A 72,089-nucleotide genomic window follows, 5' to 3' on the forward strand; every position below is an offset into this window, starting at 1 on the left:
GTGCTGCTCGCTCTTCCCCGCGTCGAACATCGGGGGAAACCTTGATCCGGTCTTCGGATCGGGCGGCGGCGGCGCGGCTGTGTCGTTTTCCTTCTTGGAGGCGTCGCCTTGATGGTTCGGGAGTCCTCGGTGCGCCTTTTGGAGTCGGTGGTGGCCGCCGCTCAGAGCTTGGGCTTCCGGGGCGCTATGTACACCGTCGGCGGCACTTCTTCGTGGTCGACACCTTTCGATCTGGTTCAACCCCGCAGTTCACTCGCCGTTCCTGGGCACTTTTGGGTGGGCGGTGCGTTGGCTTGTGCCATCTAGAAATTGGAGTTGGCTTCCCGGGGTTCCTTTCTTCGGTCGTGACGCGGCCCAGTAGCTTAGTGTATCATCTCCTCTGGACGGTGCAAGGCGAGTTTGCTGTTCGGCTGGTGTAGGTGGTATTGTAATCCGTGTGGCGTCGTGTTTGTATCGGGTTGCCTTCGTTGGCGTTGTTCGGCCGTCTTGGCCTCTTCTTCTATAGAATTTGATGCACCTTCCAGGGTGTATCCTTGAAAAAAAAATTATACGTGAGTTCGTACGTCATCAAAAATGTTCGATGTTAAAGATTGGAGACATCTTGACCGTCCAATCTTACTAAACGTCTTCCGCTTGCCATCCAGTCATCTGTCATATACTTACAAAAATAACGAAAAGGCAGAAATGGAATTGCCATATTAATGGGACTGTCATAGTCACGGTATTTGTCATAGTTAATACATGAAAATAAATCAAGCAATCAGCAAATTGATCACGGGATCGGCAGAGTCAATAGTGATGAGACAATCATCATCTTTACTATTATGCGTAAGTCCGTACATCGTCAAAAATGTTTGATGTTAAATATTGGAGACGTCTTGACTGTCCAATCTTACTAAACATCTCACGCTTGCCATCCAACCATCCGTCACATACTTACCAAAAAATGACAACATGCAGAAACAGGATTGCCATATTAATGGAACTGCCATAGTCACGGGATTTGCCATAGTTAATACATAGAAATAAATCAAGCAATAAACAAATTGATCACAGCATAGTCAATAGTGATGAGACAATCAATGGACGAATATATGGAAAGCAATCAGATAGTGACCATTAGTGATTGATGCGATCCCATCAACAGTTGTCTAGAACATGTGAGAATCAATTAGGACAATATGATCGGAAGGACGGTACATGGAAAGCAATCAGAACAGAATCACATGCACATATTTGCCACAATTCAAATGAAAACACAGGAGTCGTTCTCATTAATCTTGAGCGGGTTAGGCTAGCTTGGTCGCCGTGGTTGTCCTGCACAACTTCGTCAACAAACTTGCCCAGCACCGCCAGAATCACCAGAATTCAGATAAATATGGAAAGCAATCACGATTAGCGATCGGTGATGGTTGGTGGTGCGTCGCTCCCTTCTTGAACTCGTGTGGTCTGGCAAATTTATCTCACCAACGCTCTCGCTACTCTCATTGGTTTCTTGCCTCACTCCTTATCCCCGCCAGGCCACCACCATCGCACCCTCTCCGGCCATCCGTCGGCTGCCACCGCTCTTGCCAGACCAGCTCTCTCTCCTCTCACATTCACGTGACACCGAGTCATACTCCGACGTCTTTGCCGAGCTCACCGCGTGGACCTCTTGCCTCTCATCTCAAGCTCCAATAAAAACACACTTGTGCTGCCCTAGGTCCAAGGAAGCGATCTTACTCCTCCTGCAGGTCCGAGGAACATTCACGAGAAGAGAGGCCCATGTGCTGCCCTAGCAAATATGAGGTACCGATTATGGCGAACCAGAGGTCGTTGAAGAGGCCACGCCTCAGGTGGCGACTGCTACGACACAAAGATTACTCGCCTTGATGGTGGTGGTGCTCAACGGCTCAAGTACGTTATCAACTCCGTGCGGCCTCCATGGTCTGTTCAAGTACGCCAGGATGGTAAAGTATATATGTCATCTTACTCTGTGCACGTTCTAAGTACTCCATATTTCTTTTCTTTTCGCGATCTTTGGATCTTCATATTCTGATCTGGATTATTTTTTCGGTGCTCTATCTCTTCTATAAAGAGTACTCTAGAAAGCACGATCCACCAGGAAGGAAGGAAAAAGAAACGGAGCAAAGGGAAACATTGCATGTATGTTTTTGAAAATTTAAGAGATATAGATGTTCGAATCATGATGGTGTTGGCAAATGTGAGCATTTACAGCTTCTAATTTTCCCTGATTTGATGCGGTGATGCAAACGAGAATTTTAGAAATGAAATACATACAATCTGAATGTCATCAAAATTGGTGCAGATGGTACATTCGCAGTACTTGGATCCATCTCTGCTGCCTCAAGTTCTAAGGCAACAAAATTGAATTTTGATGCAAGTAGTACATTTTCTATGACCAAAGTAGGTGAAGAGATTTGAACGAAAATTTTCTATGATGTTTGTATTTTGAATTGAGAGAAATATTTTCCAGATACAATACAACTTTATATACTAGAATAAAAATGTAGAATATAGCTTTAAAAATCACCTACATGTTTGGCTAGCTGGCCAGTCAAGTCTAATCAGCGAAAAGAATGCATATGCTAAGGAGCAGGGATTTTTTTTTCTCGGCCAATAATTTCGAAATATCACCGGTAACCGGATTTCTCGGTATGCACCGGTGTAAGAGAACACCAGCCAGTATTTACCGCATTTTTTTAATTTACTCAAATTTGTAGAATTTTAACGGCGATATTTGGATCGGTATTTCCGGTAACCGGTAATACCGATGTCCACTAGTATTTTTTCGAGAAAGAGAATAAAAATCTTGCTAAGGATAGGAAAACAATATTTTTCTAGCTGGCTCAAACGTGACCTCGTGCATGCAAGACAATTTCTTATGTGTCGCCTGCTCTAATGGTGTCATAATAATCCTTGTTCCTGGCCGCCGCCTCCAAGAAAACCGCGCCTTGGTCTACACTATAGATCGGTTCCTCCTCCTCCAGTCGGCCTTGCCAGCGTCGTGATGGGTGGGGAACCCGATCTGTGTTTGAAGTTTTCTTATAAAGTAGGGTTTCAACAGATTAGGTTAGGGTTTGGTAGCCGTCTTCTTGTTGACCTTTACCACATTGGAGATTTCATCGTCTACAATAAGTATTCTTCAATCCTTCATTCGGCGACAAGATCTCATTCAGGTGTCAATGGTGGCATTGGAGGATTACAGTTATCTAGGTATGGATCTTCAGATCTTTCGTTGCCACAACAATGTTGTATCTTTTCTCATGGTTGCCGCAAGGAGGATTATCCTCACAATATTTGTCACGGTTGCTACGTCTTCGACAATGGTGATTCGTACTCTCGGCTCTTCAGCGACATCGACCATGCTGTTCGGTTAATTTTCCTTTGCATACTGGTGTTGGTACTCTTGCCGATGTTGATTGACTACTTCAGTGGTTGCACGTGTGCACATAGCCTTGGCATTGGGGCTCAAGTTAAAACAATAGGAAAATCTTCGTTGGTATTTTGAGATCTATGGTTCGGTATCTATTTTTGGTTGACTTCAGAGAACTATAAGATTGTGTCGTGGAAGGAAGAAGAATTTGAAGATCTCAATGATTTGCTGGTATCTCTACCATGTACTATTTGTTACTATAAATATATATGTATTGATTGTAAAAAAAAGAATTATCATGTGTGTTATGCTTACATGTACGGAAAAATATAGTTTGAGAAAACCGTAGCAATACACGGGCATTTAACTAGTAACTCTAAAACTACGGCTGATTTTTTTGTTGGCTTGCCCATACATAAGTTTAGTTGGCAACCCTTAATTTCTTTTTCAACACACCACCTTGTGCAAGACTCTAAAAAAACAAAAAACACGTTAATTCTACAGAGTTCAGACCGAACTCTGACACCTTAAATTATCGTAGTATCGATGTAACATAAAAAATCAGGGTAATGAAAGTAATCTTCACGAGTTAGAGCTTCAATAGCAGAATTTATTGTAACAACGTGAAAGCGTCCAGATAATTCCACAACTCATTGTAACAACCACAACTCATTGTAGCAACCACATATATACTATAATGCAGAAGAGACTTACGGAGTAGGCTGTAATCTTGAGTTTCTGGACAACGTGAAAGCGCTCAGATAATTTCAGACAAGCAGCAGTAGGCCCTGTCGTCGAGCAGGTATTCCGAAGCTGGGTAAATCGCGTACCACCGTCCCGGGTGCTCTCCATCTTATGGCCCCCACTTCTTCCCCCCTCATTGAAGATCCCTCCTCTGGGGTATTGTCGAGTAGGCAACGACAAGGGCCCTTCTTCGATCTGACCCCCACACCCACCTAGTTGGCTACTTGGTCTGCTCCATCTAATCACGCGTCGTTGTGTACAAAATTTCCTGGCTATTTCCTCCTCTCATTACACGGTCTTAGATTGGCCCTGCCCTCTCCAAGCCAATCAACGTTGTCGTGGTATCTTCACGGCAGATGCCATGGGGTGGCTTAAGCCGAGTGATTGAGGCCTAGTGGACTACGACGAATTCCGAAGGCGGGTATGAGTATGAGCGACACGGCGACATACCCAGATTCGGGGCCCTCGTATAACATCCCTACTCATGTATGATCTGTATGATAGTACAATGGTGCTCCTACAACTGGGTCCGGCTGAAGGGAGGGTTAGAGGTAGATGGAGGTCTCTCCTCCCCTTAGAGGTTTCTGGTGTGGAGATGAAAGAATGAGTTGATCGCCCTCCTTCGGGGCGCTACTAGGCCTTATATATGGTCCCAACGGTACACAGAGTGCCCTAGAGATGCCCCTAGATGTTACTCTTCCGCTCCCACCGGGTCCGGCTGCTCCGCATCTTCCCAAGGCGCTGGGGGCCCCGGGCATCGCCTCCATCTTGTCCCCTGGTCGTTGTCGACTGTGACGTGACCTGTAGAGCGACAGGGCGTAGGCGCCACCCCGGAATCCCGGGTCATCATCACGCACGGCTACGGCCCGATCCTGTAGAGCAGTAGTATCCCGCGTTCAGTGGGATGGGTTGTGCCGGAGACTTTTGCACCCAGAATTGAGTCCAAATGGCTTCTCTTGCAAGGCTTTGCCAACTTCTGAAGCCGGCCGGGGGAATTTCGTGTCTATGGACTATATATAGCCGCGAAGATGCACGATGGCACATTTTAACCGTAGAGATTACCCTCGCATCAACACCACCTTGTGCAAGACTCTAAAACAACACTGCAGTTGTGTGTACGTATGCCTGTTTTTTTGTTGGCTTGCACATGCATAAGTTTAGTTTTTTTTTTTGAAAATAGAAGGTGGTATTCCATTAAAGTGACACGTGACGGGTACAAATTGCAGACATGTCCTTTACAACACTCGTCCTAAAGAACCTAGTATTTGAGGATAAAGCCTGCAAATTTACAAAACACACCCCAGAACAAAAGATGAAAAAGCAATCAGGTCCTGGAGCTTCACCGTCACCGCTCGCCGGCATCCTCGAAGCGTCACCGCCAAGGAATGGAGAGAAGCTGCTCGAACTCTTCCTTCCGGCGAGAACCCACCCCCGCTGGCTACCTCCAAGCCGCCGGGAACGAATCACTTGGCTGCGAGGAGGCGTCGAGCTCCAACAGGGACAGGAAGAGGTCTCCGACATGAAGGTTGAGAAACAACCATCTTGTCGGCTGCAGATCGCAGCGGCCATGGTGCCGACTGCGTGGTTGCGCTTGTAGAAGAACCACCGGAGATAGAGCTGGCGCCGTGGTCGAAAGCACCGCATCTCCCCTTCTTCTCCCCTCGCCTCCATGGCCGGATAGAGAAAGAGACAGGGCTGTGCAGCCCTTGAGTAGATATCACCAGCTAGCCCTACTAGTCCCACTCTTTGCAGGGGAAAGCAAGCCAGTTCCCCCCTCACCACCATGGCCGGCCAGGGAACAAATCTTGCTGAAGTCTTGAACACCACCGTGCTTCTCCCCCTGCCGCCACGGCCAACCAGGAGGAGCAAGGCAGTCACCGAACACCTGCAAAGAAAGAAACATCTACAAGGCTCTTTATTGAAGGAGACTCTGGAGCAGGAGGCCCGCCGCAGTTGCTCCCACCGTTGGAACTCACCGCCGCCGATCCACCACCAGAAGCACCAGATCTTGGCCAAAGATCCAGATGTCCTACTCCTAGAAACCGGCAAATAGCCAAAAAAAAAAAACCTACTTCTACACCTAAGATCTACTCCGGCGCCTGGCCCGGCCGGCAGGGGAAGACTTTCAGAAGCGGTGGGAGGAGAGGGGGAGAGGAGAGGGGAGAGAGCGACTTGTGCAGTGACTCGCATAAGTTTAGTTGGCAACCGTTAAGTTCTTCAGCACCACCTTGTGCAAGACTCTAAAACAACCAAACCCACCTTAATTCTTCAGAATTCAGAACGAACTCTGACACTTTAAATTACGTAGTTGTACGATGTAACATAAAAAAAAACTCTTAATTTATTACAGTATGCGCGCGTTGTCGTTGAAATAAAGAGAATCAAGGTCCCAGAAAACAACCAAAAACACACGATCCTTTTTGAGAAAAATCAGTGTAATTCAAGTAATATCCATCAAGGTCCCAGCATTCTTGTTCGAGCCTCTAGGTCAATCGTGTCCACGCCGTTGCTGTCGCGACTGTGTCCGACTTGCGTGGCCATGACCCATGCGAATAGGAAACGAGAAGAGTCCGCGCGGGGGCTTGATGCATGCATGTGTAGGAAATTTCCTGGCTCTTTCGTCTTTCTCTCATTTCGCCATCTTGAATGGGCCCTCCCCTAATCCCCTCCAAGCCAATCAACGTGTCAATGGCCGGCGGCGGTACGTTCTTGTTCTCAATCGCGCTGCAGTCTTGTGGATGCCTTTCACACGGGTCCAAGTCAAACTGGACACGTACGCCATGCTGCGAAAGTGAGCCTACCATGCACCACAGGGAAAGATAAATACTAGAAGATCACAGCCTAGCTCCACGCACAAAGAGCCATTTGTACTTGAGCCAGGCTCGCACATACATACATGACCCGTCTATAAGAGAGATCGTGTAATTTCGTCGTCAAGATAAGTGAAGATCGAGCGAGCGCAAACTGTAAGCAGTCTCGACTCTCCACTAGCTAGCTCATATACCGTAGACGCCATGTCTAGCAAGCACACCATGCAGCTCCTACAAATCTTAGTCTCCTCGGCCCTTCTCCTCGTGGGAGCAGCGGCGGCCAGGAAGACGACGACGACGCACATCAAGTTCTACCTGCACGACATCGCGACGGCGGTGCCGTCGAGCCCAGCGACGGCGGTGCGCGTCGCCAGGGGAGTGACCCCGCTACCCGTCGATCCTGCCTTCCGCTTCGGGGACATGTTCGTCATCGACGATCTTCTGACGGAGGGGCCCAATGCGGCGTCCCCCGCCATCGGGACGGCTCAAGGATTCTATATCTTTGCGTCGCGGACCGACTTCACGCTCATGCTCAGCCTCAACATGGTCTTCACGGCGGGGCCGCACAACGGCAGCACCATCGCCGTGCTCGCGAGGGACGCCATCCTCGACCCCGTCAGGGAGCTGCCGGTCGTTGGCGGCACCGGCGCGTTCCGCGGTGCCACCGGCTACGGCCTGCTCCGGACATACTCCGGAAACCTCACCACCTTCAACGCGGTGGTCCAGGTCGACATGTACGTGCGCGCGCGTGCAAGCGCAACTCATTAGGCTGGTCATAGTGGAGAGTAACTTAGACTAGTAACATATGTCATGTTACTATTCTAGGTTACTACCTTCATACTGGATAGTAACTTATATGTGGTGTCATGCATTGTATCATTTATTATGTTGTAGACTCATCTTGCCTTGAGGTGTGTGATGTTTATGGTAACCACCTCACTTTTTTTTTCATTTATTAGCATGCCATGTCACCAAAATGCCTTGAGATGTGTGATGTTACTAGCTACTCCATCCTTCTCAGGGCATAAGGCGTATAAATTTTGCACGCTTATTAAGGAGAGCTGAGGCATCGTTAGCCAGAAGAGAAAAAATTGGGAGGTTTCCTTTCCTGCCCTTGCATGCAGCGCTACGTACTCCTTAATTCTCTCTCGGTAACTTCCTGGACTCTTCGGTTTCCCCATCGCGCAGCCTCCTTCTCTCTCTCTCGCACATGACCTCCATTGATGGAGAGGAGGATCTATGGAAAAGATTTCTGCCCAACCGGAGATGGACTACATGAACAAGGATTGGTTGCAACGTTGTGCCACGGATCAGAGCGAATTCACACGGTGGAGATCGAGTTCAGATGCGAAGATGTGGGCTTGGCGCCATGGTTTCAAATCAATGTCGAAATTTCGGACGGCCTATAAAAGCTTGGCGGCATGGTTGATGTGCTCATTGTCTCTTTCCTGTAGTCCTCCTTCTCCTACCTCAAATCATGGCGCACGTCGATCTCAACGAGCCCATGGACTGGGATGATCTGGATGATTTCGATGGGGAGGCCAGGGAACTCGCGGGAGATTTTTTCTTTGAGGTGGACATCGACGGAGGTAAACCTTGGTGTTTTGTGAGCAGATGATTTTGTTCTGAGGTATCGGGCGGCGGACATGGTCTAGGCCGTGGCCCGCTGTACATGGGCGAGACAAGCAGTGCAGCAGCAAGCCGTGGCGCACAGTTTGCGGGCGACGGAGCTCGCCGTGGCGCACAGTTCGCGGGCGACGGAGCTCGCCGTGGCGCACAGTTCACGGGCGCCTCTAGTGGCAATGATGCTGGCCATGAGGGAGGTGACGGCGAGGCTCAACTCGTGCCCTTCCCTCTCTTCGACGGCGTCTTCATGTTCACTAGTCCCTCCGTCGCCGCACGAGCCAGTGGACGTGCTGGGCGCGGAGCAGCTGGACGAGGCGGTCGTGGGCGTGGAGCTGCAGGATGAGGTGACCGTGGACACGGAGCAGCAGGGCGAGGTGACCATGGACGCGGAGCTCCTGGGCGGGGAGCAGCAGGACGAGGCGCTTGTGGGCGTGGAGCTCCTGGGAGGGGACGCGGTGGCCGTGGAGGTGCCGATGGTGGCCATGACCAGAAGACCGATGGGCAAGATCAGGAAGCTTAGCATAACGGAGGAGAAGATAGCGCGATGCGATGATTCTACGTACCCGTGGGTGTTCCTGTCCTATCTAACGTCGCACCGCGTGTCAAGATTTGTGTTGCATGTTTTGCACTTTCATCCTGTACAAGTCCACTTTCCTACTCTTATAGTTGCCGAAGTGGACACAAGTCCATTGTGTTGCACGTTTTGCACTTTCATCCTGTACAAGTCCACTTTCAATTCCTACTCTTATAGCTGCCGAAGTGGACAAGTCCATTGTGTTGCACGTTTTGCACTTTGATCCTGTACAAGTCCACTTTCCTACTCTTATAGCTGCCGAAGTTGACAAGTCCATCTTCCCTAATCTCTCCCCTGCTTATGCTCAACCATTGTCCAGCAGCTTCTCCAACCTGTCGACCTCACCGGTGTACGGCTCCCGACAAGGACGAATTGGCACAGCAAAGGAAGCTCGCCGGCCTCGTGTCCAAAACTTGCTGCCGTAACTCTCCGCCGGTGCGGCGCGCCTTTGCGAGTCGTGGTGGACGACCCAAGATTTGCTCTTCGATTTCTTTTTTCGATCTGACTTCCATTCCCATTCTTGTTAGTTTCGTGATGTTCATGGTCTAGATGCTCTCGTTTCCATGTCCAGATACGTGGATTTTTCTTCCATATTTTGTCTCCAGTTTTATGTTAATTAATCTGCTCTTTTCTTCTTTCCTATTTTGCCTCTGTTTTTCCTAACACGGTCCGGTGATCTGTTCTTCCATTTTTTTTTTTCCTATTTAGCCAATATTTTTCCTAACATAGTCCTATTCCGGATCTTATGTGTGCCGGAAGAAACAGGTCAAGATCCAATTATTAACATAATGGATTTTTTCAGATTCAGGTCTAATTTAACGTCCTGGATCTTTTTGGTCCAAATCAACTAACGTAATATTGTGGGAAATGACTAATGAAAGAATCATGTGCCAATACTAATTATATGTATATCTCTATCTCTATCTCTACTACTTATCTCTACTACTTATAAAGGCACAAACTTGTGTTGAAAAATAAGATCTAGACCATCCACATAACTTGATCTAAGGGACATGGACGCTTTATTCTCCCCACCCTTTCTTTCCTCAAACGCAGTCCGCTTACAACGTCGTAACCCCAGAATCACGGCAATGACTGCACGCATACCCTCCTTGCTTCCTCCGGCACCCAGCACGAACTCCCTCCCCGCCGCCTGGTGCACTGCTCCCCGCGCATCGAAGCGCTCCTCCCTGTACCGGCGCCTCCCTGGCCCGTCGTACTCCCTGCACAAACCAGAAGTGGAGGCGATCGCCCGCCTTCCTCGCTCGCCGCCGCTATCGGAGATGAAGGCGCCGCTCCCCCCACGCGATCCAGGCTGAGTCCGCCGCCACTCCTCGCGCTTGCCCCTCACGTCCTAGGGTTGCTGGTGGTCAACCGCTCAACCTCCTCGCGTGCACCCGCTGCCGGCACTGCTGCTTTCCTCCCGATCTGGCGCTGACAAGGACCCTTAGGCCTCGTTTGGTTACAGCAAACCCGGCGGGATCCCGGCCTTTTCCTGGGGAGATTTTTCCCCTAGTCCGGAGGTCGGGAAATTAATCCCGGGGGTTTGCTCCTGTTTCTGCCTATTCCCGGCCGGGAATATTTTCCGGGAAAGTTCGGCCCGAACAGCCAAACGAGCCCTTACTGCTGCTAATGGGGCACGCCCAGATTCAGCGCTGCCAAGCATTTCGATTTTTTGCACGATCACTTCCTTGAAGGTACTCGATGATCGCATTTTAGGTCTAGATGATGAAGGACTTTAATTGCTAATTCACTGCAGTAATCACTTTTCAGGATATTGATTTGAAGTAAGCACGCATACATGTCTTTATCATCTCTAATCTGAATATTTCGAGTTTCCGCTTTCAGAGCCATTGTATATTCATTAATCGTCAAATATGGCATATGGATAGGTATAGAGTGTGCAACTTCACCAGCACTTGACTATTGGCTGACTTCTTATTTTCATTACTCTGCGAGTCTATTGGCTGATGTGGATAGGTATATTCCTTACTCTCTAAGTTCATATTTTCATGGTCCATTGATGAACAACAGTCGGATGCATATAGCCGGAGAGGCGCCGTAAGCATATTTGTCTCATAGAGGAAAATGTTCATGTCGGATGCATGTACAGTCTTCCTATATTATGTATTTCAAGTTCAGCGCACTTTATGCCGTTGCTTGCATCCCATTTTCCAATGCTTACTTGCGCCCGATTCAATATTTTTGTTATATTTGTTTCAGGAGTTCATTGTTACATCAGCTGCATCCGTTCCGATTTTCATCACGGCTTCATATTGCCTGTAAACAAACTTGGATGGTTTTTATACTGGCTTAGAGTACTTCTGATTTTTACAATGTAGAATTCTAAAAATGCTTCATACTACTGGTAAAAAGGACTGCTTCTGTGGGACAGAAACCTATGGACTGCCGGCCAAAAGGAAGACACAAATTTTTGAAGTATACTATTTTGTCACAGTTTTTGAGGTATAGAATTTTGGGTGCTTCTTTGTGTTTGAATAATTGTGGAACTCACTGCACAATGACTGGTGTAAATATTGTGTGCCTATTTATAATAGTGAAACCTATCAGAATTTTGATCCATGTCTAATGGGGCATGCCCGGATTCAGCGCCGCCAAGCATTTTGATTTTTTTTAATCATCACTTCCTTCAAGGTACTCGATTCGTCCCCTTTGCCTCAGTTCCGTCTCATGAAGTATGTTGTCGGCCCACCATTCAAGTTCATCTTAGTCTCTTGGTAGACATAGCGGTGGAAGCATTTAATTTTTTACTCATTGTTCTAAACAATAATGTGTTTTGTTCCAGTAGTATGCTTCAATTGGCTGCTTTCACAAGACTTTTAAGTCAGCACTAAATTCATTATGTTCGAAAGATTGTTACGTGTTTATTGTTTAGTTTTCAGATAAATTTTACGTTGTCATCAGAAGTGTGTAAGCATTCAGAGATTTTTAGGATGTTATCATTTGGTGATATTAGATGCTTTCTCAGTTCAGATTTCAACCTGAGTTCACTGATTATTTTCAGGGCCTTGAAATTTTGGATTCAGCACAGAAGCTAAAAGTCTCAACTTTACTGTCATATTTACGTTGCGTTTAATATCTGATCTTAAGCTCCATCATGCTAATGAGATATCCCGTTTATTTACTTTGTCCAGTTTCATACATTATGTGTCATAATATGGAGCTTTGGAATATCCAAATTTTATCATGCTAGAAGATATTTGGATCTCCTACAAATGAGTGACTGCATGAACCTATCATTTTAATACATGATACCATCGTATTGACTGACATAGTGGTAGAGATTTTGGAGGGCAAGGTTTGTGTTCGATAAGGATGCCTTTCATAAATACATGATACCATCGTATTGACTGACATGGATATCTTTTCTATGCAGAAAGGCTCATCTTGGAACAAAATACACATGTTCTATGACTTCTTTGTCGGGAAGACTGCTGCTTATAAAATGACTTTCATCTACGGAAATGCCAAACGGAACCAAGTGTAATTACTGCTACTCATATTCAGGTACCTCTCTGGGTTGTGTTCTATGTTCCAAGTGTAATCAACCGCTGAAAGGCTCTTGGATGACAAAGGTAAACAAGTATTTAAAGATTGAAGTTTTAGAACAACAGTAGTACTATTATCTTTAGTTAACACCAGACAGTCATTCTTTCAGTTCATTTCATCTGGTGATCCTGTGAGCCCTCTTTAATAATGTAATATCATCTGGTTTCCTTTCAAAAATATTTCCTTTCCTTTTTCAGCACATTGCTTGGACGTACTATTATCTTTAGTTAACTCCCCAATCTTTAGTTAACTCCCCAATCTTTGACCTCGGTTTTGACGTAGGGGCCCTTCGTTGCTGCACGCTGGTGAGGACAGCGTGGAAAAGTCTGAACTCATTTTTTCTTTTCTTATGAGATGCTCGATAGAACGACACGTTTAGGACCCAGTATCTGGGAATCGGCAAGCCATTAATAGGTTATCTGCCATATATTTTTCAGATGAAATTTTATGCTATAAGCATGCATATTTTTCTTGGTAATTTCTTTTGGATGGGAAGCTAAGTCGCTAGCTTAGATTAAATCATCATTGTACGTCATGAGCTAAATGATATTTTTGGAAATTTTACGGTAGCTGCAATTCAGTAATATGTCATAGCTCTTCTCTCACGCCTTTGTCACAAGAATGATTTAAGTTTTAAACCATATGCAAAAACTGCTCCTGGGTCAAAGCTCCCCGCGGGCGACCTGGGTGCTAACCCCATCCGCCAGAAGAAGCTCCGCCTCCAACCCCATCCCCCGCCGCCGCCGGCAAGCGTCGCCGGGCAAAGCTCGTGCGGCGTGGGCGGCGGCGGGATCTCCCTTCCCGGCTCCATAGGCGGGCTGCACGGGGCAGCTTCGCCGACCGGCGGCGCGGGCCGACGCCTGGCTTCGGCGCAGGGCGGCGCGGGGCTCCCGCTGCTGCTTGGCCGGCCACGCTCAAGCGAGCGCTGGTGCAGTTGAGGCTGGCCGCGCTCAAGCGAGCGTCGGGGCGGTTCCTCGCGCTCAAACGAGCGGATGGCTTCGAGAGCGGACGCCGAGGGTCACGGCCTCGGGTTGCGGCGGTCGCGACCGGCGATTGTTGAGGGCGCTGGTCTGGTTTGGTTCTGCGCAAGCGCGCTGGCGGCCTGAGAGGTCCGTGGTGCGGAGGAGGCATGGGGGTCGCTGCGGGCAGGGCCGATCTGGGCTCTACGGGCCCATGGCGCGGTTCCTCAACGGCGCGGCGGCTGGTGACCGAATCTTCGACGGGTCCCGTCCGGATCTGGTGCTCCGGCAGCTGTTGGCTGCGGAGTGAGGTGCTGCTTCTGGCTGCTGCGTCGGGTGTGGGCGCCGGGTGGTCGGCGGCAAGGTCCCATGCTCTGTTGGTTGCGCTCCTTCTACCCGAGCTTCAAGTGGGGCTCGATGGCGGAGATGGCATGCCAGGCGAAAGCTTTGCACCTATTTTGGGTAGGTGCCGATGACGGCGGTACCCGTGGGTGCCGTTCTCCTTCTTGAAGGCGTCCTCGTGAGCTACATCTCTTGTCGTCGCGGGTGTCGGTGGCCTCCGGGTGAAAACCTCAGCTCCCCGGGAGCGGGCGATGGCGACATCTATGTCGCTACCTTCTTGAAGGCGCCGTCTTTGGAGGCCTCGACACTTGTGGTGTGGCAGGTTTGCGTCAACTAGGCATGGTTGCCTTGCAGCCGAAGTTGGTGGACGCCGGGGCAGCGGCTCCGGACGGTGGATGGTGCGTCGAGGTGGCGGCCTCGAATGGCCTTGCAGCTACAGGCATATGGGGTGTGGTTGTGGTCTAGCAAGGCAAGGGTGGCGTGCTTGTGCTACGTGGGTAGCGAGTCCGTCGGCTCGGTCGACGCGATCAGGAGGTCGGTCTGGCTGGCACGTCGGGGCGGCGGCCCCGGATCTTTTGGCGCGATGTTCGTGGTCTGCGGATGGTCGTCTTGTGTAGTTTGGGCTACGAGGCATCTAGTCCGTGCGGCGTTGCGGCTCATGACTGAGTAGGGGAAGCTGGAGCGGCGGCTCCAGGCACGGATGTGTTTGTTTTCTGCAATGGTGGCTTTGTGTCGTGTGGGCGACGAGGCTCTGTTGTTTGTGCGGTTTTCTGGCCCTTTTTTCCTCAAAAACAGGGTCGATCTGTACGGTTTTTGGACCCGTTTTTCCTTATAAACTGGGTCAACCGGTCGTCTTGACCTTTTTCTCTATTGCGATGAATATAGCAGTTCTCCTGTTGTTATTAAAAAAAAAGAATGATTTAAGTAATCAGCATTCAATGTATAAGCAGCTTCTTTTTTGTCTCATCAATTTGTTTTGTGGAAATTGCAAGTCATGATTACCTTTTAATTTATTACATTATATGTTCTCCATAAAAATAAATTGCTATCTCACATATGTTGTTTGCTAGCAAAACTTATCAGGTTCTGGTTAACATGGTGGCTTGGTGCATATACTGGAAGCTAGAACAGAATTTGCAATGTCAGAAATAGCTAGAGATCAATGAAGACACAGCGATTGTGCACGTATCAATCAAAAGATGAAGATGACTCAAAAGAGAGCCTTGAGCAATATTGGCTACGGATCTATCAGCATTATGAAAATATACAATCACTTATCTTATATATTGTTTGTTCCATCATATAATACCAGCACCATATTGCTTGTGCAACTTGTCCATGTATTGGATCTTGATGCTAGAGTTTTCACAATCTATAATGGAAGAAATCACAGTGAGTTTTCTGTTAATTCTCATAAGCAATTGCCTCCTGTGTACATTTATTTCGAGTTAGAAGACACTGAGTTGTTTCTTTATTTTATTTTTTCTTATAGGTAAGTGCAAATTTTGGGATGTGCTTGGCTAAAATCTAATTCTGCAAAGTGCATTCTGGAGCAACTCAGGTTCTTGGAACTTCCGTATACTTATCTATTTGTTATTTGCTGACTTGGTCTTTTGTTATGTAGTTTGTGATTTCCATGCTTCAATATTTGTCTTGATTTCATTTTTGTTTTGCGTATTATTGTGTGTTTACAAAGTAAATTTTGGCTTATGCATTTAATTTTTCAAGAATTTGGTTAGGACTACACACGCTCCCAAACCAGGAGCTGCGGGGCTGCTGAAGCTTGTTGCCATCGACATGAATGGGAGAATAAGAGTTTTTCAAGAAGAGATCTCGATATACAGTGTTGTAGCAAAATGGATGAAGTTTGCCTGCTCATTTAAGGGATGATAGCTAAAAGATTGAAGTGCCATGTTGGCTGAAAGTCATACCAAATTTTCTAAGAAATTTATTGAACATATTATTGAATTGATTAGTTGAGACGCTCGTGCGCGTGCATAGATACTAGTGTACTGATAATTGATTTTCCAAATCTGTGCTCATGTGCGGCAAGGTAGCAGGAACAAAACAAGGATTTGTATCTAAATAGTCCATAGATTACATGTGTTTTTGTACCAAACAGAAAACTATGCTAAGGGGTTGTTTGCTGTTTTCGAAGATAGCGATGGTGCAGGTACTGTTCGTTTGTATGTACACGGTTTACTGTTTGCATGTACACTGTTCACAGTTTGCTGTTTTCAGAATCATGTTCGTTTTGCACATTAGTAGATCATGTCGAGTTTGATCATGTTTTTTAGAATCAAAATTTTCAAATTTACAGAATAATAGATCATGTCCATCTGCTACTGTTTTTGAGAATCGAAATTCTAATTTTACAGATTAATAGATCATGTTATATCATGTTAATCATTCTACTGTTTTTAAAATTGTGTAGGATCACCTCATGAAAATTTGCTACTTCATAATGTTGGTAATGCTACTGTTTTACAAGCACTTGTTGCTCATGCTACTGTTGATCAAGCTACTGTTTCTAGATTTCGTAGGAACATGTTATGCTACTGTTTCTAGATTTCGTAGGAACATGTTATGCTACTGTATTTTAGATCATGTCCTAAATGCCATGCTAATGTTTTTTTGCAGTTGTACCATTGGGACGAATGGTGAACGTTCGTAGGGTTTATAGTGACGAGGACAAAAGGATAATTCTTGTAGCCCTTTTGTGTAAAACAAAGCCAAATGTGTTGAGTGATGTTGTAACTAAAGAAGTGGCAGCCCAGTTCATGGTACCGTTGCGAGTTGTGCAACGTGTATGGTTTGATCATCTTCAAGGTATTGAGAATGTTTGTAACAAGAAACCTTTGAATTGTTGGTGTAAAAGAGTTGAGGTTGATCCCGAAGCCATCATGCAAATTCCACCATCCAAGAGGACAACTTTGAAGGATCTTGCTTTTGAGCTGAACATGTCGATATCCACTTTGCATAGGAGGTTCAAGGAGAAGGAATTTAGGAGGCACTCAAATGCCATCAAACCTCGCATTACGGATGACAACAAGAAAGAAAGGGTTCGCTATGCACTCAGTAGGCTCGACCCGGATAGTGTGGAGCCTAAGTTCCAAGGCTCATACAACGTCGTCCACATGGATGAAAAATGGTTTTACAGAACCAAAGGTTCTCAAAATTATTATTTGGCCAATGAAGAGGAAGAACCGTACCGATCATGTCAAAGCAAGAATTACATAGAGAAGGTCATATTTCTATGTGTTGTAGGAAGACCAAGGTTTGATGAGGATGGCAATTGTATTTTTGACGGTAAAATTGGTATGTTCCCTTTTGTGACAGAGAAGCCGACGGATCGTCGTAGTGGAAACCGCCCTAGGGGAACAATGGAAACTAAAATTAGGAATGTTACACGAGATGTTAGCCGAGAGTTCCTTATTGAAAAAGTCTTGCCTGCTATCAAGGAGAAGTGGCCGTTGGAGGATCGTTGGAGCCCAATATTCATTCAACAAGACAATGCCAAGACTCATGTCTTGCCAAATGATCCCGAATTTTTAAAAGCGGCTGCTGCAGGTGGTTGGGACATTAGACTAGTTTGTCAACCTCCAAACTCACGACGACGGCGCATTTTAACCGTAGAGATTACTCTCTCATGTATGGCTGTTTAAAAAAAAAACACTGCTGTTGTGTGTATGGCTGTTTTTTTTTTGTTGGCTTGCACGTGCATAAGTTTAGTTGGCAACCGTTAAGTTCTTCAACACCACCTTGTGAAAGACTCTAAAACAACCAAAACCACCTTATATTCTTCAGAATTCAGAACGAACTCTGACACTTTAAATTATGTAGTTGTACGATGTAACATAAAAAAAACTCTTAATTTATTACAGTACCCGCATTGTCGTTGAAATAAAGAGAACCAGTGTCCCAGAAAACAACCAAAAACAAACGATCCGTTTTGAGAAAAAATCAGTGTAATTCAAGTAATATCCATCAAGGTCCCAGCATTCTTCTTCGAGCTTCTAGGCCAATCGTGTCCACGCCGTTGCTGTCGCGACTGTGTCCGACTTGCGAATAGGAAACGAGAAGAGTCCGCGCGGGGGCTTTGATGCATAGTACTCCAGTTGGCTACTTAGCCTGCTTCTTGTGTAGGAAATTTCCTGGCTCTTTTCCTCCTCTCATTTCGCGATCTTCAATCGGCCATCCCCACTCCAAGCCAATCAAAGTGTCAATGGACGGTTCTCAATCGCGCTGCAGTCTTGTGGATGCCTTTCACACGGGTCCAAGCCAAACTGGACACGCCATGCGAAACTGAGCCCATTGGAAAGATAAATACTAGAAGATCACAACCTAGCTCCACGCAGAATTGATCCCACAAAATATATCCCGCACCATAAATTCATTGAGGTCCCATCGCTCCCCAGTCTTGAGCGCGAGCTGCGGCGGCCATGGCGGCGCTCGGCGGCTTGCTCGCCGCAGCCATCCTCAAGGTGGTGGCCGACCAGATTGGTTCGGCAATTGGAGGTCAGATCATGATGCAGAAGAACTTCGAGAAGGAGCTGAGGAAGATGAAAATGGCTCGGAGTCCGTCGAGGCGGTGCTCAAGGTCGCCGAGAGGCGGTCCATCACCGACGAACCGACGCTTCGTGGCTGAAGCGGCTTAAGGACGCCATGTATGCCATCTCCGACATGATTGATGAGTTCGAGGCTGACACTGAAGCGATCTCTAAACCGTCTGCTCGGAAGGTAGCCCCTTCTCTGCAATCTGTTATCAATATCTGCCACGAGTTAATTACATATGACATACCGTTTTCTTAAATTTTGTTAAACCTTTCGCATTCTGAATCTGGATTTCTTACAATTTTGTTCTCCCTCTGTTTTTATGTAGTTTGATTTCTAGCCTTCTTTTAAGTCAAACACTATCAAGTTTAACAATAATTATTAGAAAAAATATCAACAACTGTAATATCAAATACATATATTATGAAAAATATAATTTATGAAAATTTGAAAACTGTAACTTTTATATTGAAATGCTGATATTTTTTCCTAAATATTTAGTTGAACTTTAAAAAGTTTGACTTTGACTAAACCTAGAATGCGGATTAATAATAAACGGAGGGGCACTAACAGGAGTTATAGGGTATGACACACTAGTAGAAAAAACAGACATCAGTCCCAGCCGGTAACGGTCTTTCGTTTCGGTTGCACAACCGAGACTATGCAATCGGGACTAAAGTTCTACATGCGTCAAGCGCTAGGATACGGCCGTTTCTCGCCGCTGCAGAGAAAATTTCTCTGTCACTGCAGAGGTTTAGGGTTTTATGTTTTTCATTCAACTCGACGCTACTACATAGAGCAATGAAAGAACCATTACACAACATCATCATGAATATAGACATCGTCATGGATACAATCATATAAAATATAAGTCCTCTTACGATCCCTATTGTCTAAATACAAAGTTTCGAGAGTATTCTCCATTTGGAGATATGACCTCTATAAGTAAGAATCCCGCATTCTGAATCTGGATTTCTTACAATTTTGTACACCCTCTCGTTTGTGTTATACCGTTCTTTACATAAATTATGAATATATAGTTTGTGACAATTCAAAAACTGTAACTTCTATATAGGGATGTTGATTTTTTTTTCTAAATATGTAGTCAAACTTTACAAAGTTTTATATTAACTAAACGTAGAACGCAGACTAATTATAAACGAAGGGAGAACCAATAGGAATTATACGATATATGACATGTCTCTTTAGAAGGCGCGTCTATTCATGTTTTTGCCGAACTTTGTACCTCTATGACACTTGCTATACTTGTATTTGTACTATCATATTGCATTACTTGTGATTTCACACTCGTACTGAGTAAGAAAATCAAATTTCTTGCAGTTATCCTTCAAAAAATATTTGGCAATTATGATCCCTTGTATTACAATTGTTCCCAAGATTACAATGGCCAATAAGATGGAGAAAATGAGAGAAGATCTGGAGGTGATAACAGATCAACACAACAAATTCAAATTAAATGAAGGGACTAACGTCAATGAGCCACACGCAACCGACATACGGGAAACATCGTCAACCTTGGAGACACAAATTATTGGAAGAACCGAGGAGAAAGAGGAAATTTTGGCCTCTTTATCCGAGAGCATGACAGAAGAGATCACAATCCTTCCTATATATGGAATTGGAGGCATTGGCAAGACAACCTTGGCCAAAATGATTTACAATAATACCCTGTTCAAAGAATACTCTAAGGTGTGGGTCTATGTGTCCCAAACATTTGATTTGAAGAAAATCGGGAACTCTATCATAACACAACTATCAGAAAAAGAGATGGAAAGTGACTACACTGAAGTTGAGATGATACATAAATCACTTCAAAAGCTCATCGCCAATAAGAAGATTCTAATTGTTTTAGATGACCTATGGGAGGGTGAGGAATTTCATCTGGAAAGACTCAAGGTTATGCTAAGTGTTGGGAAGGGTGGTAATGTGGTTAGTATTGTAACCACACGCGATGACAACATTGCAAAAAACATCTCTACCATCAAACCATACAAATTAGCACCATTGACTGATGATATCTCGTTGGTCTATAATAAAGCAAAATAGTGCATTTGAATCTAGACGCGATAAAGAACAATTAGAGGAGATAGGGAAGGTCATTGCAATGAAGTGTGCTGGTGTGGCTTTAGCAGCTAAAGCACTTGGATACATGCTGCGATCTATGAAGATTGGTGAATGGGAATCAATGAGAGGCAGTGATATATGGAATGTATCTACTTTGAAAGATACATCTTCTACGCAAGTTCTTGCGTCTTTGAAGTTGACCTATAGTGTTATGCCTTCATATTTGAAGCTTTGCTTTGCCTATTGTGCAATATTTCCAAAAGGTCACAAGATAATTAAAGGTGATCTTATTCACCAATGGGTGTCTCTTGGTTTCTCTACTTGTCCGCTTGCTAAGAGATATATTAATCAACTTTTGGGACTCTCTTTCCTTGAACATTCGAAGTCACCATCGGTGAGTTTATGCATACCTTATGCGATTGAACAATTGTGTTATTTTCTTTGAATAGTTGTTATGCTACGCAAGCATATAGTAACAAATGTAGTGATGGCTAGTAGAAAAAGGTAATGTCCTGTTGTAGGAAATGTCCACCCTGGGGTCTGAAGTCAATTTGCACCCATATATGTAACATACAAATTTGCATAGACAGTCTCATCTCTTATAGAGCTGGGTCCTTGTGCTTATTGTCACTATATGATTACTTGGTTCAAGAAGTTAAACACTTTGTTCTTCTAAAATATTAAGTGTAAATATACACCAGGTTATATGATTTTCGATGTGGAAATGTTACAGCTAAATTTACCACAAAAATTACTATATTGTATTTTTACAAACATATGACTAAAGAGGTAATGAGAAATATTTTCTCAGATGACCCTATCGATGCCGAAAAATAAAAAAAGCAACAGAGGTAATGCTAACTTGAGCAATTTACGATAAATCCTCACATTCCTTAGCAATCAACGCCTAGTCCTCGGTCGTGAAAAATACGTACATTCCTTGCAATAGAACAACTCTATTATTTTTAATTTTGTACGAATGATATTTTTACTATCAAACGTAAACATGACATTATACCGAAAACCGCATAACAAAAAGTTCAAGATTATAGTGCATGCCCTTCTTCAAAGAAGGTTCGGTTTAGAATGTTGCAATTCGTGGATTTTCCCTTTAGCATTTGAGACTAGATCGTACATCAAACCGACACCTGCATACTGCCACACTTACACACTGGTCCCTGTTATAAGTTAGGATTGTAAATCGTGATATGCCACTTAGGCCTTGTCTGGATACAATGTTTTAACAAAACTGGTTTACCTTAATCCAGGGCAACCGTATAACTAACAAAATCTCCTTTTGGCTGCGCCATTCAAAACACACATAAGGAAAATTTGGCTTTCACAACCCATGGAATTAGAGTTATGGGAAAAACGGATATTCATTGTTTTTCTGAAAACGCAGTTCAGGCTACCCCAATTGTTGCTAAACAAACTTTACAAACCTGATTTTCCATTTCCGGAAATTATTTCCAAAACAAGTTTTCCTAAAAAACTATTGCCAAAACTCTCTATCCAAACGAGCACTTAGGTTTTCCCTGGACAAATGGAGGAACAATATGTAGAGCTTAAGAAACCACAAGGTCACCAGTTCTGGTTTATTCCGGTCTGACCAGAAGTCTGGTCTGGGATTTTAAACTATAGTCAAAACATAGTGGCTTGATCCAGTATAATATTACAAGGGAAAGTATTTTTTTGTTGATTTACTCTTGTCCGCCCTAATAAAATAATAGATATTATAATTTGAATCTTAATTATCCAAACTATGTAAATTTCTTTCACGGTGACACGGCAAAGGTTTCTGCACACAAGCCTAACTAGCACGAAAAACTGAATTTTTTGGGAAACTCGAAAATAAAATAAAGGCAAAGTAAGGGGAAAAGGGAAAGGAATCTGACATATAAACCTTTGTGTAGCTTTTTTATGCCTTCATACCTTTCTACAAATTCTGATTTATCATAGATGATTTTTTCTCTAGTTTACATAAATGATTTGTGAGTTTTGTAGACCTGTTTTATCGTATGATTACTTTCCATTCTTTGGTTTTGCTAGAGTTCTCATATATTTGGAACTATCTTATTTCTTCAATATGATGTCAATTTATCTGCGATGCATTGAAAAACACCATCACGTCAGCCAAAACTGCTTTGCACTTGTCCGAGAAATGAATTGTATATAGTCGTGACACTTAAGAACGTAATTATCTAGTTTTATAGTTTACAGTTTAGGGACAAAACCTAGACTTGGGAAACAGCAGAGAAGCACAAGTAGAACTTACTATTCAATAATGAATTTAATTCACAAATTGTCTTAAATGTAAGAAGCTTCAAAACCTGACGCTCCAAAATGATTTTCTTGCGTACTATGAAACTGTATGATGAAGATACTACATTGTTGACCATGCATGATCTGGTACACGATTTAGCAAGATTAGTCATGTATGATGAAATTAAATTCGTTGGTAAAGGCGGCAATATTGAAGGAGACTGCTACCTTTATGCTTTGCTTGACGATTGTAGTAAGCCATTGGGCTTGGAGTCATCAAAGATAAGGGCACTCCGTTTTATGAACTGTGACAAAATTGAACTTCATGATGATGCATTTTCATCTGCTAAGTCACCGCGTGTCTTGGACTTAAGTGAGTGCTCCATACATAAGTTGCCAGATTCTATTGGTGCATTGAAGCAACTGAGGTATCTTAATGCTCCTAGAGTCCAATATGTAACCATTCCCAATAGTATCACCAGGCTCTCAAAGCTAATGTACCTTAGCCTTCATGGATCCCCTGCAATCTTAGCACTACCAGAGTTAATTGGAGAAATTGAAGGTCTCGGCATATCTTGATTTGTCCGGTTGTTCAGGAATTGAAAACTTGCCAGTAATCATTTGGGAGGCTAAAAGAATTAGTTCATCTAGATTTTTCAAATTGCGTGTCTCTTAGAGGTATATCAAAATTCTTGGGAAACCTCACACAACTGGAATATTTGAATTTATCTTACCGCACAAATATTGGAGAGCTACCGGAAACTCTAGGCAACCTATCAAAACTTGAGTATTTGAACCTATCTTCAAATGACAGCTATTTTCAGAGTAAGCCAAAATTGCCGAGATCATTTGGGAGTCTAAAATATTTGGTGCATCTTGATCTATCAAACTGTTGTGTAACCGATTGTCTAGATGACCTGTTGGTTGGTCTTTCCCATCTCCGGTATTTGAATTTGTCTCGGGAGTAAGGCAAAATTGCCGAGGTCATTTGGGAGTCTAAAATATTTGGTGCATCTTGATCTATCAAACTGTTGTGTAACTGATTGTCTAGATGACCCGTTGGTTGGTCTTTCCAATCTCCGGTATTTGAATGTGTCTGGCCTGAACATTAAGCCTCAAGATACCGTGGATAGTTTTTTTAATCCCCAATATAAAAAGAAGGCAGATATCATGAGCGATCTCATCAACTTTATATGCAGTAACCTTTTCAATCTGGAGCATTTGGATTTGTCTGATAATTTTTATATTCATAGTGTACCTGAAAGTATTTGCAACCTAAGAAAGTTGCATACATTGAACCTTTCAAGATGCACTTCTCTTAGTGAGCTACCAGAAAGTAGTATACGTACAATGGATAGTTTAAAGCTTCTTGATATAAATAATTGTCGGGGAATCTCCAAAGGCCCTAAGGTTGGTAGCAGGTGTGACGTATTTACCACACTTTAGGGTCCAACATGGTGATGATGGTCACTCTAGTAGCAACCTCGTTCTCCTACAACACATGGATAGTGTGATGCTCAAGTTGACTGAACTTGAAAATGTGAAGTCCATAAAAGAGGCACAATGTATTAATTTGATGGGGAAGCAAAAACTTAAGGACCCGAGACTGAAGTGGACTCGAGATGCCGAGAGATTTGTGGATGACAAAATTTTGATGGAAAATCTGATGCCACCAAGCACATTAGTGTGGTTGAAGATATGTGGTTACAGCGGTGCCAGCTTTCCAAGCATGGCTAGTACCGGACCAACTCGCCAAACTTATTGTATCTATATCTCGCTGGCATGGCAAACCCGGAAGAGTGGACCACGTCACACCTGCTGGCGAGCAGCACATGCTTGAACGGTTGGAAATTCATGATTGCCCCATGTTAAGGATTGTACCACTTCCTCCTAAATCTACCAACCGGGTGATATCAAACAGTGATAATGTGCTATCATCATGGGAAGAGTGTGCCACCTCCTCTTTTTCTCCTACTAGGCTGTCGGTTAAAAACTGCAACATACCTCTGCATCGGTGGAGGTTGCTTCAGCACTTCCCTTGCCTCACCGATTTGCATATTAAAAGCTCGGCCGATCTGACCGGCTCACTCGGAGGTCATCCGGCGTCTCTCCTCTCTAGAGACCGTACACCTAGAAGACCAAGACTTTGAAGAGCTGCCAAAATGGCTAAACAAGAACAAGTGGCAACTCGAAGAACTACGTCTGTTGGGTTGCAGCAATATGGCATCGCTGCCGCACTGGTTAGGAGAATTAACCTCCCTCAAAGATCTTGTCCTGATGCACTGTGCTGTCTTGTGTTCTTTGCCGGAAAGCATACATCAACTCACCCGTCTCAAGATACTAAACATTACTGGCTGCCCTGAATTAAATCAGTTGCCTGAGGGCATGGAACAACTCACCAACATCCAAACACTAGTTATTTGTTCTTGCCCTAACCTAAAGCAGTGGTGCAGATTAGAGGAAAACATGAAGAAGCTGGCTCACATAAAAGAAAAGGTATGTGTCCTAATCTTATTTTATTTTACGTACTCTCTCTCCTTTTCTTATATTAGAATTTACTCTGTCTTGCATTTCTTACAGAGGGTTCTTTCATGCAGAAATGTCTACATATTCATCTTCTTTGTCTTTAAATTTTCCTTTTGTTAAACACCACTTCACTTTCATGGACGAATTTCCTGGTTTCTAAAGTACATCTAGTGATAATAGCAACTAACATTGTAACGATCGAAATAGTAACCTGGGAATTCCTTTGCAGTGCCGGCTAATCAAAGAAGTTTCATTATTTACTTTGCAGGCCATTCCCTAGAGGTGGTTGAACTAGACAGTGTATACCGCACATCAACGCCCTGGCTGTCACCGTCAGCCAGATGACGGCCCCCAAGGCTCCCATGCTAGCTGCAACTGCTGCGTGCAGGCCAAAAAAGGGAGACGCGGCACTTGTGCCTGTCGATGTGTCTGACGAATTCGAGCCCGACACTCCGGTTTCAGGTCGCCAACATTCCTCTCCTCGAAGATGCATGGGCATGCCGCCTGTCGAGCAGGTCGTGCTCTCAGCGCTGGGCCAGAAGGGCCTAGATCCAGCCAGGTGGGTCATGTTGTTGCATTTATTACTCCAGGCGTGAATTAGAGGAGAACATGATGAAGCTGGCTCACATAAACGAAAAGGTACGTGTCCTACCAAAGCTGGCTCTCTGTAGTACTAATCTTATTTTATTTTTACGTACTCTTCCCCTTTTCTTATATATTAGAATTTATTATTTCATACATTTTTTACAGAGGGTTCTTTCATGCAGAAATGTCTACATATTCATATACTTTGCCTTGACATTTTCCTTTTGTTAAACAACACCTCGTTTTGCAAAATATAGTGGTAGAAAAAGATGATTTCTTTGGTTTCTAGAGTACATCTACTGGTTATAGCCACTAATGGAATGATAAACATAGTAACCTAGGGATTTGTTTGCAGTACTGGCCAGTGTATCACACTTGGAACCATCTGAATGTAACATTTGCCTTGCGTATACAGCTTATCATTCATATGAACTAGAACCCAAGTTGATAAAATTATTGTTATTATTCGTTTTGCAGCTTATTTACTAGGACCGTGACCTAGACAGGTTATACCCACAGCAGGCTGCAAAATTTAGGGCATGAATTACATTGCAAGGTTTCGTTCAGGATGAATTAGATTCATTGAGTTGAAGGAGGACCATCACGAGAAGTGGAATTATGATTTTTGCTTGCAAACTGGAGGGATATAATTTCTACCATAGTTTGTTCGATTGAAAGAAAGCATGAATGTCAACGTGATGATTGTAATCAAACAATTTTTAATGTCCTGGGGCTCTGTTAGTTTGATCCTTTTGTAACCAAACAATTTGTAATATCTGTGGCATCCATCTTTCCCGTCCTGATGAGTAAGATACATGCAACACTCGCTCAGCACTTATAGAGCATGGCACTTCCTTGTGATGATCTGGTGGTACAGTATCTATTTGAATGTGTACTGGTGTTTTGTGCATTGGGTAGGGGAACAGAAAATGAGCATGCCCGAATCAGACTGTTGTTGTGTCTCGGGTATTAGACTTATTCTACCTCATCTAGTGTCCGAGCCTGACAGAACACCATTCAAGCAAAAGAACATATATGCTATATATCTAACAAACTGGAAACTGAATCTCAAAATATGTATACTCGTCATTCATTTTCTGCAAAAATATCATCAACCTTCAGAAACCCATTCGTATGTTGTGGAAGGAAGAAGAAACTTACAGAGCGATCTTGAGTTCGCCAGTTGCACACGCCGGTTGTCCTTCCTGTCGTCGTCCATAGAGTCCACACGCCGGTTGCCGGCTGCAGGTCCGACGAACTCAAATGGGGATGGAGAACGAACAGCGACTCGCTACCATGCCGCATCGTGTCCAAGCCACAGATTCTGGCACCTGGCAAAGGGAATAGCGTAACATTGAGCAGCTGCTCTGTTTCGCGCCAAGAAACAGGGCAGGGCGCCGACAAATCCACAACTGGCGTGCTAACCCCACTCAGATCTTCATTGGGTCGGCACACCTGCTAGGAGTGCAGGACGCGAGGTGAGGATGCACTTCCACTCGCGCCGCCGGCCGGTTTGCTGTCTTCCTTGGCCGGCCGGAAGGAGAAGAGATCCAGCGGCGACGGTCCTGCCTCCGACGCGTGGTACTTTTTGTCTCGCCTCAGTTTGTCCTACATTTTTTTAAGTTTGTACACTCCAATTTTGTGTGAGATAATTTCTAGGATGTTTACGTGTAGGATCCAAATACCATGGTTTAAGAGCGTAGCCGTGTTCCGTAAAACCTAAAACGTCCCTAAAGATGTTAGAACTGAACCGGAGGAAATGACCGTTAGGAGGTCTGGCGACTGCTGGGCGACCGCGGGGGCGATCCCCGCCTGCCGGCCGCCCATGACACTTCGACGCCGTCCGGCTCAACGGAGCTGACCCCTCAAGGTCGGTTCTGGGTGTTGGCCGACGAGGATTCAAGTTCAAGTTCAGAGGCCGAAGACGAAGCGGGTTGTTCTGGAGTGCGTTTAGATACCGGCCTCTGCCGTTCTCCCTCCTCGAAATAGGCTTTCGCCACGCTTTATAAATAAAGCCGCAACGGCCCCGATACAAGGTGGAGAGGAGAGCCTCTTACAAAGCAGATCAAAGAAAAACAAAAAAGAACATAGAGACCCCAAAGTTGCACGAGACCGAGTCAAAACGGGGCTCCACAACGACGCCCCCAAGAGGGAAAACGACGCATTGCGCCGCCGCCGTCGAGACCACGAGGTCAAGGGTTTTCACCCGGAGCCGTACCGCGGGGCGGATACCCACAACGACGCCCCCCAAGTGGGTTGCGATACCCGCAGGCACCACCGTCGTTGGCGCTGAGGCGCTGAGCTTTCGCCCGGAAGCATCCACACACCACGCCCGCTAACTCAGTCGCTCGCAGTCCCTAAGTTGGGCATCCCAAACACGATTTGGGGGTTGCCGAGGCCGAAGCGTCGCCAACACTAGGATCCCCCACCGTCCGCTCCACGCCATCCTCATGACCGAAGAGATAGACCACCACCACCGCCGCGTTGCCCGCCGAAGAGCCAACCGCGCAGTCCACCTTCCAGGGCCGCCGCCCCGGCATCCCCACGAACTTGAGCCCATGGATTAACCAGCACACCGCAACTCGAATTGGGCAGGGTAGGAAGGCACCATTGACAGCAGCCATCAAAGCACACGGTAGCCCAAGGGAGGGGATCCACCCTCCGACACCCGAGGTGCCCGCCGTCCGGACGCAGCAGCATGGTCAATGTGGCCTAAATCAGGCTCGGCCGCCTGCCAGGCCTCGATCATGCCCACTAGCCATGCCACCACACTGCTACGCCTAGGTCACCGTCGCCATCCACCTGCAGCACCGGGCCGGACCAACCCTCGCCACCATCGAACCGCCACGTGCTAGCCAGACACCATGAGCGGCATCGCCGCAACCTCACTCCTCGCAAAACGGCCTTGGCCGAGACCGCGCACCGCCGCCAAGAAGCACCCTCGCCACGACGCCCGGGGACAGAGCCGCGCCGTTGTCGACGCCGCCATGCCGCCGGTCAAGCCGGACACTTTGTCGGCATCGAAGAACTCGCCGCCGAGCTCGAGCAAGAACCTCACCTCGGCCCTCCCGGACAGAAGATGGACCGCGCAGCCGTACTGCCGAGGACCGCCGGATCTGGGCCCACCTGGCCCAGGTCTGGCACCAGCGGCGGTGCAACCTGGGAAGAGCCCTGCCGGCGCTAGCCACCTCCACGGCCCGCCTGGCCCTGGACACGACCCGCCTGACCCAGATCGAGGCCCGCCTGGCCCAAACCCGGGCCGCCGCCGCCAGCAGCCTCCTCCACCGTCGCCCTCCGCCATACCCTGCGCCAGCCCGCACCTCCGCCGAGAACAGCCGCCGCCAAGCCTCGCCCTCGCCGCCGGACCGAGCTCCGCAAGCCCCTAGGAGCACCGCCGCCGACCGCGCCTGCCTCGCGCAGGTCCCCTGCGAGCGGGTAAAGAAGGTCCCGCCGCCGCCATCACCGCGCGGGCTTTGCCCGGCGGCCCTCGCCGACGGCGGCGGAGGAGGAGGGAGGTCGAGACGCGCGCGTGCTAGGGTTCGCCCCTGGCGTCGCCCGCGGGAGCGACGCGCAGGAGCAGTGCGAGGCGTTTTTTCATCCCTCTGCCGTTCTCCCTCACCGGACGATGGCAGGGATCTGATCGAGTCCGCGTCTAGACTGGCCCGTCGTGCCGAGAAACGCCTCGACCGGCAGAGACGTCAACGCCTTGCAGCACGGGAGTTCTCATCTTCATCACGCAAGGTACGATCCCTGACTTCTCTGTCTACGTCGCCGGCCAGCGGAATCTCTCTGGTTTGTCAACCTTGACTGCCTATTCTCGAGCCTACGTCGTTCCCCATCGCCGCCGATGATGTTGCGGGGTGGACGGTGGTTCGGCGACAGCATCGATCATCCGATTTTTCGAAAGAAACTTCCTCTGATCCGAATAACCGCGGATTTCAAAAAAGAGCTACTGGGCTCTTTTGCGAAATTGAACAATAACAGGGCCCGTGTTCCAGGCGGCCTAGTCTGCTAAACGCTGCCCTTCGTGAGGCTTGCCGATCTAAGGCCCAATCTCTTCGATCGTTGCCCCAAAAAATACCTATAGACACTGACATCGCTGCTGAGCGTGCTTGGCATCGTAAGCTAGGGTTTTGGTGGGCACGGGCGAACTCTTCGGCTCGTGGCGGTGGTGATCATGTGGGCGGCGGAGAAGAGACTGATCTTGCGATGAGCAATGGTGGAGGGGGCTTCGGTCCTGCTCGGGGAAACAGCCCTGCCAGGGGTCACGGTGACCGTGGTGGCCACAATGGCCCTGACCGTGGCGCAGGGTTCAACGGCCCCGGCAATGGTTTCATTGGCCCGTCGGGGTTTACTTCTGGTCAAGGTGGAGGATACAATTCTGGTCGACAGGGGAAGGGAATCTAGCGGCACAGCTGATGATCGGGACCATGGTCAGGGGCAGCAATTCTCTGCGGATTTCGGGTCTGATTTTGGACAGTTCAATAGAGGTACGAATTTCAACAAGTATCATCGCAATGGAGGTAATCAGCAATACCATCCTAGGAATTATGGGAACAACAAGCCAATAATCGGTATGGGTACAATGGTGGTCGGTATGGGTACAATGGTGGTCGATCCAATTTTAATCAGTATTGCAATCATGGAGGAGGAAACAATGATCGAGTGATTCAAAATGGTGCAAGATTTGCTGGAATAAACCCGGATTTGCTTAAAGAAGCTATGCAGGGGGTGGTTGCGGTATTGGTTGCAGTAGCACAGGAGGAGGGGCTGAAGGGGTTCCACCTTCAGCTTTGGGTGTTGCGGTATCGGCGAAAGCACAATCTGATGCTACCGTGGTACATCAGTCTCAAACTTTGGTCACCGGCTCGCACCAGGCTCAACCTATGAAGTTGGACTCCGCGATGTTGCCAAAACCTTATGCTCCAAATCCTGCTAAGAAGGCTAAAAAGGCTGATAAGAATCCATGTTTTCGGTGCAAGCAACCAGGTCACCAAATTGATATATGCAATGCGTCTGTATGTGACATTTGTGAGTCACCTAATCATATTTGTAGTGCATGTCCTCTTCTTCAGGCTCCTAAACCATCTGTCACCATGTATGGGCATGCGATCGAACATCTCATGTTCTTTGAGTTGCCCACGGGGGTACATACAAGCCAAAGGTTGACAATGTGAAGCTGGTGAAAGTGACTGTTGAAGGTGACCCTATGTCCATTCTAGAAACTGCAGAATGTTTGAGGAGGATTGTACCTGTGGGGAATTTTCAATGGGAGATCTATAACTTTCAAAATAATATTTTTAGGGTCAAATTCCATAATAAGTCTGAAGCTCAGTGGATGAAGACTTTCTGCACTTACCCAGTTCCGGACAGAGCCTCTAATCTTCGTTTTGATGATTGGTCGGCCTTAGAGGATCCTTTGTATATGTTGCCTAAGCTTTGGCTGCGGGTGAGAGGGATACCAGCTAATGTGAGGACCGACTTCTTGTCTCTGTGGGCGGTGGGCACTCTCTTTGGCAAGACAAAGGAAGTGAACATGGTACACACTAGGAAGAATAAGGAGTTGAGGTTGCGAATTGGATGCTTAGATCATACTCTCATACCGGAGACAACGGATGTTTTTATCCAAAGAGGCTTCTTTAAACTTTGTTTTGAGGTGGAACTAGTTACAATGACTCAACTTGGTAGTGATGATATGGTTAACAATGGAGACAACAATGGTGGAGGGGACAATAATGGATCTAATGATGATAAAAATGGATGGTGCAAATGACATGGATATCGAGAAGACGACGAACAATGAGCAGCAAGGCAATGTCAATAGTCAGAAGGGCACTGTGAAGAAGATCAATAATGCTAAGGGTGTTGTTGGTCACCAAGTTCAACATCAATTTGAGGCTCCAATATTGTTTGCTTCTCTTAATACGGTTCTGTTGAGAAAAGGTATTCATGCTAATAATATCCTACCAGGTCATATAATGGAACATTATTCATCTTCACTTTTAAATTCTGATGAAAATTGCAATTTCATTGACACAAATTTGATATTGCATGGTCATGCGGAAAAAGACAGAGAGGGCGCTTCTTTCCAGGCTGATCCTGCTCCGGGATCAGTGAAGATCCGGTCGGCAGTAGCTCCAGGATTGGAGCGGGCAGGTGCTGCAGGTCCTGCGCTGCCATTGGGCAGCCAGGGCACAGCTCGCGTGACGCAAGTGGTCGCAGTGCCCTCGCCAGGTGCGGCGTCACCTCGGACGCGACGAGCGCGGTCCCCCTGCCCCCTCTCTACCACCTCACGTTGTCGGCCACCGAGGGAGCTGTGGCGCAGCTGGCGCGCTTGGAGTGGCCGCCGCAAGCCCCAGCAGCGCACCCGAGAAGATCATGCCGGCCCCTCCTGTCTTGTCGCATGTGACGTCGATGATGGTGGGGCCCGGTACGGATAGTTGTCACCGGCTGATGGCGGATCCAATTCTGTTGTTGGCTTCGGATCGTCTGCGGATAATCATTCCATAAGCTACTCTGTTGCTTCGAGGAAAAATACAGGTATAAGAATTGTTGTTGATATGGAAAATTCTCCGTCACCAACTGTGGTAACGAGACAATTTTCAAGTACTCCAACGACTACTGTAACCGACCTTGAAGGAATGACAAAGAAGACTCCACCGGTTAATGACGTGGTGGTTTTGGGGGTATTGCAACTCCATCATTGTCTGTTCGGGCGAGTGACATGATTCGTGCATAGCCAAATGCGAATGCCACATAGATGGAAAGAATGCCACATAGATGGAAAGGGCCATGCAGAATGTTAACCTGAGACATGACTTTACTTCTCCAGGTAATGGGAAATCTAAACCATCGCTTGCTTCTTTGTCTGATGAAGATATTTTGGTTAAGGCAAGTCGTCTAGGCATATCTTTGGGTAAAAATAAAAAGGAAGTATTAAAAGCTGTAGAATCTATTAAAGAGGTAGATGTAAATCGAACTTTAGTTATCTTAAATAAAAATGTTGAGGCTCAATTAGATAAGGAAGAAGGCCAAAATAGTTTGCTAACCTCCAAATTCTCAAGTCTTACCGGAGATCTGATAATAGAGGAGGCGCAATAGCTATTGGAACAGGATGACATGTTAATGCCTATAATTAAACTTAATAATACTCGAAAGAAGAAGGATTTTGATTTTTCAGGTGTTCGTAGAAGTGCTAGATTCAAAAATGAAATTTCAGGTTAATATGAGTTCAATATTTTGAAACTCATATGGGTTTGGTGATGTTGCGAAGAACTTGTTTGTCAAAGAACATTTAAGGGAGGAAAAATTAGATTTTATCGCCTTACTGGAGATGGGGAGATCTAACTTTTCAATACATTTTCTTAAAAAGTTGGCGAATGGGTTAGACTATTCTTTGTTTTCCCTTCCACCTGATGGGAGGTCTAGAGGTATCCTTGTTGGAATAAATAATGCGTCGCTACAAGTTGGTACAACTGAAACTGGGGATTTTTGTGTCAAACTACATGTTAGATGTAAACATGATGGGTTTGAGTGGGTAATAGTGCCAGTTTATGGCGCTGCTCAAGATTCTCATAAAGCAGAATTCCTTGCTGAACATGCCACGATGGGTAACTCGGGATCCACCCCTTCTCTAATTGGGGAGATTTCAACATTTCGAGGAGAAAAGAGGATAAGAATAATGATAATGTCAAGCCACATTGGCCCTTCGTTTTTAATTCCATTATTGAGAGTCTAAACCTGCGAGAGATTGCTCTCTCGGGTAGGCAATTCAGTTGGCCTAATGGGAGGGAAAACCCAACGTATGAGAAGGTTGACCGAATCTTTTCGACAGGTGAGTGGGAATAAAAATTCCCTTTAGTTACAGTTAGAGCTTTGACAAGGACTGGCTCCGACCACGCTCCTTTGTTAATTGATTCGGGTAATCATGCTCATATCGGCAATAAATCTCACTTTTCTTTTGAAATATCATGGCTGAAACATGAGAATTTTTATGAAATAGTCAAAGCTGAATGGGAGGCTGAGACCCGTGGAAATTATCCTATTGCCAAATGGCAGAATAAAATTAGGCATATTAGGCATTTTCTTAAAGGTTGGGCAAAATGTTTAAGTGGTCAATACAATAAAGAAAAAGAAAAATTGCTATCCTTTATAGATGGGACTTGAAAGCTGAGTCAACTCCTCTAGATGATGATGAGAGGGCAAAGCTACGAAAGGTAAATGATGATTTAACAAAACTTCGTAGAGATGAGGCGTCAAAATGGGCACAAAGGGCCAAGCTAAAACATATTCAAGAAGGGGGAACAATACTAAATATTTTCACTTAATTGCAAATGAAAAACATAGAAGGAAAATAATTTTTCAACTAGAACAAGAGGAAGGAACCATAGTGGGTGATGAAAATTTACAAGTTTATATATCTGAATATTATAAAAAGTTGTTTGGAGAGCCAGCTACTTCTACCGTCACATTGAGTGAGGAGTTTCGACAGGATATTCCGCAATTAACCCAACAGGAGAATAGTATCCTTGATGCTATTTTTCAAATGGAGTTAAATAAATCTCTAGGTCCTGATGGTTTTCCAACTGAGTTTTATCAAATCTTTTTGGGGAGTTATCAAGGGGGATTTAATGTCAATGTTCTATCAACTGCATTCAGGGGAATTACAGATGTATAAATTGAACTTTGGTGTTATTACCATGTTACCTAAGAAGGAAAATGCGGTTCAAATCCAATAATATAGGCCAATCTATCTTCTCAATGTTAGTTACAAAATATTCACGAAGGTCGCTACTATTAGAGCTAATACTGTTGCTGAAACAGTTATTAGTTCTACATAGTTGATATTCATGCCAAGACGACATACTCTTGAAGGAGTAGTTGTCTTACATGAAACCTTTCATGAACTTCATCGGGAGAAAATGGATGGAGTGATATTTAAAATTGATTTTGAGAAAGCTTATGATAAGGTAAAATGGCATTTTTCTTCAACAAGTCATGCACATGAAAGGTTTTGATCTCAAATGGTGTCAACTCATCGAACAATTTGTTAGAGGAGGAAGTGTAGGGATCAAGGTCAATGATGACATTGGTCACTATTTTCAAACCAGGAAGGGTCTTCGACAGGGTGACCCGCTGTCACCTATGTTGTTCAACATTGTTGCAGATATGCTAGCCATCCTAATAGCAAGGGCGAAAGAGGATGGACAAACATGAAGTCTTATCCCTCATCTAGTTGAGAGAGGAATTTCTATACTGCAATATGCCGATGATACGATACTTTTCATGGAACACGACTTTGAAAAGGATGTAAATATGAAACTAATATTGCATTTCTTTGAAGAATTGTCAGGACTAAAAATCAATTTTCAGAAAAGCGAGATTTTCTGTTTTGGTAAGGCTAAAGAGGAAGGGGAGCAGTATAAACAACTATTTGGTTGTGAATCTAGTCCTTTGCCCTTCAGGTATTTGGGTATTCCAATCCATTATAGAAAGTTAAAAAACTCCGAATGGAATCAGTAGAAAGTCGATTTGAGAGAAAACTTGGATGTTGGGCTGGAGAGATGTTATCATATGGGGATCACCTTGTAGTGATTAACTCTGTTCTTACTAGTTTACCGATATTTATGTTATCCTTCTTTGATATACCTAAAGGGGTAAGGAATAGATTAGATTTTTTCCGATCACGTTTCTTTTGGTAATGTGAGGAAAATAAAAAAAAAATCGGTTAACTAAGTGGAACTTAATTTGCAGACCCAAGGACCAAGGTGGTCTTGTAATTGAAGTACGGGAGATTAAAAAATCTTGCCTGCTTAGTAAATGGCTATATAAGCTCCTTTCTAAAGAAGGGTTATGGAAACAACTCTTAAAAAACAAGTACTTATCACAGAAATTTTGGCTGAAGTTGAAAGTAAGCCTACTGATTCACCTTTCTGGAAAGGACTAATGAAAGTTAAAGGGGGATATTTTTTAGCAGGGGAAAATTTGAAGTAGGTTCCTGAGAAGGAGTTCGATTTTGGGAAGATAGATGGTTAGGTGATCAGACCCTTGCATCTCAGTATCCCCAGCTATGCAACAGTCCATCGTAAGCATGATACCGTGGCAAATGTTATGAGTTCAACTCCGTTAAATATTGGTTTTCGGAGAAGGCTGATTGGTGATAAATGGGATCAATGGGTACAATTATGCCAAAGGTTAATGGAGATAAATCTAAATGATGATCAAGATAAGTTTCGTTTGGGGCCTAACATCTTCAGGGAAATTCACTATCAAATCTATGTATGGTGACATGTTAAATGGGAATACAAGATACCTTCGTAAATATCTTTGGAAACTAAAAATCCCACTTAAAATTAAAATATTTATGTGGTTCCTTAGTATAAAAGTCCTTTTGACTCGTGATAATCTAGCAAAGAGGAATTGAAATGGAAATACGGAATGCTCTTTGTGTGACGCTGAGGAATCAGTTGAACATTTTTTTTTATTTCATGTCCTTTTGCTAGACTTATTTGGCGGGTGTTTTTTGCTTCGTATAATATTCCACCTCCATCCAATGTCACAAATATGTTTGGGAATTGGCTTAATGGAACTCACAAAACTGATAAAGGTAGGATTCGCATTGGTGTTTCAGCTTTATGTTGGTCAATATGGAATTGCAGAAATGATATTGTTTTAACAAAAAAGGACTCTACTAATTTCTTGCAGGTTACTCACACAATGGTTCACTGGATCCATATTTGGCGCTCTTGCTCCCGGAGGACCAGCGGGAGTACATGGTTTCTGGATGCAACCGCCTTCGAATGGTTGCCCAGGATATTTTCTACCAGGCTACTTGGCGGCCTATTAAAAGATTAGAAGATGCTTAGATTGCTTAGCAGACATATTATTTTTCGGTAGTTGATATTTGTATCGACCCTCGTTGCTCCATAAATTGTAAACTTTGAATATTCAGGTTATTAATAAAAGGTTGTGTGCATCAACCGATGCAGAGACCGGGGTAAACCCCATTTCGAAAAAAAATGTTTAGGATAAGCTGGATGGCAGCCGTGCTTTCCAAAGTTCTTTTCCATCCCACGTGGGCTACACACGGGACGCTATGGGCGCTGGACGTAACCAAAAGTCGTGTCATCAGTGGCGGGACAGCCTCGACAGCCATACAGAGGCATGCACACGAGGTTTTACGCTGGCACCTACCTCCGGTCAAGCGGATTACGCCGCATAGCTTTCTCACCGAGCCGCGCAGGGAAGTGTCGCCATCGCGCATGGCCACATGGCCATCCATGCTAGAGCTAATTGCGACCGACCGCCCCAAGCCGCTTCGCCTGCCGCCACTGTATCAAAGACGAACCGGCCTTCGCGTCGACTCCACACCATTCGCGCCCTCCCCCCTCAGCCATGTCGAGCAGACACCGCAACAACGCCGCAAACGAATTCTGGCGCGGCAGCCTCACCATCACCGAGGCATGGGCGTTCTATGGGCACGTTACCCTGTGCAGCCGGACATGCACGTACCGAGCAGCGGCGGCTAGAAGATGGCCGTCAACAAGATCAACATTCTGCCAGGGATGGAGACCGATTGTTCGCACGACAAGATCAAGGCCCAGCGGAGGGAGTAGAACTAATTGTTTTGTTAGTACATACGTCCAAAATACAAATCTGACTCATCACAAATTTGATTGATCTTCTTTAACTTACCTTTATTTGCATCATTAGCTTTTAGAAGCTCATAGAAGGTGTATTCCAACTTCTTCTTCTCCTCCTCTAGTTTTTTTTTCCCTTTTTATCCTTCCATATCTTGTTCTCCTCTAGCAAAAAATTCCTCTCCTTTTCCATCTTGTGCAACTCACTTTCAAAATCGTTCTTACAGTTTTTTTCTAATTTTGCCATATTTTGCTCCAACGCACGCTTCTCAGCACATCCATCTAGTGATTCATATCAGCCACTAAGCTGGTGTATTTTTCTTCCACCTTGCTCTTTTCTTCAATCAAATTGTGAGCTCAGCATTTTGAATTTTCTCGTGATTTTGAGAACTTTTGCCTCATAGATGACCCACAAAGAGATTAATGGATGTTGGCATGGCAAAGACCATTGAGGATCAGCCCAATACACAAACCCGCAATTGATACCATGCTACAAATGTGAATTATGTATAAATCTGAGAAATTCATCTCTTACTAAATCAAGATAATGTAGCACATTTCTTCTTGTTTTCTTCGAACATACATAGAAATGTCGTCATGTGCTCGTCCCTTCGAAAGCAACGGCTTCCTCCGGCAAAAGGTCATGTATACGGCACCACGGGGCTGATTCGGGATAGGTAATGCCGGTTCACGCTGGGTCGGTGATTGTCTCCGGCGTGTAGTCCAGCTCGGGGTACTACACATCGGCAAAGATAGGCATAATTCTAAGCTATGAAGACAATCCTTAAATAATTTCAAAATAGACAAGCCTTTCCTAAACCCTAAACCAAAAGCACATCGCCAGTGTAGGGGAGAGGTTGGAGGGGATGGAGGACTCACATGCCGCGCCAAGACTACCTGGCTCGACATCCTTCGGGCGGTGTCAGTGGCAACAATCCGGCCACAGAGGGTTGTTGCGGCGGTCCGCATAAGCGATGTAGCGGTTCCAACAGCCGACGAGATCATGGGCACTCAGCCCTGTAGCTCTCACACAACCCGCAGAGTTTTTTGGCGCGTCAAATCAGGATGGCGGGGACGGTGATATGGAGGCGGCGAAGGGAGTAGAGCACCGCCGCAAGGTCGGGATAGAAAGAGGGCGAATGGGGAGGGTTGCGTTGTTGCCAGGACGGCCCTACAAGGCGTTTAGCGCATGCCAAACATTGTTGGCGCCCCCCCTTGACCCCCTTGCTACAAGGCCGGCCTACGCGTGCAGCACAGCATGGGGGTGCCAGTGGGAGACGATTTTTAGGCCAGAACACCCGGATCCCCTTTGGGCCTTGTTCGGCACGCAGGGATTAGAGTGTATTATGCCTAGTGTTTTAGGTGAAAACATGTTGTTCAGTCAGGGATCGGGCCTTGCTATTGGTTCAACTAGCTTTGCACGGTTAAGACCATGCTTCGCGCTCCGGGCTCCGTCTCCAGTTAGGCTGGGCGTTTTTGCCCTGGGTTGGGAATCGATTGTAGTGAGCAAACATATTGCAAGTTGGCGAGAGAAAACGTGAGGACTGCTTAGGGTTTGATTCACACGTGTAACGCCAGGTTTTGCAGGAATAATTAAAGCAAAACTCTTCCAAACCTATAGAAACCTGGCTTGCCAAAGAGTTAAGCCGCCATTTGGAGGGATCTCGTAATGTCCTAAGGAAACAAAACATTCTAATCCCATAAATTCATGTGTGCCGAACGAGGCCTTGGGGGGTCTTTGGTGGCTCCCTGTGGGGATGCTCTTAGTGGCAACCCGTGCATAGTTTCTGCTTCTTGATTTAGATCGCTACCAAAGTGCATGGCTTCATTGTTACATTCTGTATGTTTTCTTATCTCTGCTTAGATACGAAAGACATAAATTCATGTGTGCCGAATGAGGCCTTGGGGATCTTTGGGTGCTACCCATGCACAGTTTCTGCTTCTTCATTTGGATCGCTACTAAAGTGCATGGCTTCATTGTTACATTGTGTATGTCTTCTTATCTCTGCTTAGATACGAAAGACATACAACCCAGCTGTGTTTTCTATAACTAAATGAGTTATAACTCCAGTGAAATGTGATAGTTTTGGCCCAAGGAGGAAGAAGACTCACACACGCACTGGATACAATGAACACACAGAGAACTTTTCTGCACACGCACTTGTGCTCTTTTCTCTTGTTCTCCTCTATTAACAAACTGGTTACAGAGGCCTATAAGTAGTACATGCAGAGGCACTCAGTCGAGGACACGACTCCACTAGCCGAGAGATAGGAACTAGTAACCACGATGGCCACACCACTCGGCCACTCTCCTCGCATCTGGAGATCGTGCTCACTATCGCTGCACAACGGCTGATTACCAGGTCACAACTAATCCTATCCATCAGCTGACTCTATCGATCCATGCATGTGTCTCTCTCCTCCTACTAACTAGACATGCAACTAACATATTCAGGCTTGGCACCGTACAGGCACAGCACCAAGCTAGCTAAACTCTGACACAACTAACAAGTTTTGCATGTACACCTGACGGTGCACATTGCCGCAGCTTTCTACTGAATGAAAAGTCTGAAACTTAACTGAAATAAACATGAGCTTGACACCTACACAACAAGGTTAACTCCAACAATGTATAACTAAATGAGTTATAACTAAATGAGTTATAACTCCAGTGAAATGTATGGACGTCCTGTTATTTTCACCTTTTTTTAGCCAAACAGATTGTACTTGTAAATTGTAATCGTGGTTTCTTTCATTGTTGCCCTCCTGTTCATTCGGATACTTGCATGTCTTTAGCATGATATAAAAGTCAAGACAACATTTGCCTGAACACTTGTAGAGGCATGTATGCCTGCTTGCAATAAATCTGTTGCTAGTTTGTCATATTAAATTGAAGAAATCATGAATGACAACGAGATGAAAGATTGAAATCTTCATCAGTTGTACTTCCTCCGATCCATATTACTTGGTGTCAAAATGGATGTACCTACAACCAAAATGTGTCTAGACACATCTATATTAGCATCAACTAATATGAACGAGAGGGAGTATTAATTTAATTGTGCATTTACGAATGAAGACTGTTCCAGGTTGTTGTTGTGTCCTGGATGGACATCAGATTCGGCTCACCGAGTGTCCCAGCCTGACAAAGATTGCTCATATTGTGCATGATTTTTCACTGGCATCTCAAATCATCTCCATCTTGGAGATAGATAGTACCCCAATCATCTCACGACACGTCAGGTAATGGTAATGGTATTTGATTGCAAATGGTAAGCATCGAAAAAAGAAAATTTTCCAATTAGAGCAACAAGAAGGAACTCTTATTGGGGAGGATAATCTCAAGGTCTATATCACTGAATTCTATAAAAAAAATTGTTTGGGGCACCGGCTCCAAGTAATATTTCTTTAGTAAAGGAGGTGGTGCATGAGATTCCGCAAATTCCATCTAATGAAAATGGGATTTTAATAGCTCATTTTTCTGAAGAGGAGGTCTATGAAGCAATCTCACAGATGGGACATATTATGTCCCAGCCTGACAGAGATAGCTGATACCGTACATACCCTTCCACAAGTGTCATCGCCTTACAGATTTCTTGCGCAGAACATCCAAAGCATACCCCACCTTGCAAACATCACACCGGTCATCGCCCTGCACTGCAGGTGTTGATATTGATGCAGATGCAACCTGCAATTCTTGATGCAGCTCGTAGTTGGTTTGATCTTTGCAGAAGAGTCGTGCAGTTAAGACTGTTTTATGGGTTGAGAACTTTAGAGCATCTCCAGTCGCGTCCCTCAAAAAACGTCCGGCACAAATGATTTGGGGGACGCTTAGGACCGCGCCGGACAAAAAGAGACTAAAAATTTGTACAAAAAAGAGACCCTTTCCAGCCGCGTCCCTCAAACAGCGTCCGGATGCATGCATTTTAATAGAAGGGACCACCCCATGTGAGAAAAGTAGGTGAGAGAAAGTGTGGGAAAAGAGAATGACATGTGGGGAGTAGGGGCTGCATGCATGCGTCCGAACGCTATTTTTGTGTCCGGCGTCCCCGGTAGAGACTCCATACATAGAGTCTCTACCGGGGACGCCGGACATAAAATGAGGCGCTATTTAGCTTTGGGGGACGCGACTGGAACGCGTTTTTCTCCATTTCTTGTCCGCCGTCCCCCAAACGTCATTTGGGGGACGCGACTGGAGATGCTCTTAGAGTTTGTACTCAAGTCTTAATTTCATTTATTGGACTACCGATGATACAATGACTCGAACTGGACGATGGACAACGAGGTCGATCTGCCTGAAAAATCTACAGGAGATAGTCCTCCTCTGCCTCATGTACCAGACGTCAGACCCTGGATTTCCGGGAAAAACACTAAAAAATATGAAAATGGAACTTCTACAGTACCAGGCAGTCAGGCATATAATGAACTATTGCTTTTAGCCCAAGTAAACTCTTCTCTTCTTATTTGAACTTCCGGTTATAAGGGAAGAACTACGAAATGCTATTCGTTTCCTTGGTAGCCCTTTGTCATGCTTAGATGGCTTTGGCATCGGTTCATTATTCTACTTTAGTTGGCTTCCATTCTACGTAGCCCTTTTTCTTTGGAGTTGATTCTTGCTCTCTTCCTACTCCTCGCAAAGATTCCTACAACTATTCAGTGACAATCACAAAAGGTAAGGAAAGACACAGACTTGCAAAGAATGCAATTGCAGTAACCCAAACTCCATTCTGCTTTCCACGACCTTCAGCACCCACCCCACCCAATTCCGCACGACCAGCCTCAAGGTGGTGGGTGCCCAGATCGGTTCAGCGATCGGAGGCCAGATCACCCTGCAGAAGAACTTCGATGAGGACCTGAAGAAGATGAAGATGGCACTCGAATCCGTCGATGCCGTCCTTGAGGATGCCGAGAGGCGATCCATCACGGATAAATCGACGCGTCTTTGGCTGAAGCGGCTTAAAGACCTCATGTATGTCGTCTCGGACATGATTGATGAGTTCGAAGCCGACACACAGCCCATCACCCAGCCGTCTCCACGGAAGGTAACCATTAGTGATGGCTTCTTTATCAATAGAACACCCGGCTCTTTCATGACGTTTTGGTTTCTAAACAACTTGCTGGAGCTAATTAAAATGTCAAAGGTAAGTTAATTTATATATGTCACATGAAAAAAGGTTTAGATATTATATATCTTAATTTTAAATTTTTATAGGACTTTTACATTCTGAATCTTGATTTCTTACAGTTTTGTCCAATAGCATATTTGGTGTATATTTACAAAATAAGAAACAAAATTTGATTCAAGAAGAAGTGCCATATTGTCCTGAGTGCATTTCCAATTAGAGATGCAACTGGGTCAACATTAAGTACCCCCTAACCTATTTAGTAAAAAATAAACTTACTTTTGCAAAATGATGATATCATAAGAAAAGTTTGTTTATTTGGTTGAACTAAATAGGGAGCGTATGCTCCCTTTATTTTGAAATACATGTTAGACACATTTTAAAATGTCAAAAAATTGAAACAAAAATTCCGCACGTACATCTTCATGTGCTACGCGCTCGCAAAGTCGTTTAATGAAAAATCGACATGTCATGTGGCGTGTGTAAAAAAGACAAAATTCGATGCTGAAACAAAGACTTGTCACAAGATAAATTTTCTCTTTTTCGTTTAGACTACAAAAAATATCATTTTTTCGTGAAACTTGACGAATACACATATATTATGGAGATGTACATGTAAATTTTTTTATCAAAATTTTTTAACACTTGGAAATATGTTTTTATGGTAGATGGATCATACGCACCCGGGAGCCGAATTGAGTTTCTGAGAGGGTATCCTAATATTATCCCACTTGCATCTATATTTGCGATACCATATTGTACTAGTACTTATAATTTCACATTGTAATGAGAAATCAATTGTCTTGCAGTGCTCCTTCAAAAAGTATTTGGCAATTATGATCCCCTGTCTCACAATTGGTCCCAAGATTACAGTGGCCAATAGGATGGAGAAGATGAGGGAGGATCTAGAGGAGATAACATATCAACGCAAAAAGTTCAAATTAACAGAAGGCACTAATGCAAGTGAGCCGAAACTTACTGATATAAGGGAAACATCGTCAATCATGGAGACACAAATTGTTGGGAGGACCGATGATAAAAATGATATATTGGCTTCCTTATCTGAAAGCATGACACAAGACATCACAATCCTTCCTATATATGGAATTGGAGGCCTTGGCAAGACCACCTTGGCAAAAATGGTTTATAATAGTTTCCAATTCAAAGAATACTCTCAGGGGTGGGTTTATGTGTCTCAGACGTTTGATTTGAAGAATATTGGAAATTCTATAATAACACAACTATCAGAGAAAGAGAAGGAGAGTGAGTACACTGAAATTCAGATGATACACAAATCCCTTCAAAAGCTTTTTGCTGGTAAGAAGATTCTTATTGTTTTAGATGACCTCTGGGAGGGCGAGGATTTTCATCTGGAAGGCCTGACCGATATGCTAAAGGTTGGGAAGGACAATAGTGTGGTTGTTATAGTAACCACACGCGATGAAGGCATAGCAAGAAAAAATTCTACCATCCGACCATACAAAATAAAAGCTTTGACCGATGACATGTGTTGGTCTATAATAAAGCAAAAGAGTGCATTTGAATCTAGAGGTGGCAAAGAACATGCAGAGAAGATAGGGAATGCCATTGCAATGAAGTGTGGTGGTGTGGCTTTAGCAGCTAAATCAATTGGACAGACGCTGCAATATATAAATTTTAGTGAATGGGAATCCTTGAGGGATAGCAATATATGGACTGTATCTTCTTTGAAAGATACATCTTCTATACAAGTGATTGCATCTTTGAAATTAAGCTATAGTATTATGCCATCGTATTTGAAGCTATGCTTTGCCTATTGTGCAATATTTCCAAAAGGTCACAAGATAGTTAAAGATGAGCTTATTCACCAGTGGGTTTCTCTTGGTTTCTCTACTTGGCAACTTGGTGAGAGATGCATTAGTCAGCTTTTGGGACTCTCTTTCCTTGAACATTCAAATTCACAATCGGTGAGTTTATGCACACCTTACACAATTGAACAGTTTTGTTATTTTGTATGAATTGGTGTAGGGAAACTCAAGTATATAGTGCATACCCTTGCAAAAAAAAGTATATAGTGCATAGGATTTTGGTGTACATTTGTGAAATACACAAACTGTAAGGTATTGAAATATATGATAGCATAACACATCATAGTTTTGTTGCTTAAACACATTTTAAAAAAAACTACTTAAAAAGATCTTACGGGTTGATATGCACAAACAAAGACCATTTTCATATTGGTGCACGGTCCGGCACAACCATATAACATTAGATATTTGATTCTATTGCGGCATGCTAGCTAAATAAAACATGCAACTATATTATTATGGCTATCACGAAAAGGTAATGTCAAGTTGTAGGAAATGTCCACCATGAGGTACGAAGTTTGTATCTACATATGACTTTACATAAAATCTAGGCTTGTGCCTACCGGGACTAGCATGATTAGTTACTTCATTCGAGAAGTTAACCATTTGTTATTTTTTAAATACACACCGTAAAAACTTCAGTTCTGAATATGCTCCAACGTACATTGATTCACTAGTACATATATAGCTATCAGTGGTTTTTGGGGACGTCTCGGACAATCCCCATGATTGGCAACCTTCATGCAAGGCAGATGTGAGATCATCTCCACCGGCGTGCCCCAAATTGGCACCGGCAGTGCCCTATTGGGGGCGCCGGCACTCGCGCCCTCCATTTGGGGAGGTACTTCCCACACCGATGCGCCCTTTTTTTAAGGGGTGAGACAGATTCAAACAAACTAAACAAAGACAGCGATTTTCATTCAAATTTAGGTTTATATTACAAAATTGAACTAAAATTGAAACAAACTAAATCTCTCTAGTCGGAGAAGTCATCGAAGTCAAAGTCGAGTCATCGTCGTCCTCCAGATCGATGACCATGTCATAGTCGTCCGACGCCGACCACACCTTGCCGAAGCCCTTCATCACTGCCAGAGGGATGTTGAACGACGCGCGGAGTGCCTGGCTCAGGCAGGGGTATCCGCGGGATCGTTTGGTGGCGGAGCTCCATCTGCACCCACCGGTATTCGTCCCCCGCCTCCGGCTCCTCTTTGACCTCCTTCTTCGGTGCCGCCGCCGACTGCTGGTTTTTGGAGCGGCGGAGGAAGAGGCGGCCCCTTAGTGGCGAGCACGGCTCTGGCTTGTGCAGCCAGAACGCGACACCCCCGTAGCGCGGTGGCGAGTGCACCTCTGTCTTGGGCTGCCGGAACGTTGCGCCCCGTAGCGCGGTGACATGCGCGGCTCTGGCTTGGGCTGCCAGAATGCGACGGCTCCGGCAGAGCGCCCGTGCCACGAGGAACCCTGCAAACAGGGCCCCGGTGGTGACGGATGGGTGCACGACGAAGACGAGTGTGAGGTTGCCCCGCCGAAGATGCGAGGCGCAGACCGCGGTGTTGGGTGCACGTAGAGTTGTAGGCCAGCACCAACTTGATGGTGGGGACGTACCACCACTGGCGTCGCTCCCGGCGGTTGTGACGGCACGGAGGATATGACCCGATGAAGTAGCTGAGGGCCGCTTGCAGTTCGTCCTCGAGCAGGGTTGGCCACAGCTCGCTGTCTGCCGGCGAAGCTCGAGTCGGCCCGTTGCTCATCGGTGAGCTGGTCGCGGTGCTCCTCGATGAGCGCCTCCAGGCGCCCATCTTCTGGCACGCTAATCTTCCAGCCGCTCACGAGCCTCATGTCAAGCGGCGTGAGTACGCCATTATCCGCGAGGACAATGGCCTTGTCGAGCGTCACACTCGGCGTGCTGGCACCGGAGCTGCTGCCTTCGTCGTTGAACGCCATCGGTAGACTGGATCTGCGGCACACAGTAGGGTTTTGGGCGGCGATGGAGGTGAGAAGCGGAGGTGTGAGGGGAGGTGAGCAGTTCACCTCGCTTAAATGCACACTGCGGAAAATGAATGGTCTGGTGCGGCATTCACTCCGGCATGGGGAGTCGTGCCGTCACGTGGCCATCGACGCATGCGAGGGATGGGTGTCCTTGCCTGGGGAACCAAAGCGGGCAATAAACATCGTTGACGCCCGCCACTGTCGCTGCCAAGCGGGGCCACCTTGTCAGATCCTACGTGGCGGTAGGCGCCGGCACCCCCACGTCGACCCTGCCATTCGGGGCCGGCGCGGGTGTGCCGACCCCTCCAGAATCCACCGGTTATTTTATTGGGGCTGCCGATGTGAGCTCATTTTGTACCCGACACCCCAATAGGCATGTGAGGGTTTCTATTGTGGCTGCCGGTGGAGATGCTCTGACGCTTGGATCCCAGACGGTCCCAACATAGTAGACAAAACCACCACGGATGGACATTACATAAAGTTTAAAAAATTTGCAGCCGCCACCATTGTGGTCGGCTGGTCGCCGCCGTAAAAAAGTATGGACTCGTCCTTGCCTCATTTGGAGGAGGGCATCTTCCTGTTGAAGAAAACACGCATTGATGCCGAGGTCGGCTGCCACATATCTTGGCAAGGAGGCGGGGAGATGACATAGTGAAGGCCTCATCGTCCTTCTCGGTGCTACGTAGTTGTTCTTTTTTTGTGTGCCTACGTACACACATTTTACCAAACTTTTATGATCTTTTATGTTTTTTCAAGTTGAAATACTTATTTTCCAACATTTTTTTAACTTCTTCAATTTGATTAAAATTCTCACATTTCGTAAATTTTGTATTTTTGAAAAAACCCCATGATGATTAACTGCATGCCACTGCGGAAAAACATCCAGTCATGTCTTTGAAAACTAATTTACAATTATTTGAGTGATATTTTTTTATGATTTTGTGACATGATTTTTACCAATTTGATTAAAAGTCTCACATTTCATAAATTTCTTATTTTTGAAAAAAAAACCATGATTAATTGCCTGCCAATGCGCAAAACATCCAGTCATGTCTTTACAATGGTTTGAATGATAAAAAAAATTGTATGATTTTGTGACACAAGGGTACAAATAGTACAGTGTTAGAGCCTAGAGACCAATAGACTTTGGAAGTACTGGAGGACCAAAAATAGTTTTATTATTTAATAACGGAGTCAATAGATAAAATATATTAATCTAAGGAAGTTAATTCATAAATAGTCTTAAATATATCAACTTAGAGAATCTGATGCCGCGGAATGATTAATTTTTGCAGAATATCGACCTATATGGTGAAGATATTACATTGTTAACCATGCATGACTTGGTGCACGATTTAGCAAGGACAGCCATGGACAATGAAATTCTTGTTGTTAGCAAAGGCGATAATGCCCGAGGAAGCTGCTATCACTATGCATTACTCGATGATTGCAGCAAGCCATTGGTCTTGGAGTTATCCAAGATAAGGGCACTCCGTTTTATGAAGTGTGATAAAAGCAAAGTACATGATGTTGCATTTTCATCCGCTAATTCCCTGCGTGTCTTGGACTTAAGTGAGTGCATCATACACAAGTTGCCAGATTCTATTGGTGTACTGAAGCAGTTGAGGTATCTTGCTCCAGGAGTCCAACATCCAACGATTCCAGATATTATCACCAAGCTCTCAAAATTAATTTATCTGGACATTCATGGATCTCCTACAATTGTGGAGCTACCGAAGTCAATTGGAGATATTGAAGGTCTGGTGTATCTTCATTTGTCAGGTTGTTCAGGACTTGCAAAACTGTCAGAATCATTCAGGAGGCTACAAAAATTGGTGCATTTGGATCTGTCGAATTGCTCTTGCGTTGGAGGTATATTGGTACTATTGGGGAACCTCACACAACTCCAGTATTTGAACTTATCTCACTGCCAAAAAATTGGAGAGATGCCGGAAGCTCTAGGCGTCCTATCCAAACTAGAGTATTTGAACTTATCATTCAGCTCATATCTTGAAAGTTGCCAGGAAGCAGAAGTTTTGGGCTCGCTGAACAAACTTGAGTATTTGAACTTATCTTCAAAGCACTGTAGTCTTCAAAAACTCCCAGAAGTTTTGGGCACATTCATTCAACTCAAGTACTTAAACCTATCAGGTTGTCAGAGTATGTCAGAATTGCCGAGGTCATTTATGAGTCTAAAAAATTTGGTGTATCTTGATCTATCAGACTGTTGTACAATTGATTGTCTAGATGAAGCTTTGGTTGGTCTTTCCAATCTGCAACATTTGAATTTACAGGGAACATGTATCAAGTTGCTGCCAGAAGATGTGAACAAACTCCGGTATTTGAATGTGTCTAGGCTGAAAACGATGTATAAAGATACCATGGACAGTCTCATCAACTATATATGCAGTAATCTTTCCAATCTGGAGTATTTGGACTTGTCTGATAATTTTGATATTTACAGCTGAAAGTATGTGTAACCTGAGAAAGCTGCATACATTGAACCTCTCGAAATGCATATATCTTAAAAAGATACCAGAAAGTATAAGTACAATCGATAGTTTGAAGCTTCTTGATATAAATGGTTGTTACAGTATCTCCAAAGCCCCTCAGCTTGGTGGCAGTGCAATATCGTTACCACACTTTGGGGTGCAGCCTGGTGATGGTCACTCTAGTAGCAATCTCGTCCTGTTAGAACACATGGATCCTATCGTGCTCAAGTTGACTGAACTTGAAAATGTGAAGTCGGTAGAAGAGGCACATCGTATAAATTTGATGGGGAAGAAAAAACTTGAGGACTTGACATTGGAGTGGACTAGAGATGCTGAGAGATTTGTGGATCACAAAATTTTGATGGAAAATCTGGTGCCACCAAGCACATTGAAGAAGTTGGAGCTATGTGGCTACAGTGGTGTCAGCTTTCCAGCCTGGCTAGTGGGCCAACTGCCAAACCTAGAAAGATTGATTCTCAGAGGTATGGAAAACCTGGAAGAGTGGAACACGTCATACTCCAATGGTGAGGATCACGTGATTGGACAGTTGGAAATTCATGATTGCCCCATGTTAAGGATGAAACCGCTTCCACCTAAAGCTACATATTGGGTGATATCAAACAGTGATAATGTGTTATCATCATGGGAAGTGTGTACTGGACCACACACCAATGCCACCTGCTCTTTTTCTGCGGTAGCTACTGTGCTATCCATGGCATGCGCCCCCTCAACCACGGGGTCGGCACACCGGTGTCGTCGCCCCAGTCTCGGCTATTCGACGCAATTCGATTGTGTTGGTCTTGGCGGCACACCATCTACAGCAACACCGGCGGCACACCAGTGTCGCCGCACGGACTCGGCTATCTGACGCCCTTCGACCGTGCAAGGGCGTTTTTTCGTGTGCTTCTGCTGGTGTCCACGAATTCCACAACCTGCTCCCTTCGGTCCGCCTGCCTGCGGTGTGGTTTCTCTTCGGAGTTACCCGTCTAGCGGTCGGCGTGAGGTCCTCAAGGTGATGCCGGGTTGTGGTTTGTCTGGTTCGTGGTTGTAGCATGAAGAGTTTCTGCATCTCCCTTCGACCACGGGGTCGGCACACCGGTGTCGTCGGCCCAGTCTCGGCTATCCGACGCCCTTCGACTGCGCTTGATCTCGGTTCTGCAGGTCTTCGTTGTTGCCCTTTACTCGCCATGCCAAGTCATAGTGACTGTCCTCTGAGGTGCTGGCCTCCCGGGGGTTTCGGTTGGCTTCGGTTGCTAACCTCCCCCCTCCCCATTGTGTTTCCTTTTTCTAGTTGCTTTTTTTTCAATTTTTTATTTGTCTTCTTCTTCCCGGTATCTCCTTGTATTTTCCCTATCTGTTGTAAGAACATGAGCCTTCGAGGCTACTTTCGTGGAATATAACAAGCGGCGGGATTCCCCCCACGTCAACCTCGAAAAAAAAATTGTGTGCAAATACGCCACAATCGGGACGTATTAGCTGAGCGGCGATAGAGGCCAGCACTACCGCCCTAGTTGGCATTATCATCTACCTCTTTTAATATTTTGCAGATACGTCAGCTGAATAAATAAGTTCTAAGCGTTGTTTGCAAGCAATCGTACTCTATAGTTTCTCAAACTTTAGAAAATTAAATTTATTAAAATATTATAGGGATCCTGTTTTAGGAAGGATGAAGTACTCTAAGATTCTCAAACCCAGGTCGAGTCTTCCTGACCCGTTGCGTGTATGAGTGATTTTCCCGACAGGCTAATTTTTTTTGAAATAGACTTTCGCCCCGCTATATTAATATAGCAACGAACTGATACAAGGTAGAAATCACCGTTGGGGCAAACAACACAACAAAGCTCAAAACAAAACAAAAGAAGAAGAAAAAAGAAAGAAAGATGACAAGGTCGGATCGACCAAAACGCTGATGATCCGCAACCGCGCCATCCGGAAGATTCCCACCACGAGCTTAGCCCTCCGAAGCGCCGCATACCAAAGCAGCACCTTCAAGAAGGAATGCGACGATGACGACGCTGCTGCCCGGACAAGCCTGGGGTTTCCCCCGGTATGCGGAAGAGAAGTGGGAAGGGGAACCCCGACGCCCCTCAAGAAGGAATGGTGGCGCTCGCGAGCGTCACCGTGTCGGTGTCTGCGACAAAGACCCATGGCCCCGGACACTCCGTCATGCTCCGCCAACCTCGCCGCCCACCAACTCGCGCCACCACGGTCATGCAACCACCACCGCCGTCTCACCATGGCCCAATGACGAAGACCGGCGAAACCGATAGGAAACACCCCGAGCCGAGGAGAGCCTGGACAGCAGCCACGCGGGAGGGCGCAACCTCCACCCCCAGCTGCGGTGACAGACCGGACGCAGCTACAGGAGCAAACCAGGCCCCTCTGGCCCGACCGAGCCCGCCAGGCTCGTGAAGCTCCCGTGGCCGCGCTGCAGTCCACGCGACGCCGTCCTAGCCACCCTCAGCAAGAGAAGCGCCACCAGCCGCCGGAACCAGACCTCGGGATGCCGGACCTGGCCCGCCCATGCCCAGATGGGACCCAAGCAGACCCTGATCTTGATCTGGGCCGCACCGCCGCTGACCTCCATGTCGCCTTGCCGCTAAGAGGCCGCGTCATCGGCACCACGTCACCCGCCGCCGCCACCCAGGAAGAGCCCAGCCGCTGCCGGAACCCTGCCCACCGAGATGCACCGCCGCCAGCACCGGGAGACCCCGCGTCGCCCGCCTCGATTGCGGGTAGGAGCGTGTCCGCTTCCGCCGGCACCGCACGGGACTTTGCCCAGCGGCCTACGCCGACAGCATCGAAGGGGAGGGGAGAGGTAGGCGGGACCTGGCGGTGCTAGGTTTAGGGATTCGCCCATCTCCACGCGCGGGGGACGGAGCGGATGAAGCGTTTTTTCACACCTAGTGTCTACGGTACCTAACAGTTGCCGTGTTCTCCTAACTATGTGTGTGTGTGTTTTTGTGTAAGGGAGCTGAGCCTAGCTCAACTGGTTGGGGGAGTGGATGTACAAACCCAGCACCTGAGTTCAAATCCTCACGGAGGCGAATTTAGGTTCCTATTTATACTTGAGGCCCAGACTAGTTCTTGAGGACTATGTTTTAATCTTAACAAAGATTAAAAATCTTAATGCTCATGCCAAATGGCTGTGTGCATCCCTGGTCGGTGCAGAGGCCGGGAAGTGAAATTCTCCCCATTTTTAAGGACCAGCTCCCGACCCCTCCCGAGTCGCTCCTCTCCCGAGTGACTCCGGGGGAACCTAGTCCACCACCACCCGCCGATGTACGCCGCCATCCTGGCCGCCGCTGCTGCCCTCCCTGGAGGTGGTGGCGGCGCCCATCCCCGACTGATGGCGTGGGCAGGGGAGGAGTTTCCCGGTGGCTCCTCACGGGAGGAGGTGGGAGGTCCCTCCCGAGTCGCTGATGACCCACAAGTATAGGGGATCGCAACAGTCTTCGAGGGAAGTAAAACCCAATTTATTGATTCGACACAACGGGAGACAAAGAACACTTGGAAGCCTTAACAACGGAGTTGTCAATTCAGCTGCACCTGGAAACAGACTTGCTTGCAAGAGTTTATCAGTAGTAACAGTTTTATAGCAGTAGCAGTAGTGAAATAACAGCAGCAGAGTAACAAAGACAGCAGTAGTGATTTTAGTAAACAGCAGGATTAAAATACTGTAGGCACGGGGACGGATGACGGGCGTTGCATGGATGAGAGAAACCCATGTAACAATCATAGCAGGGCATTTGCAGATAATAATAAAACGGTGCCCAAGTACAAAGCAATCAATAGGCATGTGTTCCAATTATAGTCGTACGTGCTCGCAATGAGAAACTTGCACGACATCTTTTGTCCTACCAGCCGGTGGCAGCCGGGCCTCAAGGGAAACTACTGGATATTAAGGTACTCCTTTTAATAGAGTACCGGAGCAAAGCATTAACACTCCGTGAACACATGTGATCCTCACATCGCTACCATCCCCTCCGGTTGTCCCAATTCTTGTCACTTCGGGGCCATTGGTTCCGGACAGCGACATGTGTATACAACTTATAGGTAAGACCATAAACAATGAATATCATGATGAAACAATAACATGTTCAGATCTGAGATCATGGCACTCGGGCCCTAGTGACAAGCATTAAGCATAACAAGTTACAACAATATCATCAAAGTACCAATTACGGACACTAGGCACTATGCCCTAACAATCTTATGCTATTACATGACCAATCTCATCCAATCCCTACCATCCCCTTTGGCCTACAGCGGGGGAATTACTCACACATGGATGGGGGAAACATGGCTGGTTGATGTAGAGGCGTTGGCGGTGATGATGGCGATGATCTCCTCCAATTCCCCGTCCCGGCGGAGTGCCAGAACGGAGACTTCTGGCTCCTGCGACGGAGTTTCGCGATGTGGCGGCGTTCTGGAGGGTTTCTGGCGACTTCGACTCTCCCCGTGCGTTTTTAGGTCGAGGCCAATAAGTAGTCCGAAGGAGGGCGTCAGAGGCCGGCCGAGGGGGCCACACCACATGGCCGCGCGGGCCCCCCCTCGGCCACGCCGGCCTATGGTGTGGGGCCCTCGGGCCTCCACCTTAATTATCCTTCTGGCTCCATCAGTATTCTTGGAAAATAGGGCCTTCTGCATAAATTCCGAGGTTTTTCCCGAAAGTTGGATTTCTGCACAAAAACGAGACACCAGAGCAGTTCTGCTGAAAACAGCGTTAGTCCGTGTTAGTTACATCCAAAATACACAAATTAGAGGCAAAACAATAGCAAAAGTGTTCGGGAAAGTAGATACGTTTTGGACGTATCAACTCCTCCCAAGCTTAGCTTATTGCTTGTCCTCAAGCAATTCAGTTAACAACTGAGCGATAAAAGAACTTTCACGAACAAATTTGCTCATATGATGTATATATTCTCATACTATGGCTAATACTTAAGCAGTTCATAATGAGACACATGCAAATAAGATCATCTAACAGCTATGTCAATCATGAAGAGGTACCAACAATTAATAATAAGCATCATGAGTCATGTATATAAGCAGGATTGCAATGTTCATAAGAAAGTATGATAAAGTGGTATCTCGCTTGCGTGTATTTGATTGGCAAAACATAAATGCCCGGGCACCTCTGGAGTTCATAGAAAGACTAGAAGTAGTGATCGTCAAAGATAAAAGCATCAAAGTTATACCACAATCAATCATATTTTGAGACAAGCATATTATACTCAGAATGACAGTTGTGCTCTCAAGATAGTGCTCAAAGAAATAATGGAGACACAACATAAACGTAAAAGACTGACCCTTCGCAGAGGGAAGCGGGGATTAACATGCGCTAGAGCTTTTCATTTTTATAAAGACAGGAGTAAAATTATTTTGAGAGGTGTTTGTTGTTGTCAACGAATGGTAATGGGTACACTAACTACCTCGCCAACCGGACTTTCAAGAGCGGCTCCCATGAATTATTTCATATTTATTTGGCACTCCTTCCAACCTTTCTTTCACAAACCATGGCTAACCGAATTCTCGGGTGCCTGCCAACAATCTCATACCATGAAGGAGTGCCTTTTTATTTTAGTTTTATTATGATGATGACACTCCCCCCAACCTTTGCTTACACAAGCCATGGCTAACCGAATCCTTCGGGTGCCGTCCAACAATCACAAACCATGGAGGAGTGTCTATTTAAGTTAATTAATTTGGGATCGGGAATCCCATTGCCGGCTCTTTTTGCAAAGTTATTGGATAAGCGGATGTGCCACTAGTCCATATGAGAGTCCGTCAAAAGTAAATGACAAGGTTGAAAGCTAAACACCACATACTTCCTCATGAGCTATGAAACATAAACACAAATTGAGAAGCATTTTGAAGGTTTTAAAGGTAGCGCATGAGAATTTACTTGGAATGGTTTGAAATGCCATGCATAGGTATTTATGGTGGACACTTTGGAACAACTTGGTTTTCATGTGTTTGGAAGCACAAGCAGCGTTCCCGCTCAGTACAAGTGAAGGCTAGCAATAGACTAGGGAGCGACAAATCAAGAGAGCAGTAACTGTCATAATCATGCTTGCGGCAAAATAAATTAACGGAGGCATAAAAATGATACAAGAATTCTGAAGCAATATAGATCATCGAGGCTTAATTGACTTTTTGTTCAGTCATATGCATGCGTGAGCATGTGCCAAGTCGATATGAATGAATTATTCAGAGGAGGATACCACAATGTCATACTTACTTATGAATAAAACAATACAAGCAAACATCCATGACATGCTACTCATATTAATAGATTGGAGCTAAACATGAGAGATCATAAACTACTAGACTTTCTCAAATAACATATACCTCACATGAACCAACTAAGCATGCTCACATGGATGAGTATATGTACAAAAATGAAAACAAATAGAGTTCATACCAGCCTCTCACCACAATCAGATTGTCGTAGATCGTCATTATTGCCTTTCACTTGTGTAGCTTGGATAATATGAAATGAAAACCACGCTCCAGCCACCGAAGACCATTGAGCTCAAGATGAACTTTACAAACCAAAGAAGAACAGCAAATATTTTTGGTGTTTTCGAATTGCAAATAAGAACAAAAGGAAACAAGCAAACAAAGCAAAATCTTTTTGGGTTTTCTTATAGCAAACTAGCAATAGCAAATAAAGCGAAACAAATGCAAGAAACCAAAGCAAACAAATGGTGAAGAGAAACAACAGAATATTTTTGGTCTTTTTGTGTTTTGGAAAGGAAACAAAGCAAAAACAAGAAATAGCAAACTAAAAGAAACACAGAAAAGCGAGATGGCAGAAATCTGCCAAACCTGACAGCAGTACAGAAATCGATTTTTACAAAAATCTTACGTTGCTCAGCTCGAAAAGTGTTCAACTAATGAAAGTTAGATAACAACCTGGGTAACCTGCACAAAAATTGGCAGCTCAAAATAACGTTCTGGCTGTGCGCACGAATTTTTCTAGTAACAGTGCAGAATCGGTTTTCAGGCAGCACTTCCCCAAATATCATCTTCCTCTCATTAGGAAACTACTCAAAGAGACTAAACAAGTATGTGCAAGTATCCAGCAATCATAATATGCAAAGAATGAGTGATGCCGGTATACCTCCCCCCAAGCTTAGGCTTTTGGCCTAAGTGGAGTTCAACCCCAACGAGGGTCGCTGTTCCTCGCCGGTGGATAATCCATGGTGTAGTCATAGTAAAGTTCATGTGCAGAAGAAAAGCGTGGAGGCTCCACATGTCCAACATGTTGATGCGAGGAACTTGCTGCATCGGATGATGAGTCGAGGTGCTCCTCGACCTCCGTGTCGTCTCTTGCATGATGGCCTCCTCCCTCTATGTGTGCATCCAGTGCACCTTCTGTGACCGACCAATTTCCCCTGGAATCAAGGTTAGATAGAATAGGCGCAGGCAATCTTACTAGTTTCTCAGTTTTCTTAGTTATTCTCCAGACTTTCTTATAAAATGTCATCTTGTAAAACAGGTTACCCAAGTTGGAGGAATCAGAAACAAATTCATGTTTAATCATAGAGGCTATGTCAAGTTTTTCTATGGGGAATGGAATATCAAAATGATGAGGTTCTACATTATGAAAAGCTAGTAAACGAGAGGCGATGAGACCTCCACAAATTCCACCTTTCTCACGGTTAGTAGCTAGTCTATAAGCTATCAATGCCCCCAAATTATAAGTCCTACTACTTTGCAGTGCCGCAGCTAGAAAAGCTAAATCCGGGATAGAAAGTTTACCACCAATCTTTCTAGCAAGAACGCATTTAGTAATAAAATAGGCAAAGTAGCGGATAGCCGGGAGCTGAATGCTAGTGATTTTACCACTATCCTCTGAGAAACTCCTTCCATAGCAAATCATCTTGAAGAGGCTTAAGAGTTCCTGCGGCGATCCCCTTATCTTCTCGCATGATCCCCATTGCGGTACTCTAATTGCTGCACAAAAATCACTGAATGGCAAGTTGACAGCTTTATTGTAAATTTTATACTGGACCGTGGGGTTAGATCGCGACAAATTGAACTTAAAGTCCTGCACAAAAGACATAGTTAATTTTGCATATTGTCTTGGCTCTCCTTCAACAAAATCACTCAGCCCTGCTCGAGAAATTAGACTCCGAACATCTTCCAATATTCCCGCGCTTCTCATGAAATCCGCGCACGGGTAGTAAGAGGGGTATACTCCCTCTTCACGATTCACTCTCATAACTTGTTGGACCTCCAACTCTTGTTGGTTAAGTTGATATCTACTCCACTCCATTTTCTGAAATTTTCAACAAACAATATAAAATTTGATTTGGTGACATATAATCAAGGGGAACTACTATAGGAACTTGCTAGAGTACTAATCATGCATCAAAACTAGTTTCTACCACTTAGAACAAGCATGCAAGCTCACTAAACATGTTACCTACAGCAGCAAAATATTCAAGATATACTCAACCAAACAAAATTCTACTTGGATAGGTGGAGGAGTCACATACCGGAGAGCAAATGTGCCAAATCTCAGACAGAAATCTGGGCTGAGCAAAGAGATCGAAAAATTCTGAGCTCTCGAGCAAAAACGCGAGTGAGAGGAACCTGGTGCGAGTTTTTTCGGGAGAGAGAAGATGCTGGGAGAAAGAGATGAAGTAGTGGGGTAAGGAGGGGCCCACACCACAGGGTGGCGCGCCCCCCTCCTTGGCCGCGCCGGCCTGTGGTGTGGCACCCTGGGGTACCCCACAGGTCATCCTCTGGTGCTCCCAGGTGCCTCGTCGAAAAATAGGACCAACGGTATAATTTTTGCGAATTTTTGAAAACTTTGAAAAATGCACATTTCTGGGTATTAAGTTTATTATTACTGGCCAGGAAAATTTTGAAATCTCCAATTAACTAAGGAACTTTGCAAATTAAAAGTGCTACAGCAACTAGAGCAAGTGGAGGAAGAAAGAGATGTTGTTTACCTCCTCTATGCATATAAAAAGTATTTGTTAACAAGGTTGATCAAGTCTTGCTACCAAATAAATTTTACATAGCATAAGAAGAAATAATCCTCAAATCAATCATGTTACCTTGAATTGTATTGATATGGATCCAATCACGAGAGTTTGATATTCTTCTTTAGGCTCATATATAGGACAATCAATAGTTCCCATTTTGATAGTTCTCACATTAAAAATAGTATTGACTCCACATACTTTATCAATCTTCTTGGGGAAATAGACGGTATGCTCTTTATCATCAACATTGAAAGTAACATTTCCTTTATTGCAATCAATAACAGCCCCTGCGGTGTTAAGAAAAGGTCTCCCAAGAATAATAGACATATTATCATCTTCAGGCATTTCCAACACAACAAAATCAGTTAATATCAAGCGGTTAGTAGTAACTTGAACAGGAACATCCTCACATATACCAACAGGAATAGCGATAGATTTATCAGCCATTTGCAAAGATATATCAGTAGGTATCAACTTATCTAAGTAAAGTCTCTTATAAAGAGAAAAAGGCATAACACTAACACCGGCTCCCAAGTCACATAGAGCAGTTTTAACATAATTATTCTTAATAGAACAAGGAATAGTAGGTATACCGGGTCGCCCAACTTCTTTGGCACTTTGCCATTGAAAGAGTAATTAGCAAGCATAGTGGAAATTTCCTCATTGGGGATTTTCCTTTTGTTAGTAACAATATCTTTCATATACTTTGAATAAGGAGGCAATTTAATAGCATCGGTCAAAGGGATTTGCAAGAATAAAGGTTTCATCCAATCACAAAATTTATTATAGTGTTCTTCTTCCTTTGATTTTAGTTTCTTAGCAGGAAAAGGCATTTGCTTTTGAACCCAAGGTTCTCTTTCATTACCATGTTTTTCAGCAATAAAATCTTCTTTAGTGTACTTTTTATTTTTAGCATGCTTTTCAGGTTCTTCTTCTACCTCTTCTTTATCAGAAGCATCCTTCTTATCATTATCTTTATCATGTTCATTACCACTTTCAGTTTCAGCATCGGAAATAGAAATACTATTAGGATCATTAGCAGGTTCAGAGGATTCTACAACATTTTTATGTTTCTTTTTCTTTTTCTTCTTGGAATGAGCACTAGGTTCAATGCGTTGAGAATCTTGTTCAATTCTTTTGGGATGCCCCTTCAGCATATAGAGGATCCTGGGTAGAGACACCACCTATAGTTGTTACTTCATAAGCATGTTTCTCTTTAGAATTATTTCCCAACAAGTCATTTTGCACTTTAGTGAGTTGATCAATTTGAGTTTGAACCATATGAAAATGTTTAACAAGCATCTTAACATCATTGGAGGTTCTCTCTACAATATCATGCAATTCACTAATAGCTCGAGAATTTTCCATTAAATGATTCTCTACTCTCATATTAAAATTTTCTTGCTTAACAATATAATTATCAAACTCATCTAAGCATTGTGCAGGAGGTTTCGAATACGGAATATCTTCCCTAGTAAAGCGTTGAAGGGAGTTTACCTCAATCATGGATGAAGGGGGAATTATCTCACATATATCTTCTAATGGAGGAAGATTCTTTACATCTTCAGATTTAATACCTTTCTCCTTGAGAGACTTCTTGGCTTCCCTCATATCTTCATCATTCAATTTAATTAAACCCCTCTTCTTCAATATTGGCGTTGGAGTTGGTTCAGGCGTAGTCCAATCATCATGATTCCGGCCTATTTTAGCCAATAATTCTTCGACGTCGTCCGGAGTTCTTTTCCCGAAAACACAACCAGCACAACTATCCAGGTATGCCCTAGACTCAATGGTTAGTCCACTATAAAATATATCAAGTAAATCATGCTTTTCCAAATCATGATCGAGCCGAGCTCTAATAAGAGAGCAAAATCTCGCCCAAGCCTCAGGCAATTTCTCTCCATCTTCCTGGTCAAAATTATAAATTCTCTGCAAAGCGATATGTTGAGCACTAGCAGGAAAGTACTTACGGAAGAAAACATCAAGCAATTCTTTTGGACTTTTAATAGAATTAGGTGGCAAACTTTTATACCAAGTTTTAGCGTCATCCTTTAATGAGAATGGAAAGATTTTAGCAACAAAGTAAGTACGCATCTTGACATCATCAGAAAACAAGCTACTTAGAGTAGATAACTCGATCATGTGTTCAACAGCACTTTCTTTTTCAGTACCACAAAAGGGTGTTTTCTCAACAATAGCTATATGAGATAGATCAAGAGAAAAATCATAATCTTTATCCTTAATGTTTATAGGAGATGTGGCAAATTTAGGATCAGGAGACGGTTTATATCTAACAGCATGTTCTGCAAGCAACTTTTTAATTTTTCTTGCATCAGTAGTAGCATTGCATTTTTCAATAAAATCATCATTAAGCTCCACATAATCTTCATCAGGATCATCACTAAAATAATCAAGTTCAGGTGAATTAACAGGTGTAGTAGCATTAGGAGTTTCAGTATTTTCAATTTGTCTAGACCTAGCAATCGTAGCATCTAGAAAGGATCCCAATGAACCACTATCATCAAGCACAAGCAGAAATATTATCAATATTATGAGAGTTTTCGGATTCAGCAGAAGTACCCGCATGTGAAGCATGTGGTGGTGAAACAAGTTTATCAATCACGGATGGTGAATCAAGAGCAGCGAGAGGTACTCGAGTTGTACCTTTTCTTGTAGTGGATGGTAATATGGCGACCTTAGTATCGCGAGGTTTACCCATGATGGAGAATTTGCAGCGAATAATATCAATCCAAGTGAACTTCCAAATAAAGCTATGCTCCCCGGCAACAGCGCCAGAAAATAGTCTTGATGACCCACAAGTATAGGGGATCGCAACAGGTCTTCGAGGGAAGTAAAACCCAATTTATTGATTCGACACAAGGGGAGACAAAGAACACTTGGAAGCCTTAACAGCGGAGTTGTCAATTCAGCCGCACCTGGAAACAGACTTGCTCGCAAGAGTTTATCAGTAGTAACAGTTTTATAGCGATAGCGAGTAGTGAAATAACGAGCGAGCAGAGTAACAAAGACAGCAGTAGTGATTTTAGTAAACGAGCAGGATTAAAATACCGTAGGCACGGGGACGGATGACGGGCGTTGCATGGATGAGAGAAACTCATGTAACAATCATAGCGAGGGCATTTGCAGATAATAATAAAACGGTGTCCAAGTACAAAGCAATCAATAGGCATGTGTTCCAATTATAGTCGTACGTGCTCGCAATGAGAAACTTGCACGATATCTTTTGTCCTACCAGCCGGTGGCAGCCGGGCCTCAAGGGAAACTACTGGATATTAAGGTACTCCTTTTAATAGAGTACCGGAGCAAAGCATTAACACTCCGTGAACACATGTGATCCTCACATCGCTACCACCCCCTCCGGTTGTCTCAATTCTTGTCACTTCGGGGCCATTGGTTCCGGACAGCGACATGTGTATACAACTTATAGGTAAGACCATAAACAATGAATATCATGATGAAACAATAACATGTTCAGATCTGAGATCATGGCACTCGGGCCCTAGTGACAAGCATTAAGCATAACAAGTTGCAACAATATCATCAAAGTACCAATTACGGACACTAGGCACTATGCCCTAACAATCTTATGCTATTACATGACCAATCTCATCCAATCCCTACAATCCCCTTTGGCCTACAGCGGGGGAATTACTCACACATGGATGGGGGAAACATGGCTGGTTGATGTAGAGGCGTTGGCGGTGATGATGGCGATGATCTCCTCCAATTCCCCGTCCCGGCGGAGTGCCAGAACGGAGACTTCTGGCTCCTGCGACGGAGTTTCGCGATGTGGCGGCGTTCTGGAGGGTTTCTGGCGACTTCGACTCTCCCCGTGCGTTTTTAGGTCGAGGCCAATAAGTAGTCCGAAGGAGGGCGTCGGAGGCCGGCCGAGGGGGCCACACCACATGGCCGCGCGGGCCCCCCTGGGCCGCGCCGGCCTATGGTGTGGGGCCCTCGGGCCTCCACCTTAATTGTCCTTCTGGCTCCGTCAGTATTCTTGGAAAATAGGGCCTTCTGCATAAATTCCGAGGTTTTTCCCGAAAGTTGGATTTCTGCACAAAAACGAGACACCAGAGCAGTTCTGCTGAAAACAGTGTTAGTCCGTGTTAGTTGCATCCAAAATACACAAATTAGAGGCAAAACAATAGCAAAAGTGTTCGGGAAAGTAGATACGTTTTGGACGTATCAGTCGCTCCTCTCCCGAGCGACTCCGGGGGCACCTAGTCCACCACCACCCACCGCCGTACGCCACCATCCTGTCCGCCGCTGCTACCCTCCCTGGCGGCGGTGGCGGCGCCCATCCCCGACTGATGGCTGATGGGATTCGTAGCATAGAAAACAAAAAATTTCCTACCGCAAAGACGAATAAATCCAAGATCTAATCTATGGAACACCCAAGATCTAATCTACAAGATCGAAGCAACGAGATAGAGATGAGACTAACCCTCGAAGATTCCAAAGCCTACAAGATTAATCTCGTTGTTGGTGTAGACGATCGTCCCCGGTGCTGCAATCCGGCAGCACTTCCGTACTCGGTCGCGCGTACGGTGTCGATGAAGCTCCTTCCTCTCCCGTTCCAGCGGGCAGCGAAGGTGTGGTAGATCTCCTCCAAGTTCCAGCAGCACGATGGCGTGGTGGTGGTAGTGGAGGAAGAAAAACTGCAGGGCTTCGCCTAAGCCGGAGCAGCGTATGGTGGAGGAGAGAGGCGGCCAGAGGAGAGGCAATTGTGGGGTAGGGTGGTCGGCCACCCCCTTCCCTCTTTATATAGGGGGCCAGGTCGGTGGGGTGGCCCCCCATCCCATCTAGGGTTAGGGGGCGGCGGCCAAAGGGGGGAAGAGGGCTTTCCCCTCCCCCAAGTTGGTCCCCCTTAGGGAAACCCTAGGGGTTGGCCGGCCAGGGCCTTGGGGGGCATGTGCCCCTGGCCCATTAAGCCAGGGGCATTGTAATGACCTTGGATCGGGTAGGATCCTTAGTCCCTGGGATTAACATGCTAGTCCATGGATCATAAGCTAGCACTCACAGTCGATGAAATACCATGTAAAACACAATGTCATTATTACACGAATCGAATAAATCCATCAACGCCACAGGCTCATTGAGTGTAGACCCGCGATCCTAGCGCACCTTTCTTCAACCTTCGTATTCTGCACATGAGTGCAGCCAAATACATTTGGTCAATACTTTGAATGTATGGCAAATTACACCAAGAAGGAGAAAATTGACTAAATCTACATGTAGGCAGACAAGAGGAGGCTTGATGTTTATTTGCGTAAAGCCAATTTTACAAAGTTAAAGAGAGAAAATCTTTTACCCTACTTTGCAAAATTTTGATAAATAATATTGGCCGAGTGGAGCACATGGATATTACACACCAAGTGTCCAAATCAACCTAACACTTGGATATGACACACCAAGTCCCGAGCACTTGGATATTACACACCAAGGCCCCAAAACCCACCTATGAACGATATTACACACGCCATAGGGTTTTGAAAATTCCTTTGAAAAAGAGAGAGGAAATCCTTCAGAGGCTCCATCCTTCAGATGCTCACAATTGTCCTGTTACCGTGGACACGGCTGATCGATCAGGTTAACACTCTCGAGAGGTTGCGCTCTTTACCCACAATTCACAACCAAGCCTTTTTGCCAAAATTCTTCATCTTCATTAAGGCCGGGACGAGGTCACGACGAAGCTTTTCCTTAGTAGCCCCTCCACCTTCCGGATCCGCCCGTGCCCAAAATACCTCCCAATGGCGGTACCCGTGTGAGGTTTCCCACTAAGTACTTAGCCAAGACAGAGCCCATATCGTATTGTGGTTGCACCTGGAAGCTTCGACATCCGGAACGTGGCGGACTTCTTTGATCCTGGGCGGCAGTCCTCCACCAATCTCCACACTCGTTGTCCCGTCAAAACCATTCCGCCCGTAAGAAAACTTAGTTTTATTTTGAAGGAGGATTTTGGGAGAAAAGTTGCGCTCATAAACAGAGCTCAAGTACTTAGAAAAATTTCTTGTTTCAAACCCCTTTCGATATTTACGTAGCATAAGCATAGCACTTAGAAAAATTTATGCATTCCTATGGGCGGGATATCAAGTGGAATTATTTCTAAGTATAACTCTACTCATGGCAATCTACAAAAATCACGCGACTTGCAAAATATTCACCAAGTAAAATCTACCAAAACATCCTACACATGCATACTAATCATTTGAAGGAAAAAGAAATGCATAGTAGAAAACTTGGGACAACATGAACAAAGGTGTAACTTGCCTTGATCCGAACAGCACTCTAAACAATATTCCTCCTCAGCAGCACTCGCGCACTCCGCACAATCTATCGCAAAGGTGAAAAATAAATCAATGAATAACCAATGCAACAATAATATTTCACACTATATGCATGCATGCAATTATGATATGATGATAAAATACTTCAAATTTGACCAACATATTATGCATTAAGTCTAACAGGGAACATCCCAACATGTATTAATTAAATAAGATTTACATTATAGGTTCAAATTGAGGTTTAAGACTCAATATTACAAACGTGATAATTAGTTACTTATAATTCGAAAATTACAACTCCAAGGTGTAGATAATAAAATTCTGAAACTAACGCAAAAAGAATCGATTAAAACGGAGTTACAGTTATTTAATTATGATTTTTGGAAGTATTCAGATTTCGTTGTTTTTACGCACGGACGTGGCGCGTTCCGAAACATCGGATCTCGATCTGATGGTTGTGGTGCTCCTCGGCTCCGGCTTCGGCTCGCGGCTTGGCTGACGGCTTCGCTCGGCTTTAACTTGGCTCGGCTTCAGCTTGGCTCCGGCGACACGTGAACAATCCGATGTACTAATATACTAAAATTCAATTTTCAACTGATAAATTAAAAAATTCTATAATTTGTAAAATTAGTATCAGCGGGTAGAGAATTTGATTACGAATTCAACGCAAAAAAACAAAATTTAAAACGAAGCTCTAGTTTTAACGATACAAATTTTTGAAGTGTTGACTAGAGAAGGAGCTAGCTCTACCGGAACGATTGGATCGATCGTGTGTCACGTGAAACAAAAACAGTGCAGGACATACTATACAGGCTTATTGATGATGACGTACGAAAACACCTATACTGCTATGCTGGGGAGGCGTTACCAGGTGGGTCGCGGACGACAGGCTGATTGTGCTGGTGCTGGGAGCCTTTAATTTCCTCGCAAAAAAAAAAAAAAAAGGTGGGTCGCGGACGACGACGAAGGAGATGAAGGCGACGGTCGGGTGTGCACGGCGACGTCGGATGCAGTGGTGGTGGCGACGAGGTGCGGCTCGGCGAGATTGATCTCCTTCCTGTTTCGTCAGCGAGTCGTTCCAAACAGAGATGGTTCCTGACTGAAATCCTCCGTCTCCGGCGAAATTCCGGTGTACTTGTCTCTGATCGTTCCCGTGGTCCTGCCTGCGGAAAGAGGAGGTAAGAACGATGCGGTCGACGACCTAGAAAGCTTAGAGAGGAAAGTGGAGGCAGGGAGATCCTGGAACCTCGACTTCGAGTTCGCAGCGACGAACTCCGGCGAGATCGGAATGAGCCCTCTGGTGGTCTGCAGTTTGCGATTTTTGGAAAAACGGAGAGAGGCTGATGCGGGGGATTATATATGGACCCTGCTACGCAGTGCTATAGCACTATATAGTCTACCGGAGTGCCCCCCTGTCCGAATCGTTTTCTTTCCCAAAATAGAAAGTGGTCCCGCCCGTGGTCCCCGTCTGCTTTTCCAAATTGGACCGGCGGGCCAGGACAAAACGCTACGATCCAAAACCAGTACAGCTGCCCGTTGGCTAGCTTGCAGCCAACAATATCTCGCCGTTGCCCAGGCCCAAAGACAACTCTGTTTATACATCCCTGTCCCCAAACCCTATCTTCTACCTTCTTCCTCCTCCAGCCGCCGTCCAGCTTCATTGCTGGATACAAAAACTCCAGGATAGACAATCCAGCCAACAAAAATACATCTGGAGTTGAGCAAACGTACCAGGAGTCAAATCTGCAATACAATCTGAGAAAAAACATCATCTGGTAAACTATCTGCTTACCAGTACCAATCTGCAAGTTTTTCTTCTCTTCTCAAGCTCCTGAAGATCTCCTCTTTTTACATGTACAAAATCCTATTACCAGTTCCTGCTATTCTAATCTCTCGATAGATTTCTACTCAAGCTCTCAATCCAGAGCTGCTTTTTGTACACCTACATCTAACTCAATACTAGCACAAACTTGCTGTCATGAACTGGTAGATCTAGATTAGTAGCTTTGTACAAAAAGCATTAGAGAACACAGATGTATATTTGTCTGTTATGAGGGCAACAGGTATGGATTTGGAGCATGTAAAAAAACAGGATTTTGCAAACACAAAAAAGTAATTTGAACCTGTGAATGCATAAATGATAACATTTGTTTCTGTAAAAATGTCTGTCTTACATGGTCTTTCCCTACAGAAGTTGCAGATGCATTGTCTGATTACATGTGCATGTAGAACTGAATAACTGAAATACTATTTTGCACAGGCATGTAGAAAGAATCATAAAACTGGCAAAAATAATTGATGTAATTTTGCACAGACTTGTAGAAATATAATCATAACTGAAAAATAACCATGCACAGCTGGTGTAAATTGCACATGCATGTAGAACTCCAACTTCATTGTCACGAGTAGGGCATCGACATGTCACTGTTGTACTCATTTTTCATGGATACATGTGCATTAACACCAGAACATGGTAGCTAAAAACAAAACTAGAGTAGATACGAAACATATTTGGTTCTGATTGCATCCAAAATCCATGGAACTTCATTGTCTATAACCTAAAGACGAACCTAAAAGAATGATTTTAAGCCTTGTTCTTTCCAGCTAGTTGTTGTTGGAGAATGACATCAGTTTGGTGGACATCCAAAAACATCAGTTGATGTAAGCTGTGCAAAAAAAAGGAAAGTTACTGTTAGTGGGCATGTTATTCTCAAAGTATACATAAGAAATTAAAAATCAGAAGATTTGAAAAACAACATTAGTTTTGTAGATAACTGAAATTGTTACTAGTACAAAAGCACTGGAAAAACAAACAAACTACTATGTATGTAAAATGTTTCTACATTTGTATTGTAGCATCTGGCTAGTTTTTACAATTGCTAGTTTGGTTTGTTTAAGGAACCAGTAAGTTGAATTACATCTTATTCTCTATTTTCAGACATGGCTGGAAGAAGTGTTGCTGTTGGACTAGATCTTAATGAACCTTTCATGGAAGATGATTCAATGCTTGATGATTTGGATGAACAACCATGCAGCAGCAGTAAACCAACAACCAGAGCAGAAGGATCGAAAAATTCAGAGCAAAGCAATACGGCAGCAAATGCAAATACAGAGCAGTGCAAAACAGGAGCCAATTCAAATCCAGAACATAGCAAGCATGTAAATCCAGAGCAGAGCAACATAGGTGCTTCGACGACACGGAAGCTACAACCGGTAACACACTTGTCAAGTGATGATTCAGCAGGTGATGATGATGAAGAAGTTCGGTCGACACCGTGCGATCAAGCCGAAATCCAAACACCTTTCCCAGGGATGAAATTTGATACATGGGAGGAGGCAAAGATGCACTACAACAAATACGCCCATAAGATTGGATTTTCCATCAAATGTAGTACATCGAAGAACTCGACTCTTGATGGCCAGAAGGACAAGCAATTGTTTGTTTGTAACAAGAGTGGTAAAAATGAGGACATTAATCAGCCTAGAAGCTCCACCGGTTCGGCGGAGGAACCGTACCATCACTAAGAAATCTGATTGCAAGGCTAGGTTGAGAGTAAAGAGGAAAGGGCGAAGTGGCATGTGACATACTTCATAGAAGAGCATAATCACAAATTGGTTCAGAAGTTCTCCCTGAAAAAGTACTTGAGGTCTCATAAAGGGATTCCCAAGGAAGAGAAGGATTTTGTTAGGATGTTGCACAAGGTAAACCTGTCAGCTGGTAGGATTATGAGGATAATGGGAGAAGTGTATGGCGGGCTAGCTAATGTACCGTATGACAGCAAAGATGTGAGCAACTTCATGGCTACCATTGATGAAGAACATAAGCACAAGGACATGTCAATTTTGCTTGCTCATTTTGCGAAAATGAAGAAGGAAGATCCAGACTTCTACTTCAATCTACATACAGACCATGCTGACAAGGTTGACCGCATCTTCTGGGTTGATGGTGCTGCAATAGCGGCTTACAAAAACTACAGTGACTGCCTCTCATTTGACAGTACCTACATGACAAATGAGTACAACATGCCGTTTGCTCCTTTCATAGGTATCAACCGGTACGGCCAAACTATACAGCTAGGCTGTGGTTTTCTAAAGAATGAAAACGTGGAAAGTTTTGTTTGGTTGTTTGAGGAATTTCTTGAAGCTATGGGTGGACTACAACCAGATAATTTCATAACCGACCAAGATGCTGCTATGAGAACTGCAATTCTTCAATGTTTTCCAGATTGCACACACAGAAACTGTAGGTGGCACATCATGCAAAATGCACAGGCTGTGTTGGGTAATTTCTTGTCTAAACATGAGGACCTAAGGCAGGAACTGAATGAAGTAATAGACTACAGCATGTCAATTGAAGAGTTTGAAATGAGGTGGGCAGAGATGATTATGAAACACAATGTATCTGACAACACTCATCTGAGTGATCTATATCATCTTAGAGCCACATTTGTCCCAGCATATTTCAAGGAACGCTTCTTCCCTTTCCTACAAACTACTGCTAGGAGTGAGGGGTTCAATGCAGTGTTGAAAAGATATATTAGCCCACACAACAGCCTACACAATTTCTTCGAACAGTACTTGAAGTTGCAAGAGAAAATTGATGTTGCAGAGGATTCAGTTGAATTTAAGGATGAAGACAAGATTTTCAGGCTATGGGGTGATTATCCATTAGAACAACAAGCTTTGGATGTGTATACGCACCCCATCTACCTGCGTTTTCGAGCAGAACTGCGGAAAGTTACATCCTACAATGTCCAGCATGTTGATGGCCAAAATTTTGATGTTATGCCAATTAAACATTATGTTTACGGATATGGTAAGAACAGATATAGGGTTGAGGCTAACATGGAGACTGAAACTTACAACTGCGAGTGTTGCAAGTTTAACAGAGATGGTTTGCTATGTTGCCATATTTTTAGAGTTATGATACAGTTGGGTGCTACTGAGTATATTCCAGAAAAATACATACTGCGAAGGTGGAGAATGCTTGAAGATACAATAGTTGAGGAGAAGATGGAATTGCCAAAAGTCCCATCAGAAAGGAAGCCAACTAACAAAGAGAGGCAGCTTATACGTTATGGTACTCTGTGTAATGAGTACACTAGAGTCGCTAAAATAGCATCAACTTCTGATAAAGGGAAGGCAGTAGCAGACAAATACATGCTAGCTTTGGAGAAAGACTTGTTAGCAATGGAAGCTGCAGAGTCTGCAAAGCGGAAAAATAAAAAGAAAGGTAATGCAACTCAAGATGAGGCACCAGATGTAGGCAATGATGGTCATTCTGGGCAAGGTAGCTCTACAAAATTTGATCATGTTGAAGATCCAGAGTATGTTTCGAAACAAGGTCGACCAGCAGAAAAAAGGAAACAATCAGGGTTGCATTTGAAGGCTTCTAAACCTGTGAAGTGCAGTCTCTGCGGGTCTAATCAGCACACTGCAGCTTCATGCAAAGACAAGATAACCCCAGTACCGGAGCAAACAGAGAAAAGACTTCTTCCGTAACATGGTCTAGATGTATAAAATGTTTTATGTTTTGGTAGTTGGTGCATTAATCTATAATGCAAACAGTCATTGTGTTGAAACAGTCATTGATCTGCAATTTAGGTTGTTGCTACATAATGATGACAGTGCAATATCAATTTTATGCCAAACTGTTGTTCTTGTTGCTAAGTAGATTTATGTATAAAATGTAGAAAATCATTACAGAAGGAGAACATCTTATTGTGTGGGTATGTAATGTACAATAGTCGTCAAAAGACGAAAGATATGATTTGCATATAGGCATTGAACCAATAAAAGTAACATCATCCACAGGAAATTTTCGCATTGTGGAAGTAAAATCGGCAAAGCTATCCATTGCCATACCAGGGGTAAGACCTTGGCTATCAAACGTTGAACAGTAGTTCTTCCCAGTTGATCAAGTTCTCTGACGGTCCATCCATTTTTCGAAACTAGCTTCCTATATGTTGGCATGTCAGATGCTTTGATTGGTAGCATCCTTTTTCCATCCCATGATTCAATGAACTTTAGCACAAAGTAACCACAGTCGTACCTAGCAAAAAAGAAACAAAAACAGATGCTGAGAAAACATTTATAAAAAAGAGATGTAAGAAAAAATGTGATGAAGAAAATAGGGTTGACAGACAGAAAATTTACGTTGTATCTTGTTTTGTGGTTTGAATGAAGACAGTCTTATATGTGGAGATGTCAATCTTTGACTCACTTGTAGTTGACCTCGCCAAAAATGTTTGATGCTTCCTATGATATTGCGAGCATCCGCCATAAGACCCTTGTTCCCTTCATTCCTTAGAGAATCCATGACCTCGAACCTCCCTGACTTGAGGTTGAGCACAATTAGATAATAATGCCCAGTCATCACATCTTTAATTTCAGGTGTCAGATCTTGTAGGACGGAGAACATTATCTGCATTCGCGCAAAAAATGAAGGAATGTAAGATAAGAATTAGGTAAACCTGCAAGGAGAAACATGTGACAACTAGATTGATGAAAAACAAAAAAAAAAGCCTTTTAGTGATAGATTGTGGACTTACAAAGTCCTTGTGGTCTAGGCGATGTGACGGCGTGCATTGAAATGCTTTCCCTGACGGTTCTGTCCAAGTTACATGTGGCACTCCGAGTTTTGTCCGCATTTCAAAAAATGCCATAAAAGAAAAAAGAAGTAAGTTGCCGACAAATACTTGTTAAGACATCTCCAATAATAAACATTCCGAGTATAAAAGGACGAAGGACATGTTATTTTACTTACAGCAATGCAAAGTGGCATGACATATTTCTTCTGATTCACCATTTCAGAAGCAAGAACTCGCAAAGCAATCTCACATGTGGTATTGCTTATCAATCCCTCTGGTTTGACAGAGTTTGCCAAGTCACGCAACAGGATGTAGTAATCTCCGTAGTCAATTATCCTCTCTTCATTGAGAGGATGCTTGGTTTTGCCGCCATACGAACATACCTTGTTGTATAATTCAGCATCGGACTTTGGGACAGTAGGCTTGTTAACAAGATTTCCGTAAGGTGATTGCAGCGTAGGTCCAGGTTTGACAATTCTTCTTGGTTGTGGCACTGGTGTGCAGCTACTTGGGTTGCTTGGCGAGTCATGAACCTCGTGTACCACCTTGCATTTCACAGTTGCTGGTGTTGTGTTGGGCATTTCAATGGTTGCAAAAATCTTATCAAGTGAGTCTCCGCTGTCTTCGTTGCTGGAAATGATTATAGGTTCTTCCATTGTAGCATCTGGTTGCTGAACTTGGCCTTCAGTTTCAATTTGCTGAGAGCCCGGGTTGTCAAGACCAAGATCAAAAGAAGGGCAGTCATCCCGGAGCTCACGAATCTTCCTTTGCATCTCGGTTTCAGGAACAGGGTCTGCGGCTGTAAAGTCAAGCTCCAACTTTCGTTCATGGTAGAGTCAATTAGTTCAGATGGAGTTACTTCAATTCTTTCATTAGGAGTTGCGCGATCTAAAACATCGTCATCCTTGTTCTGGTTTGCCTTAATTGCTTGCAGCCGCAAGCCTTGTTAGCCTCCTTGGACTAGGGGTAGCAGATGTAGCCGTAGTTGCTTTCATTGGTGACATTGACCTTGTCACAGGTCTCCTTACCAATGGGCTACCAATGTTCACTTTTCTTGAGATTTGCTCGCTCTGAAATTGGAACTGAGTA

At 44.6% G+C, this 72,089-nt stretch overlaps 2 protein-coding genes, 2 long non-coding RNA genes and 1 pseudogene across 4 annotated transcripts; all 5 read left to right on the top strand.

Annotated features, from left to right (window-relative positions):
- The first annotated feature begins 6,990 nt into the window (after nt 1-6,990).
- Nucleotides 6,991-7,775, top strand: LOC124705626 (dirigent protein 1-like). Its single transcript, XM_047237336.1, has one exon. It carries the CDS (start codon nt 7,135-7,137, stop codon nt 7,696-7,698), a length of 564 nt encoding a protein of 187 aa, XP_047093292.1. The 5' UTR covers nt 6,991-7,134; the 3' UTR covers nt 7,699-7,775.
- A 7,304-nt stretch (nt 7,776-15,079) lies between these two features.
- On the top strand, nt 15,080-16,905 carry LOC124650628. Its single transcript, XR_006987079.1, has 3 exons — nt 15,080-15,393; nt 15,494-15,562; nt 16,642-16,905. It is a non-coding gene; the product is annotated as an uncharacterized LOC124650628 (long non-coding RNA).
- A 1,538-nt stretch (nt 16,906-18,443) lies between these two features.
- On the top strand, nt 18,444-25,783 carry LOC124649578 (annotated as a pseudogene).
- A 59-nt stretch (nt 25,784-25,842) lies between these two features.
- On the top strand, nt 25,843-26,889 carry LOC124649579. The gene is made up of 2 exons (XR_006986698.1): nt 25,843-26,067; nt 26,491-26,889. It is a non-coding gene; the product is annotated as an uncharacterized LOC124649579 (long non-coding RNA).
- A 4,841-nt stretch (nt 26,890-31,730) lies between these two features.
- LOC124648131 (putative disease resistance protein RGA1) lies at nt 31,731-49,968 on the top strand. The gene is made up of 8 exons (XM_047187944.1): nt 31,731-32,247; nt 32,846-32,904; nt 40,771-40,895; nt 42,400-42,694; nt 43,585-44,472; nt 44,557-44,721; nt 47,904-48,946; nt 49,203-49,968. Exons 1-8 carry the CDS (start codon nt 31,731-31,733, stop codon nt 49,966-49,968), a joined length of 3,858 nt encoding a protein of 1,285 aa, XP_047043900.1.
- Nucleotides 49,969-72,089: the final 22,121 nt, after the last annotated feature.

Source organism: Lolium rigidum, chromosome 4, assembly GCF_022539505.1.
Source record: "Lolium rigidum isolate FL_2022 chromosome 4, APGP_CSIRO_Lrig_0.1, whole genome shotgun sequence".
Lineage (NCBI taxonomy): Eukaryota > Viridiplantae > Streptophyta > Magnoliopsida > Poales > Poaceae > Lolium > Lolium rigidum.

Coding starts and splice junctions, on each gene's coding strand:
- LOC124648131 (XM_047187944.1), top strand. CDS start 31,731: ATGGTGGAGGGGACAATAATGGATCTAATGATGATAAAAATGGATGGT. Junction 44,722..47,903: donor AACATTCAAATTCACAATCG/GTGAGTTTATGC, acceptor TAATTTTTGCAG/AATATCGACCTATATGGTGA. Junction 48,947..49,202: donor GAAGATGTGAACAAACTCCG/GTATTTGAATGT, acceptor TGGTTGTTACAG/TATCTCCAAAGCCCCTCAGC.
- LOC124705626 (XM_047237336.1), top strand. CDS start 7,135: ATGTCTAGCAAGCACACCATGCAGCTCCTACAAATCTTAGTCTCCTCG.